This window comes from Apium graveolens, chromosome 1, assembly GCF_009905375.1.
Source record: "Apium graveolens cultivar Ventura chromosome 1, ASM990537v1, whole genome shotgun sequence".
Taxonomy (NCBI): Eukaryota; Viridiplantae; Streptophyta; class Magnoliopsida; order Apiales; family Apiaceae; genus Apium; species Apium graveolens.
In genome coordinates, this window is record NC_133647.1 from 184,260,238 (window position 1) to 184,332,326 (window position 72,089).

At 34.6% G+C, this 72,089-nt stretch overlaps 5 protein-coding genes across 6 annotated transcripts; 4 read left to right on the forward strand and 1 right to left on the reverse strand.

Moving 5' to 3' along the window:
• The first annotated feature begins 14,231 nt into the window (after positions 1-14,231).
• LOC141673179 (RNA-binding KH domain-containing protein RCF3-like) lies at positions 14,232-19,760 on the forward strand. 2 transcript variants are annotated; one of them, XM_074479917.1, is made up of 8 exons: positions 14,232-14,389; positions 15,611-16,197; positions 16,793-17,188; positions 17,278-17,532; positions 17,652-17,909; positions 18,052-18,110; positions 18,281-18,354; positions 18,998-19,760. In XM_074479917.1, the coding sequence occupies exons 2-7, from the start codon at positions 15,616-15,618 to the stop codon at positions 18,327-18,329; spliced, it is 1,599 nt and encodes a 532-aa protein (XP_074336018.1). In that variant the 5' UTR covers positions 14,232-14,389; positions 15,611-15,615; the 3' UTR covers positions 18,330-18,354; positions 18,998-19,760. The 2 variants fall into 2 exon arrangements, with proteins under 2 accessions (XP_074336018.1, XP_074336015.1); XM_074479914.1 differs by lacking the exon at positions 18,998-19,760 and adding an exon at positions 18,525-18,833.
• Positions 19,761-20,719: 959 nt separating this feature from the next.
• On the forward strand, positions 20,720-22,975 carry LOC141673187 (casparian strip membrane protein 1-like). The gene is made up of 3 exons (XM_074479924.1): positions 20,720-22,215; positions 22,336-22,459; positions 22,600-22,975. The coding sequence occupies exons 1-3, from the start codon at positions 21,995-21,997 to the stop codon at positions 22,813-22,815; spliced, it is 561 nt and encodes a 186-aa protein (XP_074336025.1). The 5' UTR covers positions 20,720-21,994; the 3' UTR covers positions 22,816-22,975.
• Positions 22,976-25,471: 2,496 nt separating this feature from the next.
• On the forward strand, positions 25,472-26,542 carry LOC141722750 (casparian strip membrane protein 1-like). Its single transcript, XM_074525053.1, has 3 exons — positions 25,472-25,760; positions 25,879-26,002; positions 26,192-26,542. The coding sequence occupies exons 1-3, from the start codon at positions 25,537-25,539 to the stop codon at positions 26,405-26,407; spliced, it is 564 nt and encodes a 187-aa protein (XP_074381154.1). The 5' UTR covers positions 25,472-25,536; the 3' UTR covers positions 26,408-26,542.
• A 2,594-nt stretch (positions 26,543-29,136) lies between these two features.
• Positions 29,137-30,154, forward strand: LOC141722766 (casparian strip membrane protein 1-like). The gene is made up of 3 exons (XM_074525054.1): positions 29,137-29,395; positions 29,493-29,616; positions 29,741-30,154. The coding sequence occupies exons 1-3, from the start codon at positions 29,175-29,177 to the stop codon at positions 29,957-29,959; spliced, it is 564 nt and encodes a 187-aa protein (XP_074381155.1). The 5' UTR covers positions 29,137-29,174; the 3' UTR covers positions 29,960-30,154.
• A 2,692-nt stretch (positions 30,155-32,846) lies between these two features.
• Positions 32,847-34,148, reverse strand: LOC141673195 (NAC domain-containing protein 2-like). The gene is made up of 3 exons (XM_074479931.1): positions 33,923-34,148; positions 33,485-33,768; positions 32,847-33,388 (listed from the first exon to the last, which is right to left on the reverse strand). The coding sequence occupies exons 1-3, from the start codon at positions 34,086-34,088 to the stop codon at positions 33,002-33,004; spliced, it is 837 nt and encodes a 278-aa protein (XP_074336032.1). The 5' UTR covers positions 34,089-34,148; the 3' UTR covers positions 32,847-33,001.
• Positions 34,149-72,089: the final 37,941 nt, after the last annotated feature.

Genomic DNA, 72,089 nt, shown 5'->3' on the forward strand with positions numbered 1-72,089 from the left:
CAGGGAACTTGGAGTTCTATCAACTGATGATGTAAATCGATTATCCGTTGATGAACTATGATCAACGGATGCTTCATTTTGTACTTCAACGGATGGTGCACTATGTCTTTCAACGGATACTGCATTGCTTCTATCAATGGATGCAGTATTTTGTGCATTATCCAGGGGCATGTTTTGAATCCCTTTTGAAGTGTCATCTCCATCAGTCTCCTCTTCACTATCATCACAATATATCTCAATATTGTCAAATTTGAGTCTCTCATTATGTCCCTCATCTGTTAGTCCATCAATCTTTTTATCATCAAACACAACATGCACAGATTCCATAACAATGTTGGTTCTTAGATTGTAGACCCTATAAGATTTTCCAGCTGAATAACCAACAAATATTCCTTCATCAGCCTTTGCATCAAACTTCCCTTTATGGTCAGATTGATTCCTCAGTATAAAGCATTTACATCCAAAGACATGAAGAAAGTTTAGAGTTGGTTTTCTTCTCTTGAACAACTGATAAGGAGTCATGCCTTTAGCTTGATTGATCAAAGAAATATTCTGAGTGAAGCAGGCACAATTAACAGCTTCAGCCCAGAAATATGTTGGTAACTTTGATTCTTCAAGCATTGTTCTGGCAGCTTCAATTAAAGATCTGTTCTTTCTTTCAACAACCCCATTTTGCTGAGGTGTTCTTGGAGCTGAGAACTCATGCATGATTCCATTTTCTTCACAGAACAGCCTTAATGTCAAATTCTTGAACTCAGTTCCATTGTCACTCCTGATATTTCTAACCTTCAAGTCAGGATGATTGTTGACTTGCCTGATGTGATTGATAATGATTTCACTTGCTTCATCCTTTGATCCAAGAAAACAGACCCATGAGAACTTAGAGAAATCATCTACAATCACTAAGCAATATCTTTTTCTTGCTATTGACAATACATTGACTGGTCCAAACAAATCCATATGTAGCAGCTGTAATGGTTCATCAATTGTTGTTTCAAGCTTCTTCTGAAATGATGCTTTCCTTTGTTTGCCTTTCTGACAAGCATCACACAGACCATCCCTTGAGAATTCAACAAGAGGAATTCCTCTTACTAAGTCCTTTTTGACTAGATCATTCATTGTTTTGAAATTCAAATGGGATAGCTTCTTGTGCCATAGCCAACTCTCAACTGAACTTGCTTTGCTGAAGAGACAAGTAATAGATTCTGCATCTGTAGAGTTGAAGTCAGCTAAGTACACATTTCCTTTTCTAACTCCAGTTAGAACCACTTTGTTGTCTTCCTTACTAGTGACAACACAGGCTTCAGAATTGAAGGAAACTGTATTCCCTCTATCACATAGTTGACTGATACTCAGTAAGTTGTGCTTGAGACCATCAACTAATGCAACTTCTTCAATGATGACATTCCTTGTTGAAATCAAGCCATATCCCATAGTAAACCCTTTGCTGTCATCTCCAAAGGTTATGCTGGGGCCAGCTCTCTCTTTAAACTCTGTGAGCAGGGAGAAATCTCCAGTCATGTGTCTTGAACAGCCACTGTCCAAGTACCATAGATTTCTTCTATTTTCCTGCACACCACAAAATCAATCAATTTGATTTTGGTACCCAAGTTTCCTTGGGTCCATTCTTGTTAGCCTTTCTCCTAGACTTCATTCCTCCTGCATCTTTAGACTTAGGTGAGTTTGAGTCAACCTTGGTCTTAGATGTGGTTGGTTGAGGTGTAGGGTTAGTCACAACATTATCCATCACATTTATAGAATTATTAGGCATGGATTGTGCATACATGTTATTCCACATTGGCATATTGTATGGCATTTGAGGCATACTGAATGCAGCAAGATAAGGATTGTTAAAATATGGCATGTTTGCAAAATGTGCATAAGGATTTTGTTGAGACATAACAGGCATAGCATGTAGAGGTGATACAGACATGTTAGGCATGGAAGAGGGTACAGTTATGGGAGATTTCTTAATAGATTTACAGTTAGCAGATAGATGATTAACACTACTACAATGCACACAGCTTTTTCTAGGAGCATACTTGTCAGGTGTGTAATTGTTATGTTTGTTAACTCCTACCTTCCCATTTCTGTTGGATTTCCTTTTGGATTCCTTTTTATCCTCAACCATCTTGAGCCTATTGTTTAACTGTTCTAAGGTCATGTGCCCTACATTCACCTTTCTGACATCTTTGGATGTGCTTGCTCCTTCTTTGACAAAGTTCTTTGAAGTTGAACCAAACTTTTTGTTGAGTTTCTTTAGATTTTCTCTTTTAGAAATATCTGCCTGTTTTAATTGAGGAACCTTCAACGGATGTTCCTTTTCTTCCTTCAACGGATAACTTTCATCATCCGTTGATTCCACATCCGTTGACAGTCCATCAATTAATTCCAGTTTCTTTTTATTTTTATCCCAGGCAGTTTCACAGAATGATTCAATTCCTTGGACTTTGGCAATTTGAGCACTTACATCCCTAGATGTTTTCCAGGCTTTAATCACCTCTTGCTCTTTCTCTAATTGATTGGAAAGTATTTCTACTTTCTTAACAGATTCAGCTAGTTCATTTTCAACAGATATACAATGCAATTTGGTTTTCTCTAGGTCAATCAACTTATTTTCTAACACAGTATTTCTATTACTTAAAAACAGATTGTTCTCTTTGATCCTACTATTTTCTTTAGCAAGAGATTTAAGAGACACACGCAAATGATACAATTCAGTAGACATGTCATTGAAAGCATCATTGCACTCTTCTTTAGTAAGCTGTGTTAAATCAGTAGTGATTACCTGATTGCTTGATGAACTAACTTCGTTTTCTTCAGAATCAGCCATGAGAGCAAGGTTGACATAATCCACATCTTCATCCTCTTCATCTCCATCAGCTGCCCAGTCCTTTTCTTGAGTAATGAAAGCCCTTTCCTTCTGTTTGAGTAGATCAAAATATTTCTTTTTGTAATCTACTTGTTCAAATTTCTTCTTTTCAGAGGTTGGCTTTCTGCACTCACTTGCAAAGTGTCCACTTATACCACAATTAAAACACTTGAACTTGGATTTGTCCACCATGTTCTTATAGGGTTTAGTGGCTCTAGTGTTTTTCCTGAACTTCATCTTTGCAAATCTCCTGGACAGAAATGCAAGATGCTCATCAATACCATCAGAGTCATCTTGACTGGAGTTGTCTTCATTTTCAGCAACTTGCTCTTTACCCTTGTCTGATTCTGGATTTCTTACACCATCTTTGGAGCTTGATGTAGATCTCACAGTTTCTTTTCTGCATTCTTTCTCATTTTCAGCTACCAATGCAACTGAACCTCCTTTCTTTCTCCCCCTCTCCAATACCTCATCCTGTTCCAACTCTAGTTCATAAGTCTTCAAGATTCCATATAATCTTTCAAGAGTAAAGTCCTTATAATCCTGAGAGTTTCTTAAGGAAACAGTCATGGGTTTCCATTCCTTTGGTAAGGATCTCAAAAATTTAAGATTTGAATCCTTCACCTGGTACACTCTACCATACAGCTTCAGTCCATTCAACAGCTTTTGGAATCTATTAAATGTGTCATTTAAAGATTCATTCTCTTCAAAATGAAAGTACTCATACTGTTGAATGAGAAGCTGCATTTTGTTCTCTTTTACTTGTTCTGTACCTTCACACAGCAACTGAACTGTGTCCCAAACCTCTTTGGCAGTTGAACAATTTATCACATTATCAAACATATCCTTGTCAAGACCATTAAACAAAATGTTCATAGCCTTCTTATCCTTGTGGACTTCTTCTGTGTCTTCCATTGTCCATTCTGCTCTAGGTTTTGGAATGGATTGACCAACAGCAATTGTGGCCGTAGCAACTGTGGCTACTTTGTGGGGAATGTGAGGACCATTCTCAATGCAGTTTACATAACCTTCATCTTGGGAGAGTAGATGAAGGTGCATTTTCACCTTCCAGTGGTGATAACTGTCTTTGTCAAGAACTGGGATCTTTACTCCAATATCCTTCTTACTCATCTTTGTTAGATTCCAAGATCTTTAAACTCTTTGTGTGTCAAGAGCTTGCTCTGATACCAATTGTTATTCCTAGAGGACTAACAATGAGATTTACAGAAGGGGGGTTGAATGTAAATCTCAAAACTTTTTCAGGTTTTGAGAAGTTTATTAAAGCAGTGTGTTCTAGATGAACAAGTGTATGAATTGCTTTGAGCTAATGCAGACAGATATATATTCAAACACAAAATGTAAAGAACACAACAAACTTTAAAAACTTTTCTGGTGGATTTGTTGTTCCACCAGAGATGGTATATTAGAAAATCTGTGTTCAACAATGTTGATCACAGCTGCATCCTAGTACAAACTAGATGAATTTTCTCTCAAGATATTTCTTAACAGCTCTGGAAAATCTCTCTCTAATTACTAGCTTCTTCTTGGTTTATATATTACCAAGTGTACAAGTGAAAAACAATATAAAATTACAATAGTAAAATAAGTTCTTCACTTGCTTCTTTTCCTGTTCACTCCAGTACTTTGTTGACTATTGCATCTTTGTACTAAAGAAGAACGGCTGCTTTTTCTGTTGATCCTGAAATTCGGCTACCACATCTCAGTTTTCTCTGTCAACCCATGTGCCTCTGTCTGTAGGTACAACTACCACTTATCAACGGCTAATTAGCAGAACATCCGTTGAAGCTTTCATCCGTTAATGACTTCATCCGTTGAAGGATGTTATCCGTTGAAGCTTTCATCCGTTGATGCATTTATCCATTGATGCTCTCATCCGTTGAAGGATGTTATCCGTTGAAGCTTTAGAGACATCCGTTGAAGCTTAGCTTCTCATCCGTTGAAGGTCTTTAAGTCATCCGTTGATACCACTTCATTTATACAAAATTACAAGGCATGAAATATTTACAATTGGCCTTCCTATCTGCATATCATCTAGTAGTCAACATGACTTATAGTTTCTCTCAACTTCTAAGAATTACATTTTAAATACAGAGACTGAAATATGCTACAATACTAGACTTATTTCTAAGTAAAGCTACACCATCAACGGATAGCCAAAGTGGTCTTATCCGTTGAGGCTACTGACACTAAATTTCTACTTAAGTATTTTGTTAAACATATCATCAAACTAATGCACATATATTCCTAACAGAAAATATAAATTAGTAATTAGTAAATTACCAATGAGTGTTGATTGAACGTCGAAAGATTGTCCTTTGATGAATGATGAATCTTTTCCTTTGCAGCTCGGCGAACAGGAACAACACTAATGGTCACAGCGGCGGTGTTTTGAATAATAGATGTGTGATAGGGAATTAGGGATACATAATACTGATACACCATCTACCCTACACGTGCCCACCCCTGGACTAATGGATTAAAAATATATATTACTTATCTTAGTAATCCAAATACATATATACTATTTATATACAATATTATATATATATTGGATTTTTTTTCGGGTTTCGGATTTGGATCTGGTTTGGATCGGGTTTGGATTTCGGATCGGGTTTCGGTTCGGAATACCTAATATCCAAATTCAAATCCAAACTCATTCGGGTTTAAAAAATGAATCCAGGTCCAAAATATCGGGTTCGGTAAAATCCAATCGGGTCGAAACGGGTCGGATATCCATCGGATCGGATTTTTCTGCCATCCCTACTCATTCAGCATAGAACTTTATATATAAATGAAAATAATAAAAAATATTATTTTTGAAATATATCTAACCATTACCACTAATATCATTGAAGTATAATAACTTACCGCAAATTCTGCAAATTTTAGTTAACCGTTACTTTATTTTATTTTAGCTAGAAATTTTAGTTTTCCCCTTTGAGATTCTCCAACAGCTCGAACAACCCATGTACAATTTGGAATGGTACAAAAGACAAAGTATTTTTTTAATAAAGAATCTATTTTGGTATCTAAAAGTAAGAACAATTTTCTTCCTTCAAATTAATTTTCTTACTTTTCTCACCGAAACTTATAATGGGGGCTTTTCTTATTCTTAAAGAGCAACTCCAACAAGTTAGCTATATGTGATCCTAAACTAAAATTTAAGAAATATTGCAGAAATTTGAGTTTCAACAGCATGCTAATGATTGCTTAAAAAGTTAGCATCTTTCACCCATGCCTTATTCATAAAAAATGCATAACTAGTGATTCCTTATCTTACTTTTAATAATAAAAAATTTATTTCTTTCTCCTTTTCCCTTTCAAATGCATAACTAGAGTTTAAATATAATAATAAAATATTAATAGGATGCACTTATTAGGAATGTTGGTGGAGTTGAACTACAATAAAATATCCTAAAACATTAAGATCCATTTTTATAATAATATTTTTGAGGAGCATGTTAGGACTCTGTTGGAGTTGCTCTTCTAAGCTATTGCCTACTATCCTAAAACCCCGTGCATGTCACATTATTCTTTTAATTTTTTTTATTTAATTTGAATTGAAATATTTTATATTACACCATTCATTTAAATTGGATTTGATAGTGCCTTTTAATTTAAGAGATATTGATTGGTTATCAATAACTAGCATAAGTAACCATGTCATGGTCCATTTTTTCAGTAATGGCTCGGAATACAATGTATGTAATTTTTAAAATTTCAGTTTGCACATGTTTTATTAGAAACAAAGTCCATGAACCCTAATAATTTAGTTAAATCGTGCGAAAAATATCACTGAAAGCAGTTTATACTCAATGATCGTTTAGACTTTTGAGTGATGGTATGTCGTATCATATTTACAATTTGTTTTTGCAGACTTTGATGATTCAGTTGACTCAAAATATTTTGATTGTACATGATCTCTGAGTTAAAGATATGATGTTCATTGTAATTTGTGTAGAACTTATATCTATGATTGTAAGGTAATTGAACCTTATTGTATATGGAATCGACAATGTCTCGATCTAACTTCAGCATTCTCGTGTTAAAATGTCAGTACAATATTATCAAATTTATTGTGATGACGTGTAGTTAGCAAATTCATTGTGTATATGTCATCGTGTGTTGTTGTGTTAATGTAGCTTGTTGGTATATTACAAAATCTCACGATGTAACTATTCTGAGAACTTGTAGTAGGTAGGCTTTCAAACCTTAATTTTTGTACCTCATATAAAATTTCTTAATATCAATACTTTTATGAGAAAATGACCTAGATAGCACAAAAAAAATATAAAAGGTCAAAATAATGGCCCTTTACGACACTCTAAAATGATATATCGTGCGGAATTCTTAGTTCGGGACAGAAAGATAGTAATTGTACACGGGTTAACATGCGATCAGAGTACCGTGTCATAGGGTTGACATATAATTAGGGTGTTGTGGCATAAACTAATAAATACTGAAATATTAATTAATTAATAGAAAGGTGTTATGAGTGTAAGAGATTGTGTTTAATAGCACGTAAGTGGACTTCACACACACACACACACACATATATATATATATAGTTTTTATGGTCATTAATCAACGTAAGTTTAATAAACTTATGTGTGTATGAAAATAAATGTGTGGTACGTATTTCTTGTATAGTATGCACATAGAATTTGTGTAAATGTGAATTAAACATGTGTTTGCATGTTTTTTTTAAAATAAAAAATTTACGGGGAGAAAAAACGCCGCACGCCATCACATTTCTCAAAACGTCTCCTTAAGTTGCGTTTATTTTTTCAATATATGTAGTTTGAGACCTTATTTAATAAAATTGTGCTAGAGAGTGCCAACACCCTTATTTCACTGACTTCTTAATTGTTTGTTTCAGAATGCTATCATCTCAAAAGCTAGGCATTTAACTCTAATTTTATTTTCCTTCAAATTTTTTTATACTCCCTCCGTTCCTCTCATATCTTTAGATTTTGGAAAGAGTGTCCGACACGTATTTTAAGGTGCATATAAAGTATTATTTCGTAACTTATTTATCTAATATTTTTTTTTCTAAATAACAATTGAATGGTTAAATTTTTATTCAGAAAAAATAAAATTATAAAAATAAGTTACGCAACTATACTTTGTACGTCCTTTAAAATGTGTGTCGGACACTCTCTCCGGGATGTAAAGAATTGAGAGGGATGGAGGGAGTATATATCATCGTCCTGATCTATATGTAAGAATATATGATGTTGTATGGGTAACATATAACATATTTTTATTTAAAAATTAATCATTATATATAATCTTGTATCATATACATAGCAATAATTGTTATCTTGTATTAGTGATTTTAATCGAAGAGTACTTAACAAAAATATGGCATCAATATTGAACAAATATGTATTATATATTTTATTTTTCGTATAAATGTATACATGATTATTAGATATTGTAAATTTAATTTATTTTTTTCTTATAATTGCATACATGCTCATTAAATTTTATTAACCATTTCTTATATGTAATATCGTAAATTTTAATATAACGTTTACTTTAAAAAGTAAAACATCGTTAATTAAATAAATGTTATGTGTTAACTCATCAATCATTTTCGTAAAATAGTTTTTTTATATGTAAAATACTGATTAATATTAATATTTTAGTAGTAACTTAAATCTTTTTGAAATATATAGCTAACTAAATCAACAAATATAAATAGAAAAAATTGATTAAAAATATTATTCTATAACTTTAAAGCGACAAATACCTATTAAGTGTATGATTATTAACACAAAAGATATATTTGCATAGTGGTATTGAAGTGTGCATGTTATTGGATAGACTCGGGTTCAATTCCCATTAATAACATTTTTTTAAGTATATTAAACATACGGGCAAATATATCATTTCACTAAAAATAAAAAGTTTCACCAATACTATGTCCGTGTTCTCCAATTATATATAGACTAGCACAAGGCACAAACTGTTTCTAGTAATCTCAGATTTCCGCGTATAAAGTTTTAGAATTTTGTGAAGATAGTGAGCATTCTGAAATTTTATAATATTGAAAAATTTAGAATTTTTGGAGAATGAGAAGCTGAAATTTGAATAATTTCGACCACATTTGAAACAAAATAATCGTGTTCCCACAAATTGAATTCTTGTAATTCAGATAGATAGTGATTGTCAGGTTTTTTCTGTGACTTTTTCATTTTTTTTAAAAAAATATTCAAATTTTGATATTTTTAAATCGAGTAGATTATGATGTTAAATTCGAAATAAACCTAAATATGTTGGTCTAAATCAAAAATTGAATAAATTTATGAATTATGTGTACATCTAACACTATTTCATTTATCCGATAATTGTTGACTTATTTGATTTTTTGTTGTCAATTTGGTCAAATGACTAAAATATAGTAGCATTTTATTTTCTTAAAATTATATTATGTATACGTTCTAACATTATATTTTTTATTGAATAAACACGCATTATAAATTTCATTTGATTATTTTTATATTAGTGTGAACTTGATTATTTGACATTGTTAATTAATTCTTATATATAATATCGCATATTTTAACAGGACGATTACTTGGAAACATATTACATTATTTACTATACATGTTATGTCTTTATTTATTTATATTTGTCGTATAATGGTTATCTCTATATGTTAGATATTGATCAAAATTATTATCTATATTGTAACTTTAATTATTTAAAAATATATAACTAACTAAATCAATATATATATATATATATATATATATATATATGAATGGAAAAACATGACTAAAAAAATTATTTCATGAATTGTAATATGAAGATGAAATTTTACCTTTTAGCGACACACATATAAAGTGATCGATTAAAAACAGAACATACATAATGTCATACTAGTATTATAGTGTTAGAACTAATGGGTAGACCGTTGTTCGATTTTCGGCAACAACAATTTTTTAATTATGATATATATATGGGTAAATCCTTCATTTCACTGAAATTTCACTAATTTTATAGCCATGTTGGGCTATTATATATAGAAAAGAAGAGATGTTAAGCTTATTATTTTATTAAATAAAATTGTTAATGTTATTTTTGAAAATGATCTACGGCTTGATAAGCTAAATAAAAAAATATTGTGTTTTAACTGAAAATATAATTGGCTAAATATTAATACTCATATTATTATTATATTGTATTTTATTAAATATACTTGCTCGTGATATATTTGAAGTAAATGTGTTTTAGGTAAGATAAATAGAAAGATCTATACTCTTGATCACACGTTCGAATCTCACGAGAGGAGAATTTATGATTATGTCTCCCGAGGCACAACATGCCGCTTAAATGCGGTTTACCTTGGTTCACGTGGTTTGCAGGCTATTACGTAAACTCATAGGGTTTACCCAGTGCGCAACCGAATGGTAGCGGCTGCGGGTTACCTACGATAAAAAATAAATACAAATATAAAGATAATATGTTATACTTGAAAAGAGAGCACATAATTTAAAAACGTATATTACATCAGTTTTTATAAAAAAAAAACGATGCCCGATATCCTAATATAAAGCATATATTTTTACTAAACCGATGTCTAAAAGCTGTATTTATATCGACACTTTTCGGAAAATCGATGTTAGTCTAAATTATAGGTATCGGTCTAAACCGATGTCTATGTGATTTAAAACATCGATTGCTGTTTATAGAACTGATGTCTAGTGGGAATTAACACATCGATTTCTTTTACAAAAATGATGTTATTGTTGATTTGTACTATGTCATCTATATGTTCAAGTATCTTTAATACTATTAATATATGAATATAAAACTAAAACTCGTATAAATTATGAGAAAAAGGGATTATAAACATAAAAAATTGTTAAAAATTCGATGTCAAATAACATCTTAGATATCAGCCAAAAACCGATGTTTATGGGGTGATTTTTAACTTCACCTACAAAGATATCGGTCGAGAAAGTGTTCAGACATCGGTCAAAAACCGATGTCTATTAACTAATTTCCAGTAGTGATTGCCATTAAAAGAAAATAGATAAAAAATAAATGTTGTGTATAGGGTAGTTTTGTGAATATAAAGAAATATATTTATATTTACAAATTTATCATTAAAATTTTACCAATATCTTAATCTCAGTTAATTTATGCGAGTGCACCCTTAGACCCAGGCACCCAGCTTTCTCTTTAAATTAAATGTTTGCTGAGAAAGAGGGAACTAAAAAAAATATTGAACACGTTTCTATTAAATTGAAGGGTTGAATGACTAGTCACTTTTACCCGGCTTGAAGCCCAATAGAACACCAAGTGAGCTTATCCATGATTTGCCCCCAAATTTAAATTTGGAGAGAAAATAAATGAACCAAAATTTTTCTTCATAAATATTCTCCGAAATTAATCTTTACACATCAATTATTCTCAAGACGATAATCTCTTAGTTATAATATTGTACTACTTATTTTACAGTTAAATAAGACAACCTTATCTCGAAAGTGAAAATAATTTGTTATACAATTTAACTTATTATGGTGGATGATTTTATAAGCGCACTTCTCACTTCTTATTCTAAAAAAATGTAAAAAAATTAACAATATTGCCTTTGAACGTATCAAAAATAGTTATAAATTTATTAAAAAATTGGAATATAAATTATATGCATAATAACTTATTCACTACACAAATGTATTCACCAATCAAGATAAAATATTTTAAAAATAAATACTATTTTATCAATTTCTATATTTTAAAACAATTATCGACATAATCCCTTAAGTACATTCTTGGAATTGTATAATTTACGGTAAATCTTAGCACACATCCTAAAACACTACAAAGTTACTATAAAAAATATAGCAATAACATGTGACCCACTTCCTTCCATCCCTATTATCAAATTACTTAATATGGTGATTGGGTTAGAGAAGTGGTAGATAGTTTGAATCCCAAACCTATCGTGAAATCTATATACTATACCATATAATAATCTGAATGAGATATAATTTGGTGTAACGGTTATTACCTAATTTTGATTATTAAAGAAAATAAATAAATATTTTATATATCTGCTAAAATATTATATTATTAAACCACTAGATATAGTTTACTTATCCTATTAAATTACAACCACAACGTATCATATTATTAAAATATGCTATTATTAAAAAATAAATAAATAGTGTTATATATCTGCTAAACTACAAAATTTTTAAAATTAATCTACTTATTCCTAAAATTATACTATTTTTTTATTATAAATTTATAATTATCATATATTTACAAAATTATTTTAAAAATTAAAATATGACGGGATAAATAAAACTTTTATATATTAATAGGAGCCCGTGCATTACACATTATTTAAATTAGTCATAATGTAAAGCCAACAATCAAGTTTAATCCAAGAAATCATGGGATCAAACAAACTTCAAAATAACATTTTTCCAATTTTTACATTAACCCTCACTTTTCTTCATCTCCAAATTCAAGGAATCCACTATTTAATTATGGAAAACTACGTATGTGTATGTGTATGTGTATGTATATATATATTGCGTGTGCGTGCGTGTGTGCAAGGTATACCAAGTTATTTAAGCAAAAATTTGAAAATACTAATCATCTATTTGTGTGTGTAAATGAGCTGTATATGAGTAGAGAATAGAGATAGAAGAGAGATGAAAAAAAAAGACCAAAAAAAAGATTTATGTTTCTTTCTCTTTTTTTCTTCTAAATATTCGTCTATATGTTTTTCTTTTATTACCCATTTTTAATCCTTTATTTTTTTCCAACTAAAGCTTACTAAAGAAGCTTTTAGAAAAGAACTACAATAAAATCTATTAATAGCCTTTACCGAAATAATATTTTCTTTTCTCTTGATTCATCGGTATAGAAACAAAAACAATGTTTTGTTAACATTTTCAAGAATATATATTAGCCGGTAAAAAGAAGCTTAAAATAGATACATAAAATCATAAAATCATGTTAGAGTCTTGGGCCTTGTTTAATATTTTTGCTGCAGACTTGTACAACGACATGCGTTTGGTAAATTATAAAAACTTGTGTATGAAAAAGTGATTTTGGTCAAAAAGCTGTTGTTACCAAAAACATGTCCCCCATATTTTGGGAAAAAGTTGTTTTCAGTTTTTGTAGAAAATAACTATCAGTTTCACTATCAAACCTTCTAAAGAACATTATTTTTACATATTATATCTCAAAATATGCATAAATTAAAAAAATTATCAAACAGTCATCTAATTTTCCTAACAACACTTTTCTACCAACATTTTTTCTCACGGTACAACAGTTTTTAACAGCACTCCCAAGCGGAGTTAACATGTACTATACTCTTATGAGTCGTTTGGTTGGAGGCGTTCCGGTATTAGGTACATGTTCGTCATAATATTTTTCCTCCAAATTCATTTCTCATACCCCCGAAGTATGAGTTTTTGATAGGTAGAGAAGAGTTGGGTATGGAGAAGGGGTATACTGTATCTATTTTATTTATAGTATTTCAACTTTATTTAAGCAATCAAATGTAAATGTTTAATACAAAAATAATTTAATGAATTAAAATTTATTAAAATGATTATTAAAACATTATTTAAATTTATTAAAATAAATAACATAAAAATATTTTAAATATAAAATATTCATTTCAACAATGAACCAAACACGTGATTACTTCAACCCCATATCACTTCTCGAATCAAACAACCCTTAATGACTTTACAGTGTTTTAGTATATGTACCAAGGTTTATTGACAATTTAATTCAATAACAGAGATTATTCATTTAGAGGATAAATACACATTATTTTCATTATATTGGAATTACAAAGGAAAATATTTGATAAAATAATTCGTCGTAAAAGTCTGGTGCATGGTACTACCTGCCATCACGTATATATTTGAAACAAATATTTGACATATTGATCATTATATAATTATAAAAATTAAAAATAATGTTTATATTCTTCCGATTAATGTTTCAATTAATCGGTCCGATTAATCTCCGACTTGCCGATTAATCTCTCGAAGGTACCCTCACCGCTCTGGCACGTCTACTGATTAATCTACTGATTTCTGAAACACTGATTTAGGCACAATTTTCAAAATAAAAAATTGATGTTTAAATTTTTATATAAAAATTTAAAAATTAAATTATAAAAATATACTTATATATTTAAATTAAAATACTTTTCGATTATTAAAAAAATGGTATATATATTTGAATGGAACGGTTTTTTTATTTTGTGAATTTGTAAACACACACAGATTTTAAAATACGTCGGTTCAACCTTAAAAAATCCAAACACAACTAAGCCCAACCGCCTTACACAAACAGCCCATAAATATCTTTCCAGAATAACTCTACTATTTTGACCTTTATATATACACACAGACACAGTCATCTACATACACATTCATAGGCGTAAGTAAGTTTGCATCAGCACACTCACAAAGAATATCTGTTTGGAGAAATCTACAATACAAGGTAGTTAATTTTCCTCTTTTATACATCTTCTACTAATACCCAACTCCTTATATTTATAATTTTCCCAAGATTCTTGCTTTTTTATATTAAAGTTTGTATCTTTACTTAGATCTATTCATGTTTCTTGAGTTTTTGACTTTTGGGTATAATCTTAATCTGGTTAAGCTTGGTGAAAGTTAATTTAATAGTTATTTGATAAGTTAAAATTGCCCAGATACAATAAATATCAGAAAGTTTGGATTTTTATTGTATGGTGTACAAGTAGGGCTTTATATGTGTGTATGCATATATAAATAAGATGAAGTTTGGATGAGATTGTAAGTGTATAGTGTTAGTACTAGTGGAATGAGTGAAGTATGGATTTGTTTTAGCTGTTTAAGGTTGTATTATAAGCTATTTTGGAGATATAGATAGGCTATTTTGGAGATATAGATTTGTCGAGAACTTGGGTTTGGTTTTGTTTTTTGTAGCCATTAAAGGGGTAGCGTACCTGATATGCAAGCTGGTCGTTGAAGGGGTTGCGTTCGTTATATGATATTGCAATACCTGATATGCAAGCTGGTCATTGATGGGGTTGTGTCAATTATATAATTAAACTTATATGATTAAGCATTGCCGTGGACTTTAATTCTGAGTATTTAACAGAGTAAGTACTACTTTTGCTGAAAGTTTGTAATGTTCGACTATATCTTGTATTCATTAGATCTTTTAAGCAGTGGAAGATCCTAGAGAAGCCTGACATCATGACGCACTGTAATAGATTTCTTTTGGAAATGGGTTTTATAGTTTTAGGGGGAAGAGAATTATGTTTAAATGATTGTGAAGAGAATCATGTCTCGTTTATAAGAAAGATAATTTTAACATTTGCAATGATAAATACAGTAAATTTTATCTTCTATAATTGTTTTCATTGTGCAACTCAACAAATTGCTTAAGTTTCAAATTTTTCGTATTATTTTCTTCAGAGAAGCGTTCTTTTGTTTTTTGTATTTAAATGTCCATAAACTAAGACACTTTTAAACAGTTATTTTTTCATGTCTTACTAAGTGAATCCTTATTTCCGTACACTTTCTGGATTTGGATTATGTTCCGGACTAATTTCATATTAGCATATGTCACATTGATCATTTCATTTTCTCACGAAATTCTTGCAACAGATAAAATTACAATTCATGTTTGTGGTTTTAGTCCTCATTGCGTTATTCTTATTCTTATCTATAGAGAGCATGGCTGGTCAGAAAAATGATTACGGGAAACGGTCTCATTATCAATCTGACTATTCTGGAAATGGTGGAAGCAAGAGACGAAATCCTACTGATGATCGTGAGTCGCATGCTATTGGACCTGAAGATACAGTGTATCGTTACTTGTGTCCTGTTAGGAAGATTGGAAGTATTATTGGGAGGGGAGGCGATATTGCGAAGCAGTTAAGGCAAGAAACTCGGGCAAAGATCAGAATTAATGAGACCGTTCCAGGTTGTGAAGAGCGTGTTGTCATAATTTATAGTTCCAGCGAAGAAACTAATAGCTTCGGAGAAAGTGGAGATCTTGTTTCTCCTGCCCAGGATGCCCTTTTTAAGGTTCATGATCGGATTGTCGCTGAGGACTTACCTCCTGATGATGAATTTGACGAACCTCACCAAGTTACTGTAAGGATGCTGGTTCCATCGGATCAGATTGGTTGTGTGATCGGAAAGGGTGGACAAGTAATTCAAACTATTCGGACTGAAACTCGTGCACAGATACGGGTCCTGAGCAGTGAACAGCATCTTCCAGCTTGTGCCTCAAATTCTGACGAGCTTCTCCAGGTAATGCAGCAGGTTCCTGAGGAATACCGGCTTTGATTCCTTGGGCATGATTCCTAGAGGAGTAATTTAATTTTGTGGGTCATTTCTCATATGATATATCAGTCTTACAGCCGCCAAATATTATTTCTTGACATTGAACTAAGATACTGAATGATAATAAAATATTACTTTTTTTTGTGGTAAAATGTCAATTACAAAAATCTAAATACACACACTGATGAACACCTGCTCCTTTTGGAGTTTGAACCCTCATCCTCTTTACACCAAGAGGAGATGGGTACCCGCTAGGCTAAGCCTTGGAAATCAATAAACTATACTTTTCAAAGTTTTTTGTTTGTAATTATATATTTTCATACCCATTACTTACATTTTCTTTGAACAAGTAATTCCTTATATTTTCTTGGTAAACACATAATCAAAAAAATCTGTTCTATTAAAGTTTTCTTAGGCTTATGCTAGTTGGGTCATACCATGATACATTTTTGTAACTCTATGGTCTGTTGTTGACTTGTAATAACCACAGTAATAGCATTCTGTTTTTGAATTGTCATTGTGTTATGTTAGTTGGTTACATTGTACGAATATGTGGTTTCAGATATCTGGAGAAGGTCCAGTAGTCAAAAAGGCCCTTTATCAGCTGGCATGTCGTCTTCATGATAATCCCTCTCGGTCCCAACACCTGCTCTTGTCCTCAACAACTATCCAAAGATCTGAAGCAACATATATGAATACAACTGCTAGTACCCCAATCATGGGTGTAAGTTCTTTAATGGGACCTTATGGAGGTTACAGAAGTGATGCAAGAGATTGGCCAGCTTCTATGAAGGAATTCTCACTTCGTTTGGTTTGTCCTACTGAAAATATTGGAGCTGTCATTGGAAAAGGTGGTTCTATAATTAAACAGATCAGGCAGGAATCAGGTGCATCCATTAAGGTTGATAGTTCGGCTGCTGAAGGTGATGATTGCATTATATCTGTATCAGCTAAAGAGGTAAGCGAAGTTTCTATAACTGGTTTGTGTATGGATGCCAATTGTGATGCTAGGCCCTGATATTCATGGCTTTTATGTGTAAATTTCAGTCATTTGAAGAATCATCTCCAACTATTGATGCAACAATGCGCTTGCAACCTCGTTGCAGTGAGAAAACTGAAAAGGATTCAGGTGATTCTGTAATCACAACTCGCCTTCTAGTTCCAAGCTCTCGAATTGGATGCCTTATTGGTAAAGGCGGGTCTATAATTAGTGAGATGAGAAATGCCACGAGAGCAAGTATTCGTATTCTTTCAAAGGAAGATCTTCCCAAAGTTGCACATGAAGACGATGAAATGGTTCAGGTAAAGTGAATGAACAGATAACAAGTATAAAATATTGATCTAAAAATTAGATCACCGCTTACTGAAGAGATACAGCTGCACAATATAATCTATTAATATCCACAATTCCTATTGGCCAGATTACTGGTGACCTTGATGTTGCCACCAATGCTCTCTTGCAAGTAACCATGCGCTTAAGATCCAATACATTTGAGATGGAGGGAGCTCTCTTGGCCCCCGCCGTGCCTTACCTTCCAATGCCGGTGGAGATGTCAGACAGCCCAAGGTATGAGAGTCGTGATAGTAAATCACGTGGACGTGGATATTCATCTTCTAGCAGATATGATTCTAATGATTATCCCCTGAATGATGGCTATGGTAGTTATGGTGGTTCACAGGTAATCGAGATGCATTTTAAATAAAAGTATCACATTGTTATCCCTGCTTCCAAATAGTTTTTGAACAAAATGCATGAATTTGATGACCAAGGACTATGATATGTATCTTCAGCACAATTTTTTTCATTTATTTTTTTATCAGGGAGGTGGAAGTGCTTATGGAGCATATGGTGTCTACTCTGGCCGCTCCGGAGGTTCTGGGTAAAAATACATTATTTCATGTCATATCTTGCTTTTCCATGCAGGCAGAAGTTAATATGTACCGCATGCTACTATTTGGCCGCAGTTACTTAAGATCCCATGTGAATTTTATTGTTGCATTTTAAATTAAGTGAAAACCCCGAGGCCTGATCATAAATCCATGTTACCAGGTTGTACGGTGAGAACCCTGTTTCCTATGGGAAACATCATGGTTATTAGAGCCACTGGTCCCTAGAGCCTGCAGGTAGATAATGCCTCCTCTTTTGTATCAGATATTAGTTAGCGAGTTGCTCTAAATTCATAATAGTCAGCATATGAGATAGTTGCAGAGAATTCTTAATCTAACACCGAACATCCTCGATTTTTATCTCTAATCAATTTTCTTCTGTTTCCTTCCCTCTTCCATCAAAACAGCTTGTGATCCATGATGCCTGAAGCCAGCCCATTACCCCTTTGATGATGCCTCCATCCAGCCTAAACCTGAAGACCAGAAGACCTGAATATGAGAAACTATGTTCAATTTTGTCCCACCTTTGTTAGTGTCATGTGGAACTACAAGTCATCTAGAAATCTATGGCCTTACACCTAGTGAAACTAAGATCACAACTATCAAGACCATTTGCTGCCATGTTTTTTAAAGTTACTACTGTTTTTATTTTTCAGTGAAGTTTCCTTTGATGATGTACAACTGATGAGTGGCTGTCCAATCATTTTTTCCTTCTATGGCATTATTTCCTAGAGAATTAAGGATGTAGTAGTTTCAGTTGTTTCAGTTTTATTTGTTGTCCGGGTTATTTAGAGTTTTCTAGCTTGCAGGGTTCTCTTTTCTTTATTTTTTATTGATAGAAAATTATAGAATGATTTTCCCCTAATTTTTTTGTTGAAAGTGGATATTTCTAGTGGTAGATCTACAATATTTGTGGGGGACGGCCTTGAGGGCAATAGCGCTATCAGTTTGTAGTCTCTCAGGGGGGTGAGCAATCTGGTTCTATATACTAAATCTGGCGTATATGGTGAATTCACGAGTTTTTGATATACAGCAACATATATCACCCTTCATGCCATCCTCGTCAGATGAAAGTAGGTATTAATCACCACCTGGTAAGTTCTTTTCATGGTGTGACCATATGCGCAAAGCACACCTTGGTATGAAATTATGTCATTGACATGGAATAAGTTTGGCTTTGGATAATACTGGAAGATTTCAGTTGCTCAAGTTGTGTCGGATTGTGACATGTTTCATTTTTGTTCACATAGTAAATGTATCTGTTGCATATATTTTAGCAGCTGCTTCATGTATAAAGCTAGCATAATTCCACCTACTTCATTGTGTGGGGATAAATAGAAACTGACAACAAAAAATAACATGTATGTTACTACTTCGTTGCTAATCATTCTTATTATATGCATATGTATGTGTACAAGTTTTCATAGTTTCGAACTGCATATTTGATCAGTATTAGGTTTGAGAAACAGAGGTGAGAGTTTATATTCACTAGGTGGGGCACGTGCAAATATATAGAAAATTGTTATATGATATGTGCAATAGTCTGGGTAATTGTTGAATCCAATGTAATGCTGGATTTAAGCCTTATAATTTTCAACTACCTTACTGGAAGGTCATGTCCTCGTGCAAACCCACCATCTCTGCATTTGTCTTTTTGTCCATATTATTTTTGGTTTTTTTGTCACTCTTTAAATATCACTATAAATGCGTGTCCTAAAGAAATGTAGTAGTAAAAATGTATGATTATATATGCATCTGTGCTTTTGTTTTGTATGTATATGAATACACTTGACAGGATTTTCTACTTTGATCCGTCAAAAATTTAAGTGGTCTGAATCTTTGGTGGATGCTCTATAGTTATAGCCTATTTGTTCTTTGCAAGCACCTATAAATGCTAGTGGTGCCAAGAGTATAGTCAAGCAACTGCATCTGTTGTCTTTCAAAACTCTTTTTAAGTGAGCACGCGAGCTGCAGGAGACCTTTGTTGCACATAATGACAATGTAGCTTAGCAAATGCATCAGTTGTGTTTCCACCCCTTACTATTTGAGCATGCTAACTGCAGGAGAAGATGACTTTTCTTTCACATAATGACAATGTTGACAATACTTCAACTTCACGAAACTAGGACTTAGATCATTGTAAATCAGTACAATTGTATTAGATAGATGTTTTACTTGCAAGATTGGCAAGTATTTTTAGAGTTTCTAGATTGCCCCTCCTACCACACGAGGTTTTCTGTACAGTTGTTTGTTGCTGAAGTCTGGAAGTTGCCGGACTACAAATCTGATGGCTGCGAATAAAAAATACGTCAAGTTATAACGATTAAGTTGTATGATTAGTGCAAGTCGTTGAGTGTAGTTGGCATAAAATTTGGGCGCTCAGAAGTTTTTCATAGTTTAAGTTTTTTAAATTGAAATAAACAGATGTGGGTGCAAGCAATAAAATCCAATTTGGTATAAAGCCAGGCAGTGGATTACATAAATTGACGTTCAGAGATGAGTTCCTTATTTTCACGCCTACTCATTATTCTCAGACCAGTCCTAAAGATTAAAATGTTTGAGTCCTCCTTTTCCTTTCACATTTGCTGAAATTTTGATTCCATTCATCTCCCATTAAATTCTGAATTCTTTCTTAAGGAAATCAGTGCAGCGGTTTTGCATCTCTCTCTATGAAAGTGTTCTTAACATGAATTGTTGAATAAGAAGAAAGAAATTGCCAATATTGCCAAAAGAACAAAGGAAGAAAAAGGAAGGGCCTTTTGTTATTTGATACCTAATGGTAACACTAAGAACAATTTTTACATGCAAGAACAGTTCAACCGATAAAGTGAAGTGTGACTTTCCCAATGAAACGCGATAAGAGCAAATAATATTGTTATATATAAAGGCAAGACTTAAATTAGTTTTTAGAAGTACTCTTAAAAAAAAATTTAAGTTTGTACTTCAAACAACTTACCTTGGTAGAGACGTAAAGAATACCCGGTTGGGAACTTACTTTTCATTTTAAATTGGATTTATCAAATAATATATTTGCGAATTTGGATTTCAATTTTATTTGATACACTGAAATATTAGTATAACACAAGGAATTTTAAATGACAATTCAAATCTATTATTTGAATTTCATAATTTGAAATAAAATACAAGTTTTCAAATATCCTCTAATGTAAAACGCCAGGAGAAGTCATTTGTTCTTAACAGCTAAAAATCTCTAGATCTGTATGAAAATTCTGGAGAGTTCATATATTAGAATTATTGGCTAGGAAACTGGCTACCTTCTCTCGTTTTCAAAAAATGAGCTGTGCACTATAACTCTCCGAGCAACAACAGTCGCTGTATGCTCTATGTATGCCTGTGTCTGTTTTTTTCCTTTGCAAACATGTTTGCTCTCTGTAGGTTCAAAGTATATTTGCACCTTATTTTCAGAAATACATAAATGTGTTTGCACCTAATCCAGTTTAGTATTTGGTTGCATTGCTGTTTTCGTACTTAAACAATGAACACTAGTTACTATATGGGTACTTGCTGCATGGATAAAGCTAAGAGCCTAATACTCTTTAGTTTCTAAAATTAGAAACTTGAAGCTTTCTGTAGCAGGGGATTAGGTTAATGATTCAGCTACAAAAACCTAGCTGCTTTGTTTCTGACTTATCAATATGTTGTTCCAGGTTTATTTATTATTATAAGAACTTTTTCCACCACATCCAACTTTGATAATGTTTCAGTTATAGTCCCCTAATACCTAACTCAACTAGATTAGCACATCACTTTTTGTATATAAATGTGCACTCATTCTCACATTCCCTAAGCAGAAAGCACAACTTCAACTCCATTGGAAAACTGATAACAGAGGTGAAAGAGGCCAACATAATAAAAAATGAAGGTATCACATACTGAAACTGGAGAATCCTCCAAGATTCCGAGCCCAGGAGCTGGAATTAACAGGGGTATGGCGGTACTTGATGTTATTCTTCGAATTGTTGCAATTGCTTCGACGTTGGCAAGTGCTGTAGTCATGGCTACTAGCGACCAACAACTCCAGTTTTTCACACAAGTTGCTGTGTTCAATGTAGAATATGAGGATTTTTCAACTCTCAGGTATCTGTGGTTTTTTTTTCTTTGTTGTTTCGACCTAAGATGTATTTAGATGTATTTATCAGAACACAGTGAAAAAATAAACAATGAGTGGCAAAATTTACACGGGATTTGTGTGTACAGGTATTTTGTGGTTATAAATTCGATAGCATGTGCATATTTTGCTCTCTCTATACCACTTGGAATCGTGAACATTGCCAGGAGTTCAGCTAAACAGAGTAGAGCTCTCTTGATCATTATGGATATGGTAAATGCAAAGAAGTAGTATATCAAAGTTCGCTAATTTATTAGAAATATTATTTTGCAGGTGTTTGCAACTCATCTTCTAGTAATTTTTGTACATAGCAAAGTATTTATGCTGATGGTGTTCCTTATTTGTTATGCAAGGTAATACTGGCACTGCTTATGTCGGCAGCATCAGCAGCATCTGCAATACTGTTTTTGGCGCATAATGGGAATAATTCGGCTAACTGGAATTCCATATGCAACCAATTCACCGATTTCTGCCATCGAGCCTCCGGTTCCTTAATTGGCTCTTTCATTGCTGTTGTCATCCTCCTGCTCCTCATTTTCATGTCTACTGCAGCATTAGCACGAAGCTAATGCATATTTTTAATGTTGTGTGGCGTGATCCTGTACTTTCTTAGTAGATGCTGCTTTAGGTTATGCTTTGTCATGTATGTATCTCACTGAATTTTACATCTACATTTTAATCGAGCAAGGCCGTTGTTGTACTGTTTTCAAAAATATTATGAAGTAAAAAGTTGTTGGCAAAGAATTGAATTTGACCCATTTTGTGATCAGGCTAGGCAGTAAGTTCAAGGTTAACCTCTTATTTCCTTTTGTTTAATTATTTCATGGTAATGAGATATTGGCCTAGTGATGGTTCTTGATTTTAAGACGAGAGTTTTTGACAAATATAACTGAAGGATACGACCATTTGAGCTTTGAAAGAAACGTAGTTAATCAAAAAACTCAGAAGGATACAATCATTTGAGCTTTTGGGGAGTCCTGTAAAAGAAAAGTTTTTGATTTGAGTCTCAATGTATGATTGGAGTCCTTCCAGAATATGCCTGCCTCAACGTAAAAGCTAGTATTACGCGACATTGTCACTCAATCAGAATTATGTTTGTTGAAAGAATAGTATTTTCTCGTTGATGACAAGAGATCGGATGGTTGGATTGTAGCTAGAAAGAAGAGTCTTGAAATTTTAAATTTCAAATTGCTAACATGCTTGAAATATCTTGAAATTGAGCCAGGCACATGAACTCTGTTAAAGCTGTTATCTTTGTATTACTGATTCTTAACATGAGGATATCTAAATGTACAACAAGAATGAATTAGGAATGTGAATTTGCAATAATTCATTTCTGTTGGGAGGAACTCGTGGTTTTCTGAAACAAAAAAACATTACCTAAGTTAATAGATTCAGTTTTCACTGCAAGCTATGTCAAACTATGAATTTTACTATCCGACGAGATTGACTGCAGGCTTCAATTTTCGCTGCAAGCTATAACAAATTATGAGTTTTACAATCCGACGAGAATGACAGTGTTAACCTACAGTAATGGATTAACGAAGAATGATAATGAGATTAATAATAGTAGAATATATACCTGAACTTTACAAGAATAATAATTGTAAGATGATTTACTTGCACGGTAGTACAAGTCCATTACTCATGAATTAAGAAGTATCAGAAACACCAAAGCTATGATGTATCTGATTAAATAGGAAAGAAGTCTGATATGGAGATGAAAAGAAACTCTTCTTATGATTAGTTATCGGGTGAAACTGAATGTAGAAATTCTAAGTTGCATATCGATGAAGCTGATCAAGCTAAGGTACTCGTGCCAGCAGCCCCACCGCAGCCTGTGCTATCTCTGGTTTTTAAGCTATGAACCTAATCCTATACACAATACATTTTCTGAAACCTTTGTTCATATGTATGGTGTCGTAGGTTTAATTATGTCTGCACTAGTTTAGCTGCTTTGCTGTCTTTCATACTTGATGAGTAGTATATATCTACTCCTTATAGTTAGAGGTGGCCAGACGGCCGGTTTGACTCGGCCCGCTCGTTAACCGGCTCGCCAAAAACTCGCTTGACTCGGCTCGTTGCGTGCCGGTTTATTATTCGGCACTAACCGGCTGTAGAGACGAACCGAACATGAATCAGTAATCCAGAAACCGCGAACGGACCGGCACGGCACGCGAACCGGCCCGTGTAACCCGTGTACGAGCTGGAATCGGCTTTATTCATTATTCGGCCCGGCACGTGGCGAATAATCGGCCCGCATAAATAAAAATGTTATTTATTATGAATCAGAATTTAGAGCTCCTTGTTCTTCGAATTACAGTAATTATTACATCTTTAATAGAGTTTCAGTTCAACCTTTTCCTTAATAAAATAATATTTGAATAATTATTTAGAGCTCAATTGTTTACTGATTCAACTATATTACATCTTTTTCCTTTTAAATTTTTATTTAATTTTAGGCCTCCACATAAATTAATTTGTATATTCTGTGTTTATATACAACTTTGTTTTTAAAAAAACAACTTTGTTTTAATTATTTTATCAAATAAAAATAGGAATAGTAAAAGGTCGGGTTGTACTTTCAATTATTTGCAAAGTTTGTTTGTACAAATTTAAAAAACAAAAAAAAAGAAAAAAAAAAGTAAATAGAAGTTGTCTGCCACTTCAGTGTCAATCATATTAAGAGTTTAAACAAGGCCCGCGGTTATTCGGCCACCAGTTATTCGCATGTTTAATCACCCCGAGCCGCCGACTCGCCGAAACCGTTAAATTCGTCTAATTCGCGAGCCGTCCACGGCTTCATATTCTGTCAACTCGGCACGGCACGACTCGTGCAGCTATACGGGCCGTTCACGACTTAATTGGCTGTTGAACCGGACCGCCGGAAATTCGGCCCGACACGGTCGGCCCGACCGTGTGGCCGGCTCTACTTATAGTTGGCTGCATATATGGCACAAGTTTAAAACCCATTTGACTTGATAAAGTTTTAATACTTTTTTGTTTGGCACTGAGATTAGGTCAATGATTCAACTACGAAAACCTAACTGTTTCATTTTGAAATTAATAATGTTATGTTCCAGCACTTTATATCCATGCCACCCCATCCAAATTGATAGTGTTTCAGTTCAGAATTTCTTAACAACCTAACTCATTTAAATTAGCACTCTTGGCCTAGTATATAAACGTTGCACATATTCTCACATTCCATAAGCAGCAATCACAACTTCGTCTTCATAATATATAATCGAAAATAGTGGAGAAATAGGCCAGTATACTATCTATCGAAAATGAAGGCATCACAGATTGAAACCGGTGAAGCTTCCATGATCCCAAAGTCCCCAGCAGCTGGAATTAGCAGAGGAATGACGATACTTGACATCATTCTTCGATTTGTTGCAATTGCTTCAACATTAGCAGCTGCTGTGGTCATGGCAACTAGTGATCAACAGCTCCAGTTTTTCACACAAGTCGCCATCTTTAACGTGGAATATGAGGATTTTTCTACTCTACGGTAACTGTGATTTTCTGTTTATGTTTATTTCAATTTGAATTTGTATGTGTCAGTAAAAAACAGAACTAAAAGAGATGTTGAGCCGCAGAATTAACAGGGGTTTTGTTTATATAAACAGGTATTTTGTTGTTATAAATTCGATAGCGTGTGCATACTTTGCTCTCACTATACCGCTTGCCATCATGCAAATAGCCAGGAGTGCAGCTAAACAGAGTAGAGCTCTGTTGATCATCATGGATACGGTAAATGCATTAATAGAATATTCAAGTTCATTAACGTACACTCTCATGAGTAGTAGTAGTAGTAGTATTCTTGTACTCAAATTAGTATGTGCAACAATTTTTTTCTACTAAGCTAGAATAAAACATAAGATTACGTTAACATTCGAAGTTTGATGAGGCCCCTAACAGTGTTCAAGTTTTGGATGTAAGGTGACACTGGGACTCCTTATGTCAGCAGCATCAGCAGCAGCTGCAATACTATTTCTGGCGCATAATGGGAATAATTCCGCCAACTGGAACTCCATATGCAACCAATTCACTGATTTCTGCCATCGAGCCTCCGGTTCCTTAATCGGCTCTTTCATTGCCATTGTCATCCTCATGCTCCTCATTTTCATGTCCACTGCAGCATTGGTACGAAGCTAATGCACGTGTTGTTTAGTCGTGGGTCGTGTGTGCCTATCCTGTACTTCATTAGTGGATGATGTGTTAGGTTTTGGTGTGTCCTGTATGTATTTCACTAATTTTTACAATTACATTCAATCAAGCAAGGCCATATTGTACTGCTTTTAAAAAGATTATGTTATACCATTGTATTCCTTATCCATGATTTATTTATGCTGCATTATTCATATTGGTAAGATCATTAGACTCATACACAATTTTATAGCTAAAATTTGGTATCTGATCATCTCGGGTCAATTAAAATTGAATTAGGGCAGAAAAGACGAGTAATTACATTTTAGGCTGCAATGAATAAGGAAAGGACGCCCCTCTACACATAGGACGTGTCTATGATTAAATAGACCGTGATTTGGGTTATTTAGGGATCAAGGATTGTCATGTTGAAAGATAAGGAGGAAATCTCAAAGAGTTGAGGACGCGTCTTGAGTTGGTAGAACTGGCAAGATGGATTGTATAAGTAGTAAGGTTGCAATGCAAGGAAAATGTGTGCATTCCACAAGGAGAGGGCGCGTCCTGTCCTCCGGAGATGCATATTTTTTGATGGTTGGGCTTGTCCTCACCTAGGACAAGGCAAATAAGGATATTTTGAGGACAAGGCAAGCATATAATGAGGAATGAAAATTGTTTTTGCTAACATATTTGTTGCAGGTATTCTTTGAAGAATTCCCTCATTGAGACGGTCAAGGAGGGAGATGTCCGTGAAAAGCTTGAATACCTCTAGGGGTATGCCCGATGACTGAATGTCTCCTCTTGTATTCAACGGGTGTCCTCGTTGGGGATGCGGGGTTGATATTGGTGTGTGCTTTGAGAGCTCCGTTCTTGTATTCAACGGGTGTCCTCGTTGGAGAACTTTAGAGTCATCCTGCACTTTGCACCCAAGAGTTTGGGATCACCTGTCCTGCTATCAAGAGAGTTATCCTCATTCGGGGGACAGGGACGCGTCCGACATTTGGGGTGAACCGTGGCTATACCTGCATTCGTAAATCAAGGGAGATAGTTATAGCGGAGTGTTATCCTTGCGCAAAGAGATGCATTATCCGTGAAATCCTACTATTACGGACGAGTCTTGGGCCTTCGTGGTTGGGTCTTATAATTGGACATTCTTAAAGCTAGCGGAAGACAGATTCTAGAAGGATGTCGAGCCTAGGAATAAGAAGTCTAAGCCCATTAAATTTCTTGTTCACCAAGAACTATATCAGACTTATCCCTATATAAAGAGTACGTAGGCACATTGAGAGGGGTAAGAAATTGAGAGCTGAAACCATCTGCCCTAATCAATCTCAGCCACTAATTAACATACAAGAACCACTGTCATAAATCTTAATTCCGGCGAGAAACCTCAAACTTTGTTGATTACCAGATTCCTCCGTCAACACACAACAAATGTGATATTTGATCCGTCAAAACACAACAGGGTAAATTGTTCAAACTCAAGTCACTAGAGGGAGTAATGAACTAAACCCAAGTCCCAAATAACTGATGTTGATGATTTCGATGTAAGAAAAGAAAAGAAAAAACAATTGCTGTTAGCACAACATCTTAGTAAAACTATCAGTCAGTCAGTTGTCCATACATAAAAGATGGACTAGTTAATTGTGCCATCCGAAATAACACATTCATGGAAGATATGACAGACTACCTCAATCTATTTGGTTTGCGCATGAAAGCCCTGATCGGGAGCAAGATACAGAGCGGATGAATTATTATACAAGTTCAAAGCAGACCAGAAGTAGTAGATCACAATACAAGTTCAAAGCAGAGAGGTGTGGATTATTATACAAGTTCATAGCAGACTAGCAGTAGTAGATCACAATACAAGTTCACAACAGGAAGGTTTCCTACCACATTTCCCTAGATTTCCTGATTGTGAGCAAGATATAGAGCTGACTGATTATCACAATACAAGTTCATAGCAGACTAACAGTAGATCACAATACAAGTTCATAGCACGAATGTCCTAACAAAATCATGAGCCACTTAAGCTTCAGTGTAAAACGGCGTGTTTCTTAATTTCGTTGCAAATAAATCAAATTGGCTCACTGTTAAATTTCACTGCAAATAACTCAAAATTGGCTCACTGTCAATAACATATATCTTGCACATAACAGGATAAAAACAAAAATTACATTCATCATCCTTCAGGCTTCGTTCTAAACTACAAATTTTCATGCAGTTTGGCTCTAAATTTACAAATAAGATTTATAATGAAATGTGATTTATGAAACATAAATATACATTTATCCCGACATATTACAGGCATGTAATGATAATATTATTCATGAACAAGTTTTCGCGTTCACCTATCCTGACATTCAGTGTGCCTAATGCGTTGTTTATTCCCCTCAAGTACAAGGAATATTCACTTCAACAAATGATTTGCATACATAAGTTAAGCCGCCATAATCAGGATTAGGCATGGATTAATGGAGTTGGGTGGAGTAATTTTTTACACAAGATAAAAGCAAGTGAAGAGCAGGTAGAATCTTACTAACAGTTCAAACCAGCTACTAGTGTTCGTTTAATATTGTCACTTGTACGAACATTAACTTAATTACCATAATCATGTACCATATCCACATTAACCGAGTCTCGTTGGTGAATCGTTTGAAGCCTTGAACATATTCTAATCTGCAGATTAGTATATAAGTATGCATACATTCTCACATTTCATAACCAACTGAAAGCATAGAAACAACAGCTTAACTCATATTTTCTAGAGCTTATCAAAATGATGAAGGCATCCCAATATGAAGCTATTGAATCTTCTAAGCTTTCTCCTCCACCTCGGAGTAACAGAGGCATTTCCATATTAGACCTCATATTTCGAGTTATTGCACTTGGTGCGACCTTAGGAAGTTCAGTGGCCATGGCCACAAGTGAACAAGAACTCCCGTTTTTTACACGGTTCTTGAAATTCGATGCTCAGTATGATGATTTTCCAACTTTCGCGTAAGTTTATCTCAAGTTTTAGCTATTATACTCTCTTACATCAGTATGAAATATTAGAACAATTATCAAGAAGTCTAAAAGTTGTGTCTTTGTGCAGGTTCTTTGTTTTGGTAAATGCTCTAGCCTGTGGATATTTCGCTTTCTCTATTCCACTGTCAATCTTAAATATTGCCAGAAATGGAGCTGAAAGAAGCAGGGTTATCTTGATTATTTTGGATTCTGTAAGTAAAAATTCAACTCTTTATGCTTTTAAAATTAGTCAAAAGACTCAAAACTGATAACCTCTCTATATTACATATCTCAATCATAGACCTTAAAATTAATATACTTTCGTGTCTTTGCCAGGTAATGCTGGGACTACTCACTTCTGCAGCGTCTGCAACAACATCCATTTTGTATCTAGCGCATACGGGGAGTGGTTCGGCTAATTGGCCTGCAGTTTGCCAACAATTTAATGATTTTTGCCACCAAGCCTCTGGATCATTGATAGGTTCTTTTGGTGCAGTTGTCATTCTTATGCTGCTTATCATTATTCAGGGCACAGCATTAGCGCGACGACACTAAAACCTTCATCTGTAGACCATATACATGACGGGCGTGTGTGCATATGACTAGTTTAAAGCAACTAATTGTTGCGACAACTATGTTTCTTATCATCCGTGTGTACTAGAATGTGTGCTTATTTGCTTCCTAGTTGTAATGTTTGAAGTGTCATGTGTAATTGTGTATTAATTATCATTCACTGTTGTTTCAAGATTCCCGGACAATTGTTATCAGATTGTCTTAATGTAATATGTACAATTTATTCTCTGTTTCTAATTAAAGACTATGAACTATTGCACATCTATGACAATTCTATTTTTTCTAAAAAAAGAAAAATCTTCTAACAATCGATCATTACTTATTTATGTTAGAGGAACAAACCAGTGCATCTAAAACCTCCTAATGTTAGAGAAAGGCCGACGGGCTTTCTGAAGATCTTATATTATTATTATAACAGTTTCCTATGGAAAAGAAATTTTACCGGTACTATTTTATTGCGTAATTTCTGCTTAAATTTACAGTATTATTACGTGTTATCTAAATGAATTTACGAACTTCATCCTCCACCCATGGTTGTAAAAATCGGGAATCAGTACTAATCGGTTTAGGTATTGATTAGAGATTAATCGGCAAATCGGGAATTAATCGGAACAAAAATCGGATATATTTAAATATTTAAATATTATTTAATATATTTACCTTATTTATTATGAAATATATAATTTAAAAATAATTTATAAATATTAATCGGATTTCAAAAAATAAATTGATCAAATATTTTTTAAAAATTAATTAGATATTAATCGGGAATTTTTTTAAAAATCGGGAATTTTAAAAACACTGCTCCTCCGTCATAATTGAGCATTTCAATTGTCAACTACAAAAAGGAGCTGTCATGTGATTAACCTCGACCGGATAAGAGCGTAGAAACAATGAACCCGGAAACAGTAATTTTGCTAAGCACACAGATTACAAGCATGCACATAGTAAAATCATGAACCACTGTTAACTAGAAGTAACCGCTCATTTTGTTTTTGTCAGGAGGAAACACACATTCGAATTAATATAAAGTACACACATAAACACATAACAATATATTAACTTATATTATTAATCAAAATGTTTATCAATAATTTATCAATACATAACACCTCAATGATGTCCCAAACTGATACTTCAGTCAACCAATACTCAAACATCTCTCACACGATACATAAGACGAATACATCTCTTAAACATACACCAAAATAATAACATGACTATGTATATATAGCAATCACAAACTTAACCAACAATACATACATAATCTGATTACAATAATAATTGTCTGCCCATACAATTATTACTCATTCTTATTATGATGATAATTGTCAACACATATAATTATTACTCTTATGATAATAATTGTCAACAAATATAATTATTATTCAATTCAATTATGTCTTGCATCACCCAACCCATATTATATATTGGGTTTAATCTCAACAATTTAGGGTAATGGTTGAGTTCGTATTCCCTTACGAAAGGTCGTAAATTCGACTCATGACACGTATGTGCGTGATTAATTATAAAAAAAAAGAGAAGTAACCCCATATTTCTAATCAAACATGCCAGTATATTCCATTTAGAGGTGAAGTTTCGCAGTGGTACAATTATGTTAAATTTGAGTAGAGTATTCAAATTTTTTCTGTGTTCTCATTAACGTACAGAAGCAGAACTTGTGCATACAAACATAAGTAGAGACGAATGATCCCAATCACAGAATCAATTGTGGCTACAATTAGTTTTATGAGTTTTGACTGCTCAGTAGTAAATCCAACCAATAGTTGTAACAATCGCTAGTTGATTAGTTATCCTCCATTTAACTTGCGTATCAACTTGTCTACAATTAGATTACACAAGAAAGCACCAGAAGTCTTGATTGTTTAACTTACAGTCATTTTCACTTACCTATACCTATACACATTAACACATACATTTACCATAGTTGTAGAATCTAAATTTGAATTGACCGATATTCGAAAATTCAAGAACAAGCATCTTCCTGGTTATTCATATTAGTCGGGATTTAAAGTAAAATTTCTTCGATTTTAGATACGTTTAAACTCCGATTAGGCCCTTACTCATAACGTCAACGTATACGATACAAGTCCATAAACATACGATATTGAACCCATGCATGCACCAACGGCATTGAGACAATCCACACTAGGCAGCCATCTTCAACTGGTCCACGCGGGCATCATCATATCATACAATATTGTTTGTTCTGTGATGTTCTTGTCTACCCATTTGACCTTGCGATTTACGACCACTATTACACAACACGACAAAACTTACTAACCTCCCTCCAATCCTCTTGCTGTTTGCTGCCACGTGTACTAGATTACAAATATTGTTTTGCAACTTACATACTCTATCCTCTCCATTATTTTAAGCATACAATTAGAGAATAAACATTCCATCTTTTTCTTCGATAATGCGAATATGGGCGTCCGAATATCTACCAATACGAGCCTAGTATACGTGTTAAATTTTTTGCCATAGGTGCTAGAACTAAGTAGTACTCGGCAGCTTGTCATGTTGTTGGAGTTACCGATTCTCGTAAAATTTGAAGACGGTAAAAGTAACCGGTGATTAGCTAATGTATTTTGAGCGAGTGGAGAGCTGATAACTTAACATTAATGTTAGTGTGAACTAATGTATGTAGTGGGGTGATATGTTTTGGTGGTGTTAGATAGATTCAATGTTTTTCATGGACTTTTTTGACATTCCTTCTTTTATTCAATTTTAGTCAGCTACTATGCAGTTGTTTATTTACTGAACTCGTGACTTCAAAATTAGGCCAATTATATGTGTGAATGCACGCTGCCATAGTGCAAGATTGTAATTAAAGAAAAGGTTTGGATGATGAGATGAATTTAGAAAGGAGGGTGCAATACATGTACTGATTGCTCCATTTGGAAAGCAATTTTACAATTTTCTATAGCAATCTGAAGCATCATTGTTGCCTCTTAATGAATCAAACCTAGCCCTTGTCTTCTTTTTTTTCAGATTTTAAGTCTAGAACTCAAATATTGAGTTCACAAAAACTGACTGCTGGTTTAACATGTTACTTTCATTGTTCATTTGAAATTTGAGTGAATCTGCATAGGACTGTGACATTTCCCCCATCTCAACTGTCCGAGAAGGCGCCATGGTCATTATACTTTGGTTGTCGTAACTCGTTGTATTTTCATTCAACAGCTGTGAAATCGAACCAAAGTAGTCCATTTCCCACAGATGAGATAATGAGCTAGTCCTTGGGAATTCCAGTTTTGGTAGATCATTGACACAAGCATCTGCAACAGTGTAATTATTGGCCCGGAAATCGTCTACTTTTGGCTCCTCTTCGCAGACTCTGGCTGTGTTTTTCTTCTTGTATATCCTACACAAAACCCAATCATCCAACTGCAGAAACACAAACAAGTTGCAGATCAGGAAATGTTCGACCAACAGAAATTTACTTATAGCTTAAAAACATAATTATAGACAAAATTAACTTACCCTCATACTAGAACCATGCTGTTTGTTAGGAGAGGATCTTGATTCATTAAGTCTATATTCATGCATGATCCAATCAGATTTAGTACCCTTTGGCGGCTTCCCCTGGTAAAAAACAAGAGCTTTTTTCACACCAACATATTTAGCACCACTATAAATAGCCTTATCAGTGCCCGTGGCCTTCCAGTAACCCGAAACAGCTGCCCTGTTCGGGCGCGCCCCGTTCGGATACTTCCTGTCACGAGGACTGAAAAAATACCATTCATTTTCTCCAAATTCCGCCTTCTCTGCACATTTAAAAGGTCACAAAACCATTATTAGCGCGATAATTACTAATACAGTACCATCCCGATCAACGACAGCCTAGTGGTAAAAGCGTATCGTGTAATAACAAACTTAAAAAAAAACAATACTAGAAAAAATAAAGTGAACAAAATTTACCAGGGAGTTCCCATGGATCAAACTTGTAAATGTCGACTTCAGGGATTATAGAAACAGGGCATGGCCTTGATGAAGCTTGGTTTCGAAGATAAAACATGATTAACTCCTCATCAGTTGGATGGAATCTGAATCCAGGAGGAAGATTAGAGCTAGAGTTGATTGTCATTATATGAAATTATAGAACTGATCACAAGAATTAGAGAGAAGGATATAAGAGATTTGTAAAAGAAGAGTGTTTGAAATGTTTGAAAGGAGAAAGGAAGGCAATTTATTGAGAATTATTTTTGTCGTTTAGCAGGATAACATTACATCATCGAAAGATGGATTTGGATTTGATTGGTTAGTTTATTGACTTGTTGCATTACCTCGTATGATAGGATGTGTAATGTATGAATGTGGGTACAAATTATTATTATATTTTCTTACTTTATGATTTGGATAAAATTGTTATATTATTTGTTTATTCTATGCATGTTACCATACACACATGCTGCCAAATAAATAGACATCATCTATTTTATCCTTTGGGAGGAAAAAGAATATCCCTTTGTTTATCTTCTTCTTTTCTTTCTTTGTAGCTTTTTACATTTTGTTTTCTTTATCTTAGCTTCACATCCTTCCTTTATCTCTTTATCTCCATTTTCAACCATAGTATTACACTTAGTTGAGATCATTTTACACTTTGAATTAGATACACTAAACTTTTAATAATCAACTCCATCTAACTTCATTCGACCTGACTCGACTCGATTTATCTGAATTAACATACATATTTGTGTTTTGATAAATTATTCAGTTGTTTAAGAATTTATCACTTATTTTCAAAAAGTTTAAAAAAAATTAAATTTAAATTACCTATAATTTAATTCTATGGTTATACTTGGAATCAGACAAAAGGTTTATGGACTAACAAACTTATTGAACATATAAAATGAAATACAGTCAAATTATTAATCGGTTAAAAGCAAGTGGATTTGAATGTTTTTCTTCACCAAAGAGGGGAACAAAGATGTAATGTCAAAAATATATAAAATTAGAGTATGAAATATTCAAGCACTCCTTATGAAGAAGTCAATAACACAAAGAGTGTGGCTTGTTAAATAAAAAAAGACTTTCCCACTAGAGAATGCACATCTGGCATGTAATAATATGAACTCCAAGCTTTCAGTAGCTGTCAGCTGCTATTAGAAAGTCGACACGTGTAAGTTAATTATGAAAAGTTTAAAAATCAAGATAAACATCGAGAAAAAAACTTTAGGTTTAGTTGCTTGTGGTACTTATCAAGCCACCTCATCTGTAATTTTTCCGAATATTGTTACTGGCTTGCGAGTTCAAAGAGGAAAAAAGAGTACTTAATTAATTGTATTCGAGCACGTGTAATCAACTTAAAGATTAGGATCAGTTCACGTGGCGTGGTCAAATCCTTCTAATCAAGATTAGGCATTATTTAATTTTTAATTAAGTTGACGCCGTCTTTATTTGGTCGTGACTTTCTTTAACTTTTTTCAGTATATGTAGTAGAAAATTATATTAGTGCTAACTTAAAACCCCCCGGGCGATGCACCGATTTTAAAGATTTTTTTTAATATTATATAATTTTTTTTTAAAAAGTACTTGAATTCAATTCTTAATTATGTTCATTCAAAATTTTAAATGATATGATTTCATGATAATTATATAAGTGAATGCATATGTTCATAATTTTTTAGAATATTTAAACTTATTTAAAGTGATAATATTGGTAATGGGGGAAATATTATTATAATTAAATTATTATTTTATTGAGAGTAAAAATATAATGTCTCAATTTAGCAATATATATATATAATGTCTCCATTATGCTGGGAGCTTAAAAAATATTATTTTAGCATGGTAATTACTTAATCAATTAACTATAACTCTATGAAAGATATTTGAAAAATACAATATTACTGATTGAACGATATAATTTTATTTATAATTTTAAGTGTATTTAAAAAAATATATTTATGTTTTAAATAAAATTTAATTTTTTATTTCACATAAATAGGATACGAATTGTACTTAGTCTAATATTAATTTGATTTATCTTGTACAGTGATTTACATTATTTTATTTTATCCTGATGCCCAATACACCAACCAAATCAAACTAATTATTTTTAATTTAATTTTAATTTTTTTAAAGTCTGGATCAATAAGATAATTTTATTTTAGACTGAATAATTAGTATATATATATATTTTTTTTGGTCGAATTGTATTTTTATTTTAGTTTTGTGTTAGTCTGAATCAATTGTATAATAATATATTTTTTATCCTCGATAAATAAAATATATTATTTTTTTAATCTAAATTCATTAGTATAATTTTTTTAGGAAGATTGATAGTATTATTATTGTATCTTAACCCGAATCACATTATATATCAAATAAATCTTAAGAATTATATTTAGTTTGTTTAAATTTAATTTAACCCGAAATAACAAATTAGAATGGTATAGGGCTCTATATGAATTTAAATTTAAATTGGTACAAAAATTTGAATTTAATATAAATTATAGTGATATAGAGTTCGATATAAAATAGAATTGAAATTGGTAAAGTAATAGAGGAAGTTGACTTCAATATCAATTAGAATTAGAATTGATCGACCCAATAATTAGAATTAGAATAATTAAATAAGGGTAATTAACTAATTTCAGTAAGTACCGACCGACTACCAAACTTTTAATGTTTCGTCTATTTAGTATAGATATAGTATAGATGTTGTTACAACTAATTTTGTCAATTTTTTTATTTTAAATAAATACTATCCTTAAAGGAAAAATCTCAAAATAAGTTTTAAAATGATAATTCATATTACAACAAGCAGGTTTATTAAATTTATGAGCAACTAACTAATAAAAAAAATAAGAACTCAGTTTTGTGAAAAAAAGTTTGGGAGTTTCTTTTTTTTTTTGAAATATTTGTAGAAAGAAGAATATGTACTTTTATATCTAAGCATTGGATAATTAAAATGATTGTTTCAGTTCTTTATTATGTATTGATTATTGAACGGAATTGGATTTGTGATCCCCCTCTTTGGAAAAAAAAAGAGTTAAGAAAATAGGTAAATCAATTAAAGTGTAAGTACGGTTTTAGTTAATTAATTAACAATAACTGTGTAGTTTGTTGTACACATGCGGAAAGTGTCTTTAAGTATTATTATCACATAAACGTATATACATTGTATCTGGTGGGATCGGTAACTTTATTGACCATCCCTTTTTATTTTTTACTTCACATTCTGTTTCTCTCCTACTTCCTTCTTTTCTCATAACTTAATGCACGCATTTATATTCTTATTACCGGTGACCTAGCAATATTGTTACATTACATTGCTTCATATTTTGGACCAGTGCCTTACACACATACTCATTCGGGTGTGTTTGCCTTTTTATATACGATACAAAATACATAATCATGATGATTGTGATTTTGTGACGATTTTGTATTTATTTTTCGATTATACAATACAAAATATATAACATTAATGTATTAAATATTAATATTTATAATAAATATTCGTATATTTATGATAGATACATATGTATTTATTTTTAAAACAATAGTTAATTTTATAATATTGTATTTATATGTGATCTAAATATATATTTTTACTATTTTTTTGTAAAATTTGATCTAAAAATCTTATATTTGTATTTATTTATTTTAATTAATATTTAATTTTACACAAAACGAAAATAGACAAATACAGACAAATACGAAAGTATACACGAATTTTAAATATATATCAATTTTGTGTTTGACACATTCGACTATATAAAATACAAAATATACAACATTAATGAATTGACAAGTCTACATCTGAGAGTGTCAAATTATAGTTATTTTTTCATTTTGAAAATAACAATAATGTATGTAATTTCTATCTTCCCCGTAATTAACATAATAAAAGGAAGGACAAAAAGAAAATCACGTGGTACATATAATGTGACTGCGTTTTGAGTATTTGAAGTCGCAAGGTTTAATTAAAGAACTAAAAATGATAAAGAAGTTGGTATCAATGCATGTGCGGATATATAACACGATTGTGTAAAATTGGTGCAATGTGTTAGCTGTTAGTTGTGGATAGTTTCAACAAAGTTAGTTTAGCAACCTTTGTCTTATGCTAGCATGGGAATAATTTGGAAACAAGTGAAGTGAGTATAAAAAAAACAAGAAATTTAATTGTGTTGGATGGAATTCAATTTTGCACCTATAAATTTCAAATGACGCTTGACTCGGTTTGTTAATACATCACCAAACAATTGGGCTCAACTTATAATGACCTACTGTATTTGCATAATGGTTGTAGTTATTTCTATGGATAATTTGCTTTGGTTCTTGCATACATATGCAAGTGTTCTGTAGGAACGACCGACGAGGATTAGGGCTAAGGATGAAAAAATGTGCTTGTAAAATACAGGCGAATAACTTACCATACGAATCGACAATGATGGTACACAAGATGATTCACCGGAGATTACTGATTAAGTGAATGGAAAACAATTGATCATATAATATTTGAAATTAGCCTGCTCCAACTCGAGTCTATAAAATAGGGTTCGACTCCACTCGAACTCGTTATCAAACTCGAGTTCGAACACAATTTTGGATTTAATAAAAAAATTCGAGTTGAGCCAAATTTTTTTGAACTCGATTCGAACTTGACTCGATAAAATTAAATTTGAACTCGACTCGACTCAGTTCAAACTCGATTTATTTTTAAAAAAAAATATTTTCAACCCACTATCTAGAAAAACTAATTTTACAAACTAATTCGCTGATTTTTCATTTAATTTAAAAATTCTTTCACAGACTTTTTTTTTGCTAATTAATTTTTTGACAAAGTTATTCGATACCCGATGGTTATTGGAATGGGTCACCGGTCGTCACCATTTTCCAACCGATAGCGTTTCATAGGGTTGAATTTTTTTTGCATCTTTCTCAAACATTTGTTAGACTCGGGCGAGCTTAAAGATTGCTGAATCCTGGAAAGATATAAAATCTACTTCAAAAACTTGAAAGGCAAGTATTATAAAGTTAATATAATACATTTGAAAGACCCAAAATTAGGATTTTAGCGAATACCGGGTGTACGGTTAAGAAAAACTTGAAAATTAATTGAATCATAGAATGCTCAAGTTGAAAACCAGGGAAAAAAATGCTTGCCATGTACAGTACTAATTACCCCAGGAGCGATAGTAAATTAAGCTGTTTTGTGTAAATATTTTTTTGGGAGGTAATATGTGCACACCCTACATTTGTACGTGCACACTTTTTTTGATATTGAAACCGACATATCATTTTATTCATATTTAACTTAAGTCTACTTTCATCTTCAACTAGGATAATTTGGTCATAATTGAGTGTGCACCTATATAAATCAGGTTGTGCACATATCAGCTCCCAATTATTTTTTGGTTTGGCAAATAATGAAACACAATCTAATCAGAGGATGCTCAAGTGGAAATGTAGTGAGAGAATCTGATATTAAAGCTCAATCCGGAGCCATTAAAGATCGACTATGGCTAATTATCAATAGAGATAGATTGTATATATATATATATATATCTACAACAATTGTATTGATTAGAAAGAAGAAGATATGATGTTCTTTTCCATCCGTTTCTTATATTCATACCAAGAGAAATGTCAAGTTTGTAACAAATTTTCCCGCCTAAATCTAAATATTTTTATTATAATTTAAATACTTGAATATGCCAATTACCCCCCCCCCCCAAATTGGACTTCACGAAGGTTCAAACAAAAGACCAAGCTTGAGAGATAGTTCTTTGTGTTGAGCAACGCACAAAGGCTTTGTCATGATATCCGCAAGTTGCAGAAAAGTTCTAATATGAAAAATCTTGATGAAGCCAGAATTAACAAAATCTCGAATGAAATGACAAGTAACAATGTTGTCACAATAGAGATTAATAGGTGTTGAAATAGAAACCTTAAGATCAATGAAAAAGCATTCTAACCAGACATGTTCACTAGTAGTATAACTCATACTACGGTATTCAGCTTCAACAATCCTCATAGAAACTGTCTTTTACTTCTTAATTTTCTAAGAAATCAAAGAGGAACCAAGGAAAATAGCACCAGATAATGACCAAGCAGAAAAGGGATAAGTGCCCCAATCAGCATCACAGTATTCTGTTAATTTAGATAAATGTTTGCCTTATAAAACAAACCAACATTAAAGTGCCTTTGAGATAGTGTAACACATGTTGTGCATCATTCAAATGAGATTGTGCAGGTGTAGATAGAAATTGAGACAATTATTGAACAACATAGGAGATATCAGGTCTGGTGAGGTTCAAGTAAAGTAACTTGCCAGCCAACCTTCTGTAAATTTCAGGATCAGAAAGTGTTGAAGTGTCATCAATGCTTAATTAACTGCAAACCTTTTGACAAAGGAAAAACAACAAGAGTACAGTTGAGCATTTAGTATCCTTAAGTAAATCAAGGATGTATTTGCGTTGATTAAGTCTGATGCCAGAAGCATCCCTAGAAACTTCAACCCCAAGAAATTATTTAAGATCACCTAGATCCTCGATAGTAAAAACCCTTATGTAAATTAGATTTGATACTCTGAATTGCATCAAAATCATTTCTAGTAAAAAGTAAATCATCCACATAACAGACAGTGGTTGTAAAAGAAGTGTCTTATTATTTGACAAATAAGGAATAATCTTGAGTAGATTAATTGTAACCCATGTCAATCAAAAATTTAGTCAGTTCAATGTTTCATTGCCTGGAAACCTGTCTTAAGCCATAAATGGATCTTTTTAATTTGTAAACGAAGCCTGGAGGAACATCATAGCCAGGAGGAGGTGTCATGTAGATATCCTCATCAATAAAACCATGAAAAAATGCATTATTTATGTCTAAATGTTGAAGGTGCCAATTGTTTGCAGCAATTAAGGCAATTAAACATCTAATAGTAGTAAACTTGGCCACATGACTAAAAGTATGTTTGAAATCCCTTACCTTAATCTGTTTATCCCCTCTTTCCACTAATATGGCTTGGCACCTTTCCACAGAATCATCAGGGTTAAATTTATTTTTAAAAACCCATTTTGAACCAATAACATGAGCATCATGAGGTAAAGGTGTCATATCCCAAGTTTCATTTGCCTCAAGAGCAACTATCTCTTTTTGCATAGCTTCAACCCATCTAGGGTCCTCTTTAGCTTGCTTATAAGATGAAGGTTTAGAGGTATTTAAAACAGAATTAAGACTTATCAAATTGTGATGATCAAGATTAGACAATGATGGTTTAGAAAACACATTAAAAATGTGTTATGTAACAGGAGAAGCAAGAGAAGTAGACTTGCCAGTGAGAAGAACAAAATCATCAAGCTTCTTAGGTAACTGAGAAACTCTAGAAGTTCTTCTAAGTAAAAACAATATTAGATGTAATATGTGAAATGAATATATCAGAAGAAGTAGATGTAGGAGAGTCTGGAGAAGTATAATCAATGATGGAAGATAAGAAGAAATAGGTGTTATCACTTCAGAATCAAATTCAGAAACAACTGGATTGACCTGAGGTAGATTAGGGGCAATAGGAGAAGAAACATGAGTTTTGAATGGAAAACAATCCTCCTTAAAAACAACATCTCTACTAAGAAAAACTTGATGAGTTGCATGATCATATAATTTGTATCATTTTTGAGCATAAGGATAACCAAGTAAAATACATCTTCTAGATCTAGGAGCTAATTTATCTGTTGTTTTGATAGCAGGAAAACATAAACAACCTATGGTTCTTAGATTCTCATAAGAAGCAGATTTTTTTTATTAAACCCTCATAAGGTATTTTCCGGCCTAAAATAGAATTAGGCATCAAATAAATAAGGTAAGTAGCATCCAAAATACAATCACCCCATAATTTAGTTGGAAGATTAGCATGAATCCTTATGGCTCTAGATGTATCCAATAAATGCCTATATTTTCTCTCTACCCTACCATTCTATTGAGGATTCCCAACAATACTTTTCTGATGAACTATCCCTCTAGAAGCAAAAAGATTGGCACAATTTTGTTGTACTATTTTTGTTCCATTATCAGACCTAACAAACTTAACAGAAGTTTGATAATGATTATCAACATAAACCAAAAAGGCCTGAATAATACTAAAAACTTGATTCTTGGTTGTAAGTAAATGAGTCCAAGTGACTCTGTAAAAATCATCCAAGATAGTCAAAAGATATCGACCTCCAGTCAAATCGGAGTCTGATATGGGCCCATAAATTTATATGCAATAAATGAAATGATGCAGGAGCAATAGATAGTGAATCATTGAACGGTAATTTGTGATATTTAGCAAGAATACAAGAATCACAACTGAATTTATCATGAAATTTGTTACAAGAAAATAAATTGGACAAGTGTTTCATTTTCCCTATAGAAGCAAGTCTTAATCTTGCATGAAACACATTCAAAATAGGAATAATATTGGAATTCAGACATTGTTGAGAAATGAGATTACAAGATTGAGTTTCAGAAGAAAGAAACTTGTAAAGATCATTTGATCTTGTACCAACAACCTTGATAGTATTAGTTGAAAGGTCCTGAAATAGATTTGAATCTTTATCAAATTTAGCAATTAAATTGTTGTTATCCAACAACTTGCCAACTGATAAAAGATTATGATAAAAATCTGGAACATACAAAATATTGGTAAGTCGAATGTGAGGAAACAAAGATACTGTTCCAGATTGAGAAACCAGTTTACAAGAACCATCTGGTAAAGCAATTTTAATAGGTTCTTGAAGAATTTGTAAATCATCAAATAATGACGAGAAAAAAACCATATGATCACTAGCTCTTGTATCAATTATCCATGATGCATAATTTGCAGAAGAACTAACAGTGGATACAGAGACAATACCTGCAAAGTTGACAAAGTCGGAATCATGTTCCAAGATAGACAATCCTGCAATTTATTGCATCATCTTTGTGATTTCAATGTAGACATGTGAAACCAGCCGAGGATCCATAGTTGAGAAGTGGGACAAAGATGTGAACCAGATGACACATCCAGAGGAGATGCTCCAAGAAGACCAGAAGTATTAGCAACATTAGCTGCAAATTTGGTAGAAACACCAGAATTCGTTCATTTAAGATTCATATACCAATATGGAACTCCAGTTAATTTGAAATATTGATCCACATTATGTCCTTTTTTCTTGCAATGATCACATGTCAAGTCAAGCTTAGACCTCTTAAAATCCTTCTTATTTTGAAAAGACCTTGGAAAAGAAAATGAAGGCTTATTGCTGTAAAATACACTAACATTAGGAACCTTAGCCAGGTTAACAGTAATACTGTAACACCCCTTTTTTAATAATAAAAAGAGATATTACTTAAAATCCATAAACCTGCAAACAGAGCACTAATATATTTCTAAACAATAATTAAACAATCTAAAATCTCCAAAATAATATAAAATCTCCAAACTGTCTAAACCAATAATATAAATGTAGAAATCTCTATTTAAATAATTAAGTCTAGATAATGAGAAAGTCTGAAATTCTAATCAATGAAATGGGGTAGCTCTCCATCACACAATACCAGATGCCCCTAAGCACCTGCCAGAAAAAGAATACGGCATGAGCAAAATGCCCAGTACGGATTTGGAATACAATTTATAAAACAAAAGATCAAAATAAATAATCTGCAGTTTACAATAAAATAATAATTTTAAAAATAAGTAAAGCTGAAGCAACGAGGGGATATGATATTTCATACCGAGATTAGAACGGATACATATACACACATCATATGGTACCTAATGCGTGTAACAGAATGGATAACGTGTACGGCATATACAACGTAAGCATAAATCAAATCATAAATCAAACTCTGGGTGCACCCACGTATCCTGAATAAATATCAAATGCGCAAAAGCTCCTCCCAAGAGCTAACAGAAGGATACGCCATGACCAATCACACTGTCACGGAAGTGTCATATCACTGGTGCCGCAATGACATGGCTATAGTACCCCTACAGCTAGTTAACTCGGTATACCCTATATCTCTAAGGGTTCAAATAAAAATATTGTCGCAAAATTTAAAACTCACCTGAGACAAATGATATAAATTTCCAAAGCAGGAGGGTGTCATAAATAATTTTTGAAAATCACATAAACAGATATTTATAATTTCTAAATCAATTTTAAAATAATTTTTGAAAGTCAAAACAGTTAGATGAAATATTTAATGAAACGAACATGATATAGAAATGAGTGAATCAAATATATCCAAATGCTGAGAGGAGCGCTGAATTGTTAGGAATGTATGTGCATTAGTTTGATGATATGTTTAACAAAATACTTAAGTAGAAATTTAGTGTCTGTAGCCTCAACGGATAAGACCACTTTGGCTATCCGTTGATGGTGTAGCTTTACTTAGAAATAAGTCTAGTGTTGTAGCATATTTCAGTCTCTGTATTTAAAATGTAATTCTTGGAAGTTGAGAGAAACTATGAGTCATGTTGACTACTAGATGATATGCAGATAGGAAGGCCAATTGTAAATACTTCATGCCTTGTAATTTTGTATAAGTGAAGTGGTATCAACGGATGACTTAAAGACCTTCAACGGATGAGAAGCTAAGCTTCAACGGATGTCTCTAAAGCTTCAACGGATAAAGTCATCAACGGATAACATCCTTCAACGGATGAGTGCATCAACGGATGAAAGCTTCAACGGATAACATCCTTCAACGGATGAGTGCATCAACGGATGAAAGCTTCAACGGATGTTCTGATGATTAGCCGTTGATAAGGGGTAGTTGTACCTACAAACAGAGGCACATGGGTTGATAGAGACAACTGAGATGTGGTAGCCGAATTTCAGGAACAACAGAAAAAGCAGCTGTTCTTCTCTAGTACAAAGATGCAATAGTCAACAAAGTACTGGAGTGAACAGGAAAAGAAGCAAGTGAAGATCTTATTTTATTACTGTATTTTATATTGTTCTTCACTTGTACACTTGGTAATATATAAACCAAGTAGAAGCTAGTAATTAGAAGAGAGATTTTCCAGAGCTGTTTAGAAAAATATTGAGAGAAAATTCATCTAGTTTGTACTAGGATGCAGCTGTGATCAACATTGTTTAATCACAGATTTTCTAAAATACCATCTCTGGTGGAACAACAAATCCACCAGAAAAGTTTTTAAGGTCTGTTGTGTTCTTTACATTTGTGCTTGAATATATATCTGTCTGTATTAGCTTAAAGCAATTCACACACTTGTTCTTCTTGAACACACAACTTTCATAAACTGCTCAAAACTTGAAAAAGTTTTGAGATTTACATTCAACCCCCCTTCTGTAAATCTCATTGTTAGTCCACTAGGAATAACAATTGGTATCAGAGCAGGCTCTTGACATACAAAGAGTTTAAAGATCTTGGAATCTAACAAAGATGAGTAAGAAGGATATTGGAGTAAAGATCCCAGTTCCTGACAAAGACAGTTATCACCATTGGAAGGTGAAAATGCACCTTCATCTACTCTCCCAAGATGAAGGTTATGTAAACTGCATTGAGAATGGTCCTCACATTCCCCACAAAGTAGCAACAGTTGCTACAGCCACAGTTGCTGTTGGTCAATCCATTCCAAAACCTAGAGCAGAATGGACAATGGAAGACACAGAAGAAGTCCACAAGGATAAGAAGGCTATGAACATTTTGTTTAATGGTCTTAACATGGATATGTTTGATAATGTGATAAATTGCACAACTGCCAAAGAGGTTTGGGACACAGTTCAACTACTGTGTGAAGGTACAGAACAAGTGAAAGAAAACAAAATGCAGCTTCTCATTCAACAGTATGAATACTTTCATTTTGAAGAAAATGAATCTTTAAATGAAACATTCAATAGGTTCCAAAAGCTGTTGAATGGACTGAAGCTGTATGGAAGAGTGTACCAGGTGAAGGATTCAAATCTTAAATTTTTAAGATCCTTGCCAAAGGAATGGAAACCCATGACTGTCTCCTTAAGAAACTCTCAAGATTATAAGGACTTCACTCTTGAAAGATTGTATGGAATCTTGAAGACTTATGAACTAGAGCTGGAACAGGATGAGGTATTGGAGAAGGGGAGAAAGAAAGGAAGTTCAGTTGCATTGGTAGCTGAAGATGAGAGGAAATGCAGACAAGAAACTGCGAGATCTACATCAAACTCCAAAGATGGTATAAGAAATCAGGAATCAAGCAAGGGGAAAGAGCAAGTTGCTGAAAATGAAGACAACTCCAGCCAAGATGACTCAGATGGTATTGATGAGCATCTTGCATTTCTGTCCAGAAGATTTGCAAAGATGAAATTCAAGAAAAACACTAGAGCCACTAAACCTCACAAAAACACTGTGGACAAATCCAAGTTCAAGTGTTTCAATTGTGGTATAAGTGGACACTTTGCAGGTGAGTGCAGAAAGCCAACTTCTGAAAAGAAGAAATTTGAACAAGTAGATTACAAAAAGAAATATTTTGATCTACTCAAGCAAAAGGAGAGGGCTTTCATTACTCAAGAAAGGGACTGGGCAGCTAATGGAGATGAAGAGGATGAAGATGTGGAGTATGTCAACCTTGCTCTCATGGCTGATTCTGAAGAAAATGAAGTTAGTTCATCAAGCAATCAGGTAATCACTACTGACTTAACACAGCTTACTAAAGAAGAGTGCAATGATGCTTTTAATGACATGTCTACCGAATTGTATCATTTGCGTGTGTCTCTTAAATCTCTTGCTAAAGAAAATAGTAGGATTAGAGAGAACAATCTGTTTTTAAGTAATAGAAATGCTTTGTTAGAAGATAAGATGATTGACCTAGAGAAAACAAAGTTGCATTGTATATCTGTTGAAAATGAACTAGCTGAATCTGTTAAGAAAGTAGAAATACTTTCCAATCAATTAGAGAAAGAGCAAGAGGTGATTAAAGCCTGGAAGACATCTAGGGATGTAAGTGCTCAAATTGCTAAGGTCCAAGGAATTGAATCATTCTGTGAAACTGCCTGGGATAAAAATAAAAAGAAACTGGAATTAATTGATGGGCTGTCAACGGATGTGGAATCAACGGATGATGAAAGTTATCCGTTGAAGGAAGAAAAGGAGCATCCGTTGAAGGTTCCTCAATCAAAACAGGCAGATGTTTCTAAAAGAGAGAATCTAAAGAAACTCAACAAAAAGTTTGGTTCAACTTCAAAGAACTTTGTCAAAGAAGAAGCAAGCACATCCAAAGATGTCAGTAAGGTGAATGTAGGGCACATGACCTTAGAACAGTTAAATAATAGGCTCAAGATGGTTGAGGATAAAAAGGAATCTAAAAGAAAATCCAACAGAAATGGGAAGGTAGGAGTTAATAAACACAACAATTACACACCTGATAGGTATGCTCCTAGAAAAAGCTGTGTGCATTGTAGTAGTGTTAATCATCTATCTGCTAGTTGTAAATCCATTAAGAAGACTCCCATAAATGTACCCTCTTCTATGCCTAATATGTCTGCATCACCTCTGCATGCTATGCCTGTTATGTCTCAACAAAATCCTTATGCACATTTTGTAAACATGCCATATTTTAACAATCCTTATCTTGCTGCATTTAGTATGCCTCAAATGCCATACAATATGCCCATATGGAATAACATGTTTGCACAATCAATGCCTAATAATTTTACAAATGTGCTAAATGATTCTGTGACTAACCCTACACCTCAACCAACTACATCTAAGACCAAGGTTGACTCAAACTTACCTAAGTCTAAAGATGCAGGAGGAATGAAGTCTAGGAGAAAGGCTAACAAGAATGGACCCAAGGAAACTTGGGTACCAAAATCAAATTGATTGATTTTATGGTGTGCAGGGAAATGGAAGAAATCTATGGTACTTGGACAGTGGTTGTTCAAGACACATGACAGGAGATTTCTCCCTGCTCACAGAGTTCAAGGAGAGAGCTGGCCCTAGCATAACCTTTGGAGATGACAGCAAAGGGTTTACTATGGGATATGGCTTGATTTCAACAAGGAATGTCATCATTAATGAAGTTGCATTAGTTGATGGTCTCAAGCACAATTTACTGAGCATCAGTCAACTATGTGATAGAGGGAATACAGTTTCCTTCAATTCTGAAGCCTGTGTTGTCACTAGTAAGAAAGACAACAAAGTGGTTCTAACTGGAGTTAGAAAAGGAAATGTGTACATAGCTGACTTCAACTCTACAGATGCAGAATCCATTACTTGTCTCTTCAGCAAAGCAAGCACAGTTGAAAGTTGGCTATGGCACAAGAAGCTATCTCACTTGAATTTCAAGACAATGAATGATCTAGTCAAAAAGGACTTAGTTAGAGGAATCCCTCTAGTTGAATTCTCAAGGGATGGTTTGTGTGATGCTTGTCAGAAAGGCAAACAAAGGAAAACATCATTCAAAAAGAAGCTTGAAACAACAATTGATGAACCATTACAGCTGCTACATATGGATTTGTTTGGACCAGTCAATGTATTGTCTATTGCAAGAAAAAGATATTGCTTAGTGATTGTAGATGATTTCTCAAAGTTCTCATGGGTCTATTTTCTTGGATCAAAGGATGAAGCAAGTGAAATCATTATCAATCACATCAGGCAAGTCAACAATCATCCTGACTTGAAGGTTAGAAATATCAGGAGTGATAATGGAACTGAATTCAAGAATTTGACATTAAGGCTGTTCTGTGAAGAAAATGGAATCATGCATGAGTTCTCAGCTCCAAGAACACCTCAGCAAAATGGGGTTGTTGAAAGAAAGAACAGATCTTTAATTGAAGCTGCCAGAACAATGCTTGAAGAATCAAAGTTACCAACATATTTCTGGGCTGAAGCTGTTAATTGTGCCTGCTTCACTCAGAATATTTCTTTGATCAATCAAGCTAAAGGCATGACTCCTTATCAGTTGTTCAAGAGAAGAAAACCAACTCTAAACTTTCTTCATGTCTTTGGATGTAAATGCTTTATACTGAGGAATCAATCTGACCATAAAGGGAAGTTTGATGCAAAGGCTGATGAAGGGATATTTGTTGGTTACTCAGCTGGAAAATCTTATAGGGTCTACAATCTAAGAACCAACATTGTTATGGAATCTGTGCATGTTGTGTTTGATGATAAAAAGATTGATGGACTAACTGATGAGGGACATAATGAGAGACTCAAATTTGACAACATTGAGATATATTGTGATGATAGTGAAGAGGAGACTGATGGAGATGACACTTCAAAAGGGATTCAAAACATGCCCTTGGATAATGCACAAAATACTGCATCCGTTGATAGAGGCAATGCAGTATCCGTTGAAAGACATAGTGCATCATCCGTTGAAGTAAAAAATGAAGCATCCGTTGATCATAGTTCATCAACGGATAATCGATTTACATCATCAGTTGATAGAACTCCAAGTTCCCTGCAAAGGACCAACAACTCAGGGGGAGTTTCAACTAGTCAACACTCTGTCTCACATCATGACAATACTGAGGCCACCTCATCTAGAGCACATCTTCCACCACAAAGGAAATGGACCAAGAATCATCCCTTTGAACTGATCATTGGTGATGCATCATCTAAAGTGCAAACAAGAAAAGCCACTCAAGATGAATGTCTGTATAGTAGTTTTCTGTCTCAGGAGGAACCTAAGAAAGTGGAAGAAGCTCTATTGGATCCAGATTGGATATTAGCTATGCAGGAAGAGCTGAACCAATTTGAGAGAAACCAAGTATGGAAGCTGGTACCCAAACCAAAGAACAAGAGTCCTATTGACACAAAGTGGGTATTCAGAAACAAGATGGATGAAAATGGCATTATCATAAGGAATAAAGCCAGACTGGTTGCTAAAGGCTATTCTCAGCAAGAGGGAATAGATTTTGATGAAACATATGCTCCTGTTGCAAGACTTGAAGCCATCAGAATATTTCTAGCCCATGCAGCCCATGCCAATTTCAAAGTCTATCAAATGGATGTCAAGAGTGCATTTCTAAATGGGAAATTAGAGGAAGAAGTCTATGTAAGTCAACCTCCAGGATTTGAAGATCCAAATTTTCCAGACTATGTGTATTATCTGTTGAAAGCACTCTATGGACTGAAGCAAGCACCTAGAGCCTGGTATGAAACCTTATCAAAATTTCTTTTGGAGAATCACTTCACTAGAGGTACTGTTGATAAAACTCTCTTCTTTAGGGATGTTAATGGCTCTAGTATACTTGTTCAAATTTATGTAGATGACATAATATTTGGCTCTATAGATGATAAACTTTGCAAAAAGTTTGCTAAGCTAATGCAAAGTAATTATGAAATGAGCCTAATGGGAGAACTAACCTATTTTCTTGGTTTACAAGTTAAACAAGTTAGTGATGGAATTTTCATTAGTCAAACTAAATATATTTATGATCTTTTAAAGAAGTTTGACTTAATGGAATGTTCATCTGCAAAAACTCCCATGGCCACTGCCACCAAACTTGAATTAAATAAGACTGAAAGGTCTGTGGATATTACAAGTTATAGAGGCATGGTTGGTTCACTTTTATATTTAACTGCTAGCAGACCAGATATAATGTTTGCTACATGTCTATGTGCTAGATTCCAAGCTGATCCTAGGGAGTCTCACTTAATTGCTATCAAAAGGATTTTCAGATATCTCAAGGGTACACCAAATTTAGGTATTTGATATCCTAGAGAATCTGGCTTTGATCTAATTGGTTATTCAGATGCAGACTATGCAGGTTGCAAAATAGATAGGAAAAGTACAACAGGCTCCTGCCAATTCCTGGGAAACAAGCTTGTATCATGGTTTAGCAAAAAGCAAAATTCAGTCTCTACTTCTACAGCTGAGGCTGAATACATTGCTGCTGGAAGTTGCTGTTCTCAAGTGTTATGGATGAGGAACCAACTCCTTGACTATGGACTTCATGTTGATAGAATTCCTATCTTTTGTGATAACACAAGTGCCATAGCCATAATAGAGAATCCTGTGCAGCACTCAAGGACCAAGCACATTGATATCAAGTACCACTTCATTAGGGAGCATGTCATGAATGGTACAGTGGAACTACATTTTGTTCCAAGTGAACAACAAATTGCTGACATATTTACCAAGCCACTTGATGAATCAACATTCACAAGATTGGTAAGTGAGCTAGGTATGCTTAATTACTCTTAAAATTCATAACTATTAACCCTGAGGTGAGTGAACAGGGTGTGAGTGGTGAGGGGAGGGGTGAACATCAAAGAAACCCCCAGAATAAGGAAGGAAAGTTGAGTGCTTCCCAAGCTAGCCAAGCCACAGTTTCTCAAAAAGCTGTGGTGGTTGAAAAGGTATCTAGTAGCATCCTCCCAAAAGGATGTTACTATTGAAAATAGTTCCAAACCAGGAACACAGAACAAACGAGGGAGGGACACTAAAGCCAAACACTCACCAACAAAAGCCTTTATTAGAAGAAAGAAGGCTAGAACCCAATCTTCTACACAGGGTGCACACACTGCACAGATACATCCATCTGTATCTATGCCTTCTCAAACTCAGTTTGATGTGACTCCAATAAATGTGGAGTCACAGCCCCATTCTCTCACAATAATCACACATCAATCACCAAACACTTCATCACCATCTCTGGATGTGGATATGTTATTCCCATCAATTCCTGATTCTCCCTCTTTACAACTCAGGGAGAAGCCCCACTCAAATACAGGTGATCATCATCTCTTGGATGATTTGTTGGATCACCCGCAAATTCTTTCAGATATAATTGAAGGATCTGTGTCACCACATCTCAAATCAATCTACACAGATTCAACAGTTATATCACTTTCAATTTCAACTTCTTTTCCTTCTTCAACGGATATCACTCATCCGTTGACAAGTGGTTGTTCTTCAACGGATAAGCTTAACAGCAGTTATCCGTTGATAACATAAGTTTCACCTTCAACGGATATTCCACATCCGTTGACAGTCTCTACACAAATAACTGAATTAATCCCAAGTGTAGAAGACATGAATACTGTGCAATCACTCTTAGGATTGAGGGAAGGGAGTGACAATTTGAGTGAGAGGCTGGGTTGCTCCCAGGCAAAAGGAGAGATTGAGAGCTCAAAAATGCATGCTATTTCTTCCAGCATGGCAAAAGTAAGTGAGTGGAGTACCACCTTAGTAGGTGAAGGTGAGGGAGTGAGTTGTGTGAGCCAGGGGGAGCCCCTGATGCAAGAACATAGAGAAAAAGAGAGAAAAGCAGGTACAGTAGATACAAGGGTGGAACCAGCCATTGCTAATGAGTCAATGATTGTGGATGATGCTGAAAAGGAAAGACAATTTCAGCAACATTACAAAGCTGTAATTGATAACATTTCCTTGGATGCTGACACTTTTACTCATCCTGTGACAGCCTATCAACTGTTGGCTGCTCAGGGCAATGAGAAAGCAGAAAGGTCACTACATCTAGTGCACACAACAGAATCTCTTCAAAGGGATAAAGCTGCCATTAACAAAATGCCTTCTACAGCTGGTGAGCCATCTGAGGAATTTGGAGCAAATTCTGATGATGATGACTCTATTTCTTTTGATGGAAGCATGAACTTAGGGGGAGATGAAGGCCCTAGTTCAATTCCAAATCTACCTGAATGGGCCTTGACTAAGGAGTATAGATCAGCGGAATTCAATGTCTCTTTAGTCAAACAAATCAACACTATTCAACAGGCCATTCAGAATACTTCACATGCAAGTATCAAGGCTATCCTTCAAGCTCACCTGGACTCACTGCATCTCATGAAGCTGCAGCAAGTGAAGCAGAATCTGAGTATGGATGATCTCAGGAAGGATATTGCTGACTTGAAAACCTATACTTCAGAAAAATTGGATTCAGTCATGCCCTATGGTACATTGCAGGACTTGGTTTTGAGATTGAAGAAAGAATCTGTTACTGAAAAACGGTTGGCCAAGTTAGAAGACAGAGTTCAAGTTATTGAAGATTCTGTGGCCACCATTCTTCACAATCAACAATCTCAAACCAGTCTCCTAATGCAGCTGGCAAAAGCACAAGGCTTGACCCCTCTCCTTGATGATAACAAAAAGGGGGAGAGTAAAAGGGAAGGGGAAGGAGAGCCATCTACAAAAGTCAACATATCTAAAGTGCTAGTTCCTGCCATCACTACTTCTCCAATCATTCAAATCAAGGGCAAGCCTGATGGAATTGATTTGATTCAGCTAGCAGCAGTTGAAATTCAAGTGAAAGAGCAAAGGAGGAGAATTGATGAAAGGTTGCAACTGTTGTTTGGTTCTACACAAGACAAATCAACATCTGTGAAATACAGCACAAAAATTGAACCAATCAACATGGAGCTCATGCCAGTAGGGAGTCATAAGGATGGAGAAGCTTCTTCCAAAGAACTACAAGCTATAATTCTCAAGCCCAATGAAAGATCCAATAAGGACTCAACAAAGAATCCTTTAAAAGAAGTGGACTTTCCTCCTCCAAAAGCTGATGAGAACAAGATTTTAGGCAGAAGTATTGCTTATCTCAAAAAGACCATGGATGAGGCTGTAAGGAGAAATAGAGCTATTATCATTAGAGAGGGAAAGAGCATATGTGTGATGCAAGGACATCCCAAATTCTCAATAGCCAAGAAGGAAGAAGACAAGCAATTAAAGGCTGACAAAAGAGCACAAGCAAAGCTTGAACAACAGCTAAAGTCAAGTCTAGTTGAAAAAGAAAAAGGGATTGAAGTCAGGGGTGAAGACAAGACTACAAACCTAGATGAGGTTTTAGGGAGTATATTTGGTGAGAGTGTGGAAGAAAGAGAGGAATGGCAGAAGGGAAACAGAAGAAAGGCCAAGGCACATAGAAGGAGTGGAGATAACACTAAAGTAACCAAATCTATATCTAAACCACTACCTTCCATACCTGAACCCCTTGTTGCTGATCCCACAATAAACATCCATGGTGAACCAATCATTCCAAAAGAGGAACCTATTGATTGGGACACTATCAAATTGTCTACCTTTCTAACCACTCTTCCACTACCAAAGAAACAGAAAAGAAAACCAAAATCTACACCTCCCATAACCTCTAAGAAATTCACTCAAAAACAAAAACCTAAGCCTAAGTCACCCATTTCTAAAGATGATTATGTTCACATCTGTGACATAAAAGAAATTTCAGACATTGAACTCTATCTGGATGAGCTGGAGGATGTAAGGGGAATAGCTGCCTACAGACAGTTACCAGAGAGATTAGTGTTCAGATATAAAGGAGCTGGGGAAAGAACATGGCCTCTCCACAGGATTCTGGATGAAGGCTACTCTACCTTGATTAGAGTCTATTCAGCTATACAAAAGGATTCTGGCTTTACCAGAACTGCCAAGACTGAAATTCTCAACAAGATAGCCAATATAAGGAAAACTTGGAGGGAGCCCAATGCTTTACCCAGGACTTTACTCATTCAAGAAAGGGAAATGAAAATTCTCAAATCACCTCATTGGTTGATGGAATTTAGAGATGATAAAGGAGTCAGAAGATTTTTCAGACTTGAAGACCAACTCAAGATTGCCAGCAATGAAACTCTCAAAGAAATGCAATCTAAGTTGGATGTCAGTGTTGAAGATGAAGCTGAATTCTTCAGACAACTCCAACTCCAAATTGAGGAAAATGACAAAAGGCTAGGAAAGAAAACCAGGGAACAAAGAAGAAAAAGATGATTTGCTCAGACTAAAGGAGTGTCCTTGGAAACACTGTAAATCTTCAATTATCTCCTAGTACATACACTTTTGCAGCATTTTTAAATTTCTACTTAGTTTCAATTCATATATCTGTTAAGTGTTTTGTTATCATCAAGTTAACCCTGAATTTATGCCTACAATTCTTATAGACATAAATAGGGGGAGATTGTTAGAAATGTATGTGCATTAGTTTGATGATATGTTTAACAAAATACTTAAGTAGAAATTTAGTGTCTGTAGCCTCAACGGATAAGACCACTTTGGCTATCCGTTGATGGTGTAGCTTTACTTAGAAATAAGTCTAGTGTTGTAGCATATTTCAGTCTCTGTATTTAAAATGTAATTCTTGGAAGTTGAGAGAAACTATGAGTCATGTTGACTACTAGATGATATGCAGATAGGAAGGCTAATTGTAAATACTTCATGCCTTGTAATTTTGTATAAGTGAAGTGGTATCAACGGATGACTTAAAGACCTTCAACGGATGAGAAGCTAAGCTTCAACGGATGTCTCTAAAGCTTCAATGGATAAAGTCATCAACGGATAACATCCTTCAACGGATGAGTGCATCAACGGATGAAAGCTTCAACGGATAACATCCTTCAACGGATGAGTGCATCAACGGATGAAAGCTTCAACGGATGTTCTGATGATTAGCCGTTGATAAGGGGTAGTTGTACCTACAAACAGAGGCACATGGGTTGATAGAGACAACTGAGATGTGGTAGCCGAATTTCAGGAACAACAGAAAAAGCAGCTGTTCTTCTCTAGTACAAAGATGCAATAGTCAACAAAGTACTGGAGTGAACAGGAAAAGAAGCAAGTGAAGATCTTATTTTATTACTGTATTTTATATTGTTCTTCACTTGTACACTTGGTAATATATAAACCAAGTAGAAGCTAGTAATTAGAAGAGAGATTTTCCAGAGCTGTTTAGAAAAATATTGAGAGAAAATTCATCTAGTTTGTACTAGGATGCAGCTGTGATCAACATTGTTTAATCACAGATTTTCTAAAATACCATCTCTGGTGGAACAACAAATCCACCAGAAAAGTTTTTAAGGTCTGTTGTGTTCTTTACATTTGTGCTTGAATATATATCTGTCTGTATTAGCTTAAAGCAATTCACACACTTGTTCTTCTTGAACACACAACTTTCATAAACTGCTCAAAACTTGAAAAAGTTTTGAGATTTACATTCAACCCCCCTTCTGTAAATCTCATTGTTAGTCCACTAGGAATAACATGAATAAAAAGGGGACATAATCTGTACCTCGAAAAGTGATAAGCTCTAATACTAACCGAATCGACAATCGATCATCTACACTTCTGCCTCCCAATCTATTTATAAAAATATAATTTATTATTATACATAAGATTTTATGTGCATATTATTACTTCTATTTATTTATTAACACATTCATTTGAGACAAAGTGTAAGAGACCATCTTAATTTTATTTTAATAATACAGACAATTAAACTAAAACGAAATACTAGCATTAATCTTGTGTCTCTGATTTTACTTATATTATAACGTAGTTAACAGCTCCTCTTTACTATTACAACTACTATAGTTAATCACTATGACCTAAACATGTATTTAACAACTTGCATTTAATAAGTAAAAACAATCCCAAATCATCTCATCTCTGTAAAGTGATCATCGCATTATACACTAATAAATTATATAATATGTTCACATTTACATTAATTTCTCATTTTATTATACTTAATCACCCGATCCATGTATATGGCACTTGAAACAATATAAGCCCACTAGTGCATCATATTTTTAAATGAATTGTTAATACTAGAGTCAACATGTTACCAAACAATTATAACTCCACTTTTAACCTATATTAATAGTATCGATCGGCTTTGTTGAAGTACTGTAACATTATTTACATAATGTTTCACATCACTAACCTATTATAAAACTAAAACTAATGTTTATAAATTATTGTCAAGGTCCAGAGGCTATAGCCTGCACTCGTGTATTTGCCTAATGGTGTTACATGACAATAATAAATATTAGATTTCTTGGCTTATGCACGTGAACTAACACCACAACTAAATTCAAATACAATATATTAAGATCAATAATAAGGTTTAAGAATATTAGTAATAAGGTTAATGGAATTCGGTAGTATTTGTTTCAAAAGTACCTTCGTTATTTAGAGCTCTGAAGTTTCAATATGCTCTCTCTCTCTCGGTCGCTTTACTTCTCTCCTGTTGCGGCTCCTCTCACCTAATTTCTTTTAGGGTTGATTTAATACGAGGTACCTGAATGTATATAACACGCTATGTCATAGATTACCAACTAATGATATATATATAGTTTATTATTCATTAACCTTGTTCTTTTCTAATTAGCAATAACTTAAATCAGATATTATTATTATTATTATTATTATTATTATTATTATTATTATTATCGTATATTAAATATATACCCCCTTAAAAAGATTCTGTCCCCGGAATCAAACGAAACTAAATACCCGTACCTGAATTGAATAAATGCGGATATTTCTCACGAATAGATTCTTCTAATTCCCAAGTAGCCTCTCTCTCAAAATAATTTTTCCACTAAACCTTTACAAACGGAATGGTGCTCTTTCTAAAAACTCACTCCTCTCGCGCCAAAATAGTCTCAGCTTCCTCCTCACAAGAAAGATCCTCTCTAATTTTATGCAATGGATACTAAACTACGTGCAATGGATGATATTTGTGGCCCCTCAAAACAGACACGTGAAATACATTATGCACATGAGATAGTTGTGGCGTCAACGCAACTCTATAAGACACTTCCCCTACTTTCTCCATAACATCAAATGGTCCAACATATCTCGGACTAAGCTTTCCCTTCATACCAAAATGCTTCACACCCTTACAAGGCGATACCTTCAAGAACACATGATCAACTGGCTCATATCCCCCAAACTTCCTATGTTGGTCCGTGTAACTCTTTTGACGAGATCGAGCTTCCTTCAAACTTTCTTTAACTTTCTCTACCTTCTCATTAGTGATTCTAACCAACTTTGTCCCTTCAATGTCTCTCTCACCAACCTCATCCCAACAAGATGGTGCCCTACATCTCCTACCATACAAAGCCTCAAATGGTGGCATACCAATACTCGCGGGTCAACTGTTATTGGACGCAAACTCTACTAAATATAAATATTTTTCTCAATCACTTGTCCACTATAAAGCACATGCCCTCAACATATCCTCCAACGTTTGGATCGTCCTTTTTGACTTCTCATCGGTCTGAGGATGATAAGATGTACTAAAATTAAGTCTCGTACCCCAAGCTTGCCGGAACCCCTTCCAAAAATGCGATGTAAACCTCGTATCCCTGTCAGAAACTATCGACACAGGCACACCATGAAGTCTGACAATATCTCATTGAAAAAGCCCTGCCAACTCATAAACGGGAGTAGTCTCTCTAATAGGCAAGAAGTGAGCGGACTTAGTAAGTCTATCAGCCACCACTCATATGACATCATTCTTCTTGAAAGTCCTCGGTAAATGAGTCACAAAATCCATAGTAATGTTTTCCCACTTCCAAACTGGAATATCTAGCTGCTGCAATAGTCCACTAGGCCTCTAATGATCTATCTTCACTTGTTGAATGGTAAGACATTTCCCCATAAATTCTGTTATATCTCCCTTTATTCCACTCCACCAAAAGTGCTTCTTCAAATCTCCATACATCTTAGCGGAACTTGGATGAATAGAAAATGAAGAACTATGAGCCTCCTTCAAAATTTCTTCACGAATCGTCTTGTTTGTGGGCACGCACAATTTTCCACCCAACCATATCACACCCTCATTATCAACATGAAAATGTGTGTAAAGCATAATGTAATATAACATGTAATCGAGGATTTATAACTCAACATGAAAACAGAAACATATAAACAATATTAAACTGTGAAGCACGGGAACCCTACAGATGAAGACAGGATAAACACAAAGAACCAAAAGATGCAATTGACTCTTTAAGTCCTCTAACAGATCATGGGAAGTTTATTGTAATGTTCAAGCAGCCATGAAGAATAAGACAACAAGGGACTTTAAGCATCAGTTACATGAATTGATTCCAAGTGTTACAAATCAAGGGTTCAGTGAAAAAAGCAATGGATAAACATCAATCTGTATCAGCTCAAAAACTCAAGTCAAATTGAATTGGGATTCTCTCAATGCTAGTTGTTTGTGAACCAAACCAGTGCACCAAACATTAGTATTCAAGAAGGAATTTTGATTCAGTTACAGAAGAAAATATTGATATAATGAAGAATGATTTGGCAAAAGCAAGAATACTCTAAGTCAGAATAGTCTTCCACTCTAGTCACCACAGAAGATTTCCTGGTCGCCATAGAAGTTCTTGGTCGCCATAGAAGCTCTTGGTCGCCGTAGAAGTTCTTGGTCGCCATAGAAGCTCTTGGTCGCCATAGAAGTTCTTGGTCGCCATAGAAGATCTTGGTCGCCATAGAAGTTCATGATCGCCACAGAACCTTTGCAGTCACCATAGAACCTATGTAGTCGCCATAAAACCTATGCAGTCGCCATAGAACTCTACAGAGATACAGGTCGCCATAGAAGCTTTCCTTGGTCGCCTTAGAAGAGTTGTATTCATTGATTTTATTTGCAGCAAAGTTAAATAGAATGTGTGGACACAAACATGCCACCTATCCATTAGAATTTGGAAGTCTACAAGAAGCTGAATGAATGCAATCAATTATTCTTGTAAACATACTGTTATGCTGGTGAATTTATTGTAGCTAATCAATACCTTGATTAGATTGTAGCAACCTCAAGGTTTATATTAATAAAATAATATATTCCTCAAATTATTTTGTGTTATTTTGATTCCGTACTTTTAACGAAGAACTTGAAACGAATCAGAAAAAAATGTAGGTATCGTATTCAACCCCCCCTTATACGATACTTTGGGACTAACAATTGTTATCAGAGCTTGTTGATTGACATACAAATCAAGATCCGGAGAAAGAAACAAGTTCTTGAAATTTTTCTAGAATTTTTTTATTTTTCAAAAATTTTCATTTCTTGAAATTTTTGAACTTTAAATAATTTAATTCCGCCAAGATGATGAACAACCAAAAAATTGGAAGTATAAAGATTCCCCCATTCGATAGATATAATTACAACTTATGGAAGAAAAAGATGATGTTGTTTATGAAAGCTTCGAATTCACTTTACATTGGGATACCACTGAATGACCCTTATGTTCCGATGGAAGTAGTTGCTAAATCCACATCCACAACTGGTGTGAGAATTCCTTCCTCATCCACTCCCAGGGATCCGTCTAAATATACAGAAACTGACAAGGAGTTGATAAATCTGGACACAAGCCTTCAACTCATAATTGTGGAATCGACCGATAAAGATATGAGTCATCAACTTCTAGGATGTAACTGTGCAAAAGATATGTGGGATACCATTCAGATGTTAATGGAAGGTGCGGAAGAAGTCAAAGAAAACAGGATGGATATTCTGACGACTCAGTATGAGGCATTCAAACTTCAACCCGGAGAAACACTATCTTCACTCTTTGATAGATATACAAGACTGTTAAGTGAATTAAAGCTGCAAGGGAAAGTTTACCCTATACGAGAGTCTAACAGAAAGTTCATGCTGACGCTCCTAGTTCACCTAGAACAAAAGAACACTTTAATCAGGGAAAGGCCAGATTTTATTACTATGTCCCTGGATGTGATCTATGGAAAGCTAAGAACACATGAGCTGGAGCAAGAGCAGAGAGCTATTATCTATGGAACTGGTTCTATTGACAGTAAGAGTACGACACTTGTAAAAACCACTGCACTTGTAGTTCGTGAACCTGAAATCCAAAAAAGTAAGGTTGCACCCTCCTCAAAAATTAAAGAAATTATCGTAGCTGAAATTGCTCATGGTGAGCCAGATGATGAAAATTAGTTTTACACTCAGGAAGAACTTGAACAGTTGGAGGACAAATCTGTGGCATACATAGCTGCAAAATTTAGTCATGTTAGATTCAAAAGAAAGCCCAACTATAAACCAAGGGGTTCATCAGGAAGATTTCAGAAAGGAAGCTACTCATCAGGGTCAAACTCCTGAGGAGGCTACAAGTCAAGTTGGATAGACAAGAGCAAAACTAGATGCTACAACTGCAAAGAGTTAGAGCGCTTTGCATCTGATTACAGAAAGCCCAAGGCAGCAAAATTAAATGACTCCTATGAAAAGAAGGAAACTTATGAAGATTTGAAAAGGAAGAATGAGAAGCTGAAACGAAAGCTGAATGCTTATGTGGTGAAGGAAACGGGAAGAGCATACATTGCTGAAGGAAAAAGCTGGGATGATACTGATTCAGATGAAGAGGAAGAGTACGTGAATATGGCTCTTATGGCAGACTCTGCAGAGGAATCATCACAATCATCTCAGGTTCCTGAACTTACCACTATAGATATGATTGTGTCTGAATACAAATCTACTGTGCATGAACTTACTTTAGAATTGTATAATGGTCATAAAAGCTTGCTTGCATATAAACTTGAAAATGATAAGTTAGTTCTTAAATCTGAGAGTCTACCACTAGGAATGAAGAACTATAATTGTTTGTAGTTGGACTAGAAGACCTTAAGCAAAAGAAAGAATATATCTAGAGAATAAGGTTAAATGCAATGCAGACATAGAAGCTATTCTTAGAACCCAAATTGCTGACTTAGAAAAGAAGTTACAGGCGTTAAAGAATGCAGCTTTGACTCAGAAGGAGATAATAGATAGTCAAAGATTTAAAGCTAAGACTTCAGTAGGACTTCAATATTCTAAGCTGAACAGTAAGAAACATAGTGGTACATCTGAGATAAACATGTTTGTCTTAGAAAAGGTTCCATATGTTATTAAGGATGATGTATATCCGTTATTCACTAAGTCTGTTTCAGAACCTTTGGATGAAGTAAGTTTGCTAATCAATGAGGAATTGATTGCTGAAGATAGAGATAAGGAAGAGGAATCCCCTAAGACTCCTAAGGTTCCAGCTAGTAAAGCTAAATCCATAGTTGACCCAGGTAATAAGGTGGATAGTAAGGAACCCGACACACCTAAGAAACCAGACCCTATAGTTAACTCTAAGACTGGTAAGGGTGCTAAGGTTAAGGCTAAGAAGAACATAAATGGCAAGGTAGGTATAAATAAGAAATCTGACTTTGCATCTTCCTCATCTGCATCTAGAAAGTTATGTAATAATTACAATTCTGCTGCACACCTTACACGTGCATGCACTAAAGCTAAAGTAGAATCAGATGCATCTTTCAGTATGCCTGCCATGTCTAACATGCCTAGCTTTCATGAGCCCTGTGGTGTAGTTGGATGTATGTCATGTGCATTTGTTACTATGTCTGAATATTTTAAAGCTTTTCATGCAGCTACTAGCACTTGCACTGACACTAAGACAAGCATGGGTAATGAGCACACATAGGCTAAGACTGTAGTACCTCCTGTCTCTAAGTCTAACATCTTTGATAAGACTAGCACTGAGAAGGAGTCTGTCAAAGTGAAAGATAAGCATGTCAAGGTTTCATTTGTTGATATTGTTTTTACCCCTAAACCTTCAGGACCCAAGAAATCTTGGGTACCAAAGACTTTTTAAATCAATCTGTGTTTGCAGGGTAAGGTAAGAAAGGAAAATATCATGTGGATTCTGGACAGTGGGTGTTCTAGGCACATGACAGGAGAAAAGTCCCTGCTCACAGGAGTGGTTGAGAAAGTTGGCCCTATAGTTACCTTTGGAGATGACAGCAAAGGATTTACTAAGGGATATGGAATTTGGAAATTGGAAATATCATCATTGAAAACATCTCTCTTGTGGAAGGATTCAAGCACAATCGTCTGAGCATAAGTTAGTTTTGTGACAAAGGATACAATGTTGATTTCAGATCAGAAAGATGTTTGATCTCTCACAGAAAAGATGAGAAGCTTTCTTTACAAGAAGTAAGGAAAGGTAATCTGTACGTAGCTGACTTGACGTCTACTTGTGATGGAGTAATTAGATGTTTCTACAGTAAAGCTTCATCTAAACAAAGTTGGTTATGGCACAAGAAGCTTTCTCACTTGAACTTCAAGACAATGAACTCTCTGGTCAAGAGAGAATTAGTGAGAGGACTACCACAGATGGAATTCTATCAAGAAGGACTCTGTGAAGTATGTGAAAAAGGGAAATCAAAGAAAGCATCACATAGAAGCAATGAAATGACAAGCATAACTGAACCTCTTCAGTTGATTCACATGGATTTATTTGGTCCAGTGAATATGTTGTCACTATCAAGGAAAAGATATGCTTTAGTGATGGTCGATGACTTCTCTAAGTACACATGGGTGTTGTTCTTACAATCCAAGGATGAAGCACCTCAGCTGATAGTGGATCATATAAAGAAAATTGAGATGGAAGCGAAATTACCTGTCAGGAAGATCAGATCAGATAATGGGACAAAATTCAAGAATGCATTTCTAAATGAATTATGTACAGAGAAAGGTATTTCGAGACAGTATTCAGCTCCAAGAACTCCACACTAAAACGGGGTAGTAGAAAGGAAGAATCATACCTTGGTTGAAGCAGCAAGGACTATGCTAAGTGAATCAAGACTTCCTACGTACTTCTGGGCTGAATCTGTCAACACAGCGTGTTACACTCAAAATCGTATCCTGATTAATAAAGATCATGACAAGACTCCTTATGAGATAATGGCTGACAAGAAACCAACACTGAAATACTTTCATGTGTTTGGTGCTAAATGCTTTGTGCTGAAGGAAGGAAATGAGCATCTAGGAAAGTTTGATGCAAAGGCAGAAAAAGGCATATTTCTTGGCTATTCTCTGGAATCTAAAGCTTATAGGGTTTATATGATTACTGATCAGAAGGTTATTGAAAGCTTTAATGTAACATTCGACGACACCAAGTTGGCAAGCCTACAAAGAGAAAAGGATTCTGAATCTCTGGAATTTGAAAATCTATCAGATGATCCTTTGGAGATAATAGAACCTGAGTTTTCTAGAACTACATCTACAGTACATGGCAATGCTGATTCAGGATCAAGTGGTGGTAATGGTGGAAATAATGATTATGATAATCATACAGGAACACCTTCAAGAACCACTACACCAAGATCAGAATCATCCAGTCATGGTGACAACAACTTAGGCACTCAATATTAGACTGAACAAGGGGAAATATCAAGATCATATATGCATCGTCAAAGAGTTTGGAACAGAGACCATCCCTTTGAGTTGATCATTGGTGATCCTGAAACAGAAGTAAGAACTAGACATGCCACTCAGAATGAATGTCACTTTTCAGGGTTTCTTTCAGAAATGAAACCTAAGAAAGTGGATGGGGCACTGAAAGATCTAGATTGGGTTATTTCTATGCAAGAAGAACTCAATCAGTTTGAGAGGCAGAAGGTATGGAAGTTGGTACCCCGACCAAAGGACAAGTCAGTGACAGGCACTAAATGGGTATTCAGGAACAAGCTAGATGAAGATGGCATTATAACGAGAAACAAGGCCAGACTGGTATCTAAAGGTTACTCTCAAGAAGAGGGTATAGATTATGATGAAACCTATGCACCAATGGCTAGACTTGAGACAATCAGGATGTTTCTGGCATTCGCAGCACATTCAGAATTCAAAGTTTATCAAATGGACGTAAAGAGTGCATCCCTGAATGAGGAGCTAGAAGAAGAAGTGTATGTGGAACAACCTCCAGGTTTTGAAGATCCAAATCTGGCTGATTTTGTATACTTTTTATTCAAAGCTCTCTATGGTCTTAAGCAAGCTCCAAGGACATGGTATGACACTTTCTCTGAGTTTTTACTTGAAAATGGTTTTACTATAGGTGTCATAGATAAAAGCCTGTTTCATAAAATATATAAATCTGATATGATATTAGTTCAAGTATATGTTGACGATATTATATATGGTTCCACTAATGATGATCTTTGCAAGAGATTCTCTAAGCTAATGCAGAGTAAGTACGAGATGAGCATGATGGGAGAGTTGAACTACTTTCTTGGATTATAAGTGAGTCAAAAGAAAGATGGTATATTCATTTGTCAATCCAAGTATATCATAGAACTTCTCAAGAAGTATAATCTGGAAGATTCAACTCCAGCAAAGACTCCCATGCCAACAACCTCCAAGCTTGATCAGGATAAAACTGGTAAAAAAGTTGACATCACAAGCTACAGAGGTATGATAGGCTCATTACTTTATCTCACAGCAAGTAGACCAGATATTATGTTTGCAAAATGCTTATGTGCTAGATTTCAAGCTGAACCAAAAGAGTCTCATCTTATAGTTGTTAGAAGAATATTTAGGTACCTTAAGGGAACTCCAAATCTTGGAATTTGGTACCCTAAAGGTACAGGTTTTGACCTAGTTGGCTATACAGATTCAGATTTTGCAGGTTGTAAGATTGACCAGAAAAGTACATCATGAAGATGTCAGTTTCTTGGGAGAAGATTGGTATCCTGGCATAGCAAGAAGCAACACTCAGTATCCACATCAACTGCTGAAGCTGAATACATAGCTGCTGGAAGCTGTTATGCTCAAATCTTGTGGATGAGGAACCAACTCCGGGATTATGGTCTGTTGGTATCAAAGATCCCAATATTCTGTGACAATACAAGTGCAATAGCAATCTCAAACAATTCAGTTCAGCACTCGAGAACAAAGCACATTGATATCAGGTATCACTTTATCAGTGGCACTGTGGAGTTACACTTTGTACCCACAGAGGATCAAATTACAGACATCTTCACCAAACCACTTGATGAAAATACTTTCTCTAAGTTGGTTAGTGAGCTTGGGATGTTAAATCTTTCTAATTAACTTTAGAAGTCAGAAACTGTAATTTATCTTGGTCAAATTCACTTGTTATTTAATTTCAATATTTTAAGGACATCTGAATTTACATGCCATTAATTATTTCTCGTAATTCAATCATTTATGTGTTTGCAAATAATATATATATATATATATATATATATGTTTGAGCACATTCATATTGATAAAGCTATTTAATTTAATTTTAGTGGACTTTAAATAATTAATATTTAAAGGGGTTCATTGAAATTAATATTAAAAGGTTTCAGCATAATCATTTTCACAAAAATATAGTGTTATCAATAAAATGATAATATTTGTATAAGTAGTGAAATATAATTGTGATTTATTATTTTTTAAACATTCTTTTCAATGGACAAATATTTAAAAGATGTTTAAAATAAATTACAGCAGCACAGAGGGTGTTGGTCGCAATACAGGAGTTTCAGCCTTAGAATTTTTCCAAGTTAATCAACTGGTATCACTGTGTCGCCACAGAGAGTTTATGCTTGGAATTCTTCTAAGTAGAACTCCACTGTATCGCCACAGAGAGTTCAGACTTGGAATTATTCTCAGTCGAACTCCACAGAGGATCTGGACTTAGAATTCTTTCGAAGTAAAATTCCTCTGTATCGCCACAGAAGGTTTCCATAGAAATAACTATCTCTCTTGTGATCGCCACAGAGAGATTATAGTGCTCCATGGTCGCCACAGGAGTACGTCGCCACACAACACTTCACTTTGTGAAATTTTCTTGTTGCAAGTATATATACACATTGATCGTCTTCTTTCATTGATATACACACAACACAAATCATAGGAGAGAAAGAAATTTCACTTTGATCAAATCCTTAACAAAACTCTGTCAAAATTTGTAATTTTTGAAGATTTTGAAAGCCCAAAGAACAAGGATCATTTTGAGTCCAGTTTCAACAAATTCCACCGGGTGTTTGTAGAGATCGAATTGCCCTTGTTTTTTGTGTTTAAGGCTTTGTTTGGCTAATTGTTAATTGGATTAATTTTAACCTAATTTCTTCTTAAGGCCTTATTTGGTTAATTTCTTTAGAATTGTGTTTCAAGTTGGTCAATTTAATTTATCTCATAATTCGAAGGGCACAAATTTATTTATTTTAAATCCAAATTTTATTCTCATTTTTAATTAAATGGCGAATAATATTCAGATTCCAAAAACAAATTTTATTTCTATTATTGAACGTGATTCAGTTAAAATGGTACACTTTGAGACATGGATCCGTTTTCTAAATGAACACTCCATTGTGCACTTCGCATTATCTACTAATGTGAAATTGAATGTTGAGCTTCTCAGGCATGTGCATAGAACAGCTACAAACTCTTCTGATGATGAACAACTGGCTTTTTCCTATGTTATTGGTGATGATATAATCAGAATCACAGAAGATTATTTAAATAAACATCTTTAGCTACCTCGTGATAATTTTGATGACATTCCAGAAGACTGGGAATTACTGAGCTTTTTCACAGCAATAAGAAGCACGTTGACAGGGAATGACGATTTTCCTAAGCACTTCAACAAAAGTCATCTTCCAAAGGAATGGAATCTATTTTTCAATATATTATCTCACTGCTTGGCTCCCAAGATTGGTGGATTCTATGGACTGACTAATTTCAATCAAGTTGTTGGGGTTGCTGTCGCAAATAATTTTTGCATCAACTTTGGGCGTTTATTCATGAAGCACATTTTGGAGAACCAATCTCAGCATTAAAACTTTATCTTATACGCAAGGTTTCTTCAGATTGTGCTCAATGGAAAACTGTCAGAAGCACAAAAAGCATTAACTCACAGTGGCATCTTGGAAGATCCTCCCATCTTGTCCCCATTGATAGTGACTAAATTGCACAAGAAAGGAAACTATTTAAATGCAAACGCTGCTTTCCTAACAAACCACATGATAGATGTCTTTGCTACTATGAATGCTCAATATAAAGATGAAGACGATGAAGGTGAACCTCAAGCTAAAACTACACCACATGAAGACATTGTTCATGCACCTGAAGAGAATGTGGATGAAGAAGCAGATCAACCTGAGCCTGAACAAGGTGATCAAGCAGAGGATGAGGTTGAACTACAACAAGAAGTTGAACCTGATAATTCTCCACAACCTCAACCTGAAGCTGCTAGACAACCTCCTCAAGCTGTTGAGTCTACTCACTCTAATACATCTGTCTACATACCAACTTTCTTAGGTATGGGTACATCTGTTATGAGTAATACATATGAAGCATGCTCTAATTTTAGTATAGATCAATTACATCTTGACCCACATCACACACAGCTACTTATTGAATAAGTAGATAGGAGAGGGAGTGAATTTGGTATACCACAAATTCATAACCACCTTCTAGAGCCCAATCAAACACCTTCAACTCTCCTAGCCCAAACCCTGGAGTATAAGGACCCCATGCATATAGAGGGAGAAACTGTACTAGATGCAGCAAATAAGGAAGGTACTTTGAGAGAACCCACAGCTCTGTCTCCTTTGAAATAAAGAAGTGAATTTCTTGAGACAACTGTAAACCTCCAGGTATCTTCTCAAAAGGATTCTATGGCTAAAAAGGAAACTAAACAGTTACTAGATCTATCTTCTCAACAAGGTAGATCTATTGAAATTCGCCCGTCAGCCACGACATCCTGTAATGAGTCAAACACACTATCCAATATCCAAGCTCTTGAAGCATTAAATAAGTCGATTAGAAGAGTTCTATTTTGTGAGGAAGTATTGACGGAAATAGGGCATTCAACCATTTTACGGTTAGAATATCCTGTTAAAGGTCCTTCAGTGGATCAACTACCTTCACAGGTGTTAGGAGAGAGTGCTATAATTGCTGCCAAACCTAGCACATCACTTATCTCCCTAGGACTAATAAACCTGGATGCATTTGCGGATAGTGGATCCGATGTAGGCGCCGATCGACAACCCATTGGCAATGAACTAGATTTAACTAGTGAGCCTAAGGGGAATGTATCTTCACATATATAAGGGGAAGCTGAGGATCAGATGCCAAATATGACGGCCCCAGTGCTCCTCCCAGAGATTCTAACTTTGGATGAGTCATCTCCTGATGACAGGCAACTTGTCTCAGAAAAGGATTGGGAATTGTGAACTCATATTGCACCACTGCTGACCTCCTTAAGGATGGCTCCAATGTCTTCTGCACGTACACTTGGAACTCGGAGCTTTGAGCGGAGTGAACATGTGAGAATGAGTGACACACATGACCCTAAACCGAGTGATAGAGTGTTGAGCGATACATTGTGAGAAGCCTGTTAGACACCTACCATCCAAACTACGCCTATAGATCTCTCAAATATGTCACCAAATCCTATCTTAAAGAGCAGCTAGCTTTCAAAGACAGCTATTTCAAAGAATAACTGGCTCTTAAAAATCACCATTTTTAGACAGAACTATCTCTCAGGGATCATCAGATCGCCAGTCTTTCCGATCAACTTGAACATCAACAAGCAGCATTCGATAGTTTACGGGAATTCGTTGAGCGATCTCTCTCTCATACAGGAAAAGGAAAAGCAATTGCCAACACTGAGCCAAAGCTCTCAGTTAGAAAGCAAGCGTCGATCCCGGTCTCATCTGAAGTAGCTCTTGTCAAAACTGGGCCAATGACCTCAGTCAGCAAGCAACTGCCTGTTTCTCTTGAGATCCCTGTCTCAACCTTACATGCTCAATCAACACTAGCTCTGAAGGATAATCCAACTGAGGGGGAGAAAAGGGTAGTAGAACAAGAAAAAGTAGACGCTGCTGTTAATCTACTTCAAGATGCCTTTCAGACTACTGGTATTTATGATGAATTTGGAGATGAGATGGAGGAAGAACCAGGATAGAGAATTGATGAAAGGGTGCTCCTCAAGGAAAGATTCTCTAAGGAAAGTGCAACATCTCAGGGTGAGCAATCAGGACATCTGAGCCAAATCATTACAACTCAGAGAAATCTGCTGTCTCAGATATATGCTCCAAAACCCTTATTCTCTAAAGACGATCTAGAAGAAGGTGAAATAGATGAAAGTGATGTTCTGATGGGGTGTGAGCCATGATTCGAGGAAGTGGCTACAGAAGAAAGAAAGATAATCTCTGAGGATGAAGAGTTTGAAGATGAAGATGCTTTCTCAGACGACTTTATGTTGTATGGACTTCCAGAGTAAATAAATCACTCTTATATAGAGATTCAAGAAGAAATGGAAAGTTTAAAAGCAAGAATTCAAAGAGCTATTCAAAGAAGGAGGAATAGAGAAGAGTGAGAAGCATATCTTTGAGCTAACAAGAAAGGAAGCAAATGGGAAGATATAAAGAAGAAAATGGACAAACCAGAAATATATCACTATTCAGACCCTAGTAACTCTAATCTGCTGAGAACTGTGGAACATTACAGAAAGGAGTATGAAAATATCCATGAGTTTTATGATCAATTCAGCAAAATAATCACCGGAACTACTGTGAACATTCTGAAGAATGGATGGAAGATCACTACAATCACATAGATGGTCTACAGATGAAGGTGTCTATCAGTGTGTTGAAGAAGTTGAACATTGTTGAACTGTTCGTCCTAGCCTCAAAAATCCCATGGTTGAAATTGAATGAGAATGAATATTTCATAGACAAACTTTGGAGAATGATGATGAATGTATCCCCTCAAGCCTTTTTATATCCATTCGTGATCAAAGTAATTGCGGATGGTAGGATGCAAAATATCACTATGTCTGACCAACATCTGGGATCCATTCGATATCTACAACTCACTTTTCTTGAAAGTCAACTCAGGAGTAAAAGAGCAAAATTGGAGGAACCAGGAGTTAAAAGATCAGAAGCAGGCCTTAAAGCTGCTGAAGTTCTATATGTTTACAGACTCAATGACAAAATGATCAGGGATACAGATAAGGACATGAAGAAAGTTGGAAGAGCTTATCATGAGATAATTTTAATTAATGGAGAACCAGAAATGAATCTTCTAAAAGATAGTGAACCGATCATCAGCACTAACAGTGAAGGGGAACTAGTCTTCCAGATTAATCAAGCAAAGATCAAGATCAATGATTTCAGAACAAGCGCATCAGAATCAATTTATCAAGCCTTAATGGACTTCAAGCTCTCTACATATAAGGAGGATGAAATTGCATTGATCCCAATCATAAGGATACTTGATGAGGTATTGGAAGAAAAGTCAATCAATGACACCAAGAGAGTACGAGGACATCCTAAAAGGATAATAGTCTTCATAATGTCCAGAAAATCATCACTATTGTTTGATCTTGTTCCTAAATGCACCAAAGTCAAATATCTTGAGATAATGCTTCATGAACTGAATAATCCACCTCCAGTCAATGCACTTGAGATAGAAGCTCGTGATTGTGTGCAAGCTAGATTGAATGAGCTGAAAGAGTCTCCTCCAAAACCTTCAGATCCTAAGAAGAAAGTCTTCAAGAGAAAATCTGATCAGCCTCAAGAGGGAGAAGGAAGCAGGAAGCAGAAGAAAACAAAGTCAAAGAAGACATATAATATATGTTCAGACTAGAGGAACACTGTTTTGTAATTTGTAACTTAAGAAATCTGGAATTGAATATGTAATCCAGAATGTATTTAATATCTTTATCTGTTTTGAGATTGTACTTTTTCTTATCATCAGTTGAGTTATCCTTAGGGATTTGCTTGTCGAACTCTAACAATCAAATAGGGGGAGATTGTAAAGCATAATATAATGTAACATGTAATCGAGGATTTATAACTCAACATGAAAACATAAATAGATAAACAATATTAAAATGTGAAGCACATGAACCCTACAGATGAAGACAGGATAAACACAAAGAACCAAAAGATGCAAATAACTCTTTAAGTCCTCTAACAGATCATGGGAAGAAGTTCATTGTAATGTTCAAGCAACCATGAAGAATATGACAATAAGGGACTTTAAGCATCAATTACATGAATTGATTCCAAGTGTTACAGATCAAGGGTTCAGTGAAAGAAGTAATGGATAAACATCAATTTGTATCAGCTCAGAAACTCAAGTCAAATTGAATTGGGATTCTCTCAATTCTAGTTGTTTGTGAACCAGATCAGTGCACCAAATATCAGTATTCAAGACGGAATTTTGATTCAGTTACAGAAGAAAATATTGATACAATGAAGAATGATTAGGCAAAAATAAGAATACTCTAAGTCAGAATAGTCTTCCACTCTAGTCGCCATAGAAGCTCTTGGTCGCCATAGAAGTTCTTGGCCGCCATTGAAGCTCTTGGTCGCCATAGAAGTTCTTGGTCGCCATAGAAGCTCTTGGTCGCCATAGAAGTTCCTGGTCGCCATAGAACCTATGTAGTCGCCATAGAACCTATGTAGTCGCATAGAACTCTACAGAGATACAGGTCGTCATAGAAGCTTTCCATGGTCGCCTTAGAAGAGTTGTATTTATTGATTTTATTTGCAGCAAAGTTAAATGGAATGTGTGGACACAAACATGCCACCTGTCAATTTGAATTT

Bases quoted from the DNA above. Each gene is read 5' to 3' on its own strand.
- LOC141722766 (XM_074525054.1), top strand. From the start codon at position 29,175: ATGATGAAGGCATCCCAATATGAAGCTATTGAATCTTCTAAGCTTTCT. The intron at 29,396-29,492 runs GTAAGTTTATCT...GTCTTTGTGCAG, and splicing joins GATGATTTTCCAACTTTCGC to GTTCTTTGTTTTGGTAAATG. The intron at 29,617-29,740 runs GTAAGTAAAAAT...TGTCTTTGCCAG, and splicing joins TCTTGATTATTTTGGATTCT to GTAATGCTGGGACTACTCAC.
- LOC141673179 (XM_074479917.1), top strand. From the start codon at position 15,616: ATGGCTGGTCAGAAAAATGATTACGGGAAACGGTCTCATTATCAATCT. The intron at 17,189-17,277 runs GTAAGCGAAGTT...TGTAAATTTCAG, and splicing joins TATCTGTATCAGCTAAAGAG to TCATTTGAAGAATCATCTCC. The intron at 17,533-17,651 runs GTAAAGTGAATG...CCTATTGGCCAG, and splicing joins AAGACGATGAAATGGTTCAG to ATTACTGGTGACCTTGATGT.
- LOC141673195 (XM_074479931.1), bottom strand. From the start codon at position 34,088: ATGACAATCAACTCTAGCTCTAATCTTCCTCCTGGATTCAGATTCCAT. The intron at 33,769-33,922 runs GTAAATTTTGTT...TTAAATGTGCAG, and splicing joins TGATCCATGGGAACTCCCTG to AGAAGGCGGAATTTGGAGAA. The intron at 33,389-33,484 runs GTAAGTTAATTT...GTGTTTCTGCAG, and splicing joins AGCATGGTTCTAGTATGAGG to TTGGATGATTGGGTTTTGTG.
- LOC141722750 (XM_074525053.1), top strand. From the start codon at position 25,537: ATGAAGGCATCACAGATTGAAACCGGTGAAGCTTCCATGATCCCAAAG. The intron at 25,761-25,878 runs GTAACTGTGATT...TTATATAAACAG, and splicing joins GAGGATTTTTCTACTCTACG to GTATTTTGTTGTTATAAATT. The intron at 26,003-26,191 runs GTAAATGCATTA...TTTGGATGTAAG, and splicing joins TGTTGATCATCATGGATACG to GTGACACTGGGACTCCTTAT.
- LOC141673187 (XM_074479924.1), top strand. From the start codon at position 21,995: ATGAAGGTATCACATACTGAAACTGGAGAATCCTCCAAGATTCCGAGC. The intron at 22,216-22,335 runs GTATCTGTGGTT...TTGTGTGTACAG, and splicing joins GAGGATTTTTCAACTCTCAG to GTATTTTGTGGTTATAAATT. The intron at 22,460-22,599 runs GTAAATGCAAAG...TTGTTATGCAAG, and splicing joins TCTTGATCATTATGGATATG to GTAATACTGGCACTGCTTAT.